General features: G+C 35.0%; 5 protein-coding genes and 1 pseudogene across 5 annotated transcripts; 1 reads left to right on the forward strand and 5 right to left on the reverse strand.

The window, feature by feature from the left end:
• Nucleotides 1-15,441: 15,441 nt before the first annotated feature.
• Nucleotides 15,442-20,670, reverse strand: LOC120342218 (notchless protein homolog 1-like). Its single transcript, XM_039410964.2, has 13 exons — nucleotides 20,515-20,670; nucleotides 20,016-20,145; nucleotides 19,554-19,688; nucleotides 19,222-19,304; nucleotides 18,825-18,981; nucleotides 18,053-18,187; nucleotides 17,580-17,735; nucleotides 17,324-17,506; nucleotides 16,871-16,975; nucleotides 16,653-16,750; nucleotides 16,460-16,562; nucleotides 16,251-16,378; nucleotides 15,442-15,700 (listed from the first exon to the last, which is right to left on the reverse strand). Exons 1-13 carry the CDS (start codon nucleotides 20,541-20,543, stop codon nucleotides 15,688-15,690), a joined length of 1,455 nt encoding a protein of 484 aa, XP_039266898.2. The 5' UTR covers nucleotides 20,544-20,670; the 3' UTR covers nucleotides 15,442-15,687.
• Nucleotides 20,671-24,870: 4,200 nt separating this feature from the next.
• Nucleotides 24,871-31,488, reverse strand: LOC120343187 (membrane-bound acylglycerophosphatidylinositol O-acyltransferase mboat7-like). Its single transcript, XM_039412319.2, has 10 exons — nucleotides 31,354-31,488; nucleotides 31,040-31,152; nucleotides 30,836-30,962; nucleotides 30,134-30,296; nucleotides 29,325-29,526; nucleotides 28,384-28,539; nucleotides 27,424-27,600; nucleotides 26,089-26,247; nucleotides 25,923-26,003; nucleotides 24,871-25,531 (listed from the first exon to the last, which is right to left on the reverse strand). Exons 1-10 carry the CDS (start codon nucleotides 31,486-31,488, stop codon nucleotides 25,417-25,419), a joined length of 1,428 nt encoding a protein of 475 aa, XP_039268253.2. The 3' UTR covers nucleotides 24,871-25,416.
• LOC120342355 (histone deacetylase 11 pseudogene) lies at nucleotides 31,478-33,678 on the reverse strand (annotated as a pseudogene).
• Nucleotides 33,679-33,685: 7 nt separating this feature from the next.
• Nucleotides 33,686-36,370, reverse strand: LOC120342353 (histone deacetylase 11-like). Its single transcript, XM_039411143.2, has one exon. It carries the CDS (start codon nucleotides 35,906-35,908, stop codon nucleotides 34,817-34,819), a length of 1,092 nt encoding a protein of 363 aa, XP_039267077.2. The 5' UTR covers nucleotides 35,909-36,370; the 3' UTR covers nucleotides 33,686-34,816.
• A 10,648-nt stretch (nucleotides 36,371-47,018) lies between these two features.
• LOC120343564 (uncharacterized) lies at nucleotides 47,019-57,617 on the forward strand. Its single transcript, XM_039412779.2, has 4 exons — nucleotides 47,019-47,576; nucleotides 49,468-49,629; nucleotides 53,484-53,575; nucleotides 53,949-57,617. Exons 1-4 carry the CDS (start codon nucleotides 47,162-47,164, stop codon nucleotides 54,102-54,104), a joined length of 825 nt encoding a protein of 274 aa, XP_039268713.2. The 5' UTR covers nucleotides 47,019-47,161; the 3' UTR covers nucleotides 54,105-57,617.
• Nucleotides 57,618-58,383: 766 nt separating this feature from the next.
• On the reverse strand, nucleotides 58,384-65,907 carry LOC120343563 (uncharacterized). Its single transcript, XM_039412777.2, has 14 exons — nucleotides 65,750-65,907; nucleotides 65,285-65,371; nucleotides 64,706-64,813; nucleotides 64,407-64,561; nucleotides 63,213-63,679; nucleotides 62,730-62,832; nucleotides 62,214-62,310; nucleotides 61,844-62,009; nucleotides 61,164-61,369; nucleotides 60,528-60,629; nucleotides 60,190-60,325; nucleotides 59,559-59,748; nucleotides 59,329-59,482; nucleotides 58,384-59,103 (listed from the first exon to the last, which is right to left on the reverse strand). The coding sequence occupies exons 1-14, from the start codon at nucleotides 65,861-65,863 to the stop codon at nucleotides 58,894-58,896; spliced, it is 2,295 nt and encodes a 764-aa protein (XP_039268711.2). The 5' UTR covers nucleotides 65,864-65,907; the 3' UTR covers nucleotides 58,384-58,893.
• Nucleotides 65,908-69,990: the final 4,083 nt, after the last annotated feature.

A 69,990-nucleotide genomic window follows, 5' to 3' on the forward strand; every position in this document is an offset into this window, starting at 1 on the left:
CTTAATTCCGGCCTTCTTGGCCGTCCAAAATTTGAACATCGTGCTCTTGCTTGATTTCATATGGTATTGCTTAGGTTGGTATGTGTTTTCGCTGAGATATGTCGAGGAATCGAGAATCGGAATCGAGAATAGGAATCGGATAAGAATCGAATACTTGTAAGTACTTATACTTGGCATCCTTACTCACAATAAGTTATATTACGTAAAGAATATATTCCTCATAACGGTTTTTTTGTTATTATAATTCACTGAAGCGTCGCGGGAAGGATTATATTGCTCCGTAGGTTGCCGACCCCTGTCGTATAGAATATTGGGTCATGTAGCTGCCTTTGGTTAATAGTTGAAGGTGTTTCAACTTGAAGTCATTCTAATCTTCGCAAATATTAAAATTAGAAACAAGCCCATAGTGATAAAACACGTTAATTAGACGTCCCGTAGAGTAAGCTACAATGATACTAAAGCGTCAAGCCCTCAGGATACCAAAACCAACTTGTAAAAGACCACTCGTTAGGAGAAAAAAGGGAACTAGAACAAAGGACTCTAGAGCAGTGCTCGTCAACCGGGTGTATAGTACACCCCAGGGTGTACCAAAAAGTTTAAAGGGTCTACCACATCAATAGGATGTACCGTGCCGAATGTTTTAGGGCAGGCCTGCACAACATACGGCCCGCTAGATACTTCTGTGCGGCCCGCGGGTGATTTGGAAACACGCCACTACTCGGGTCCAACAATCAAAGCCGGCATTGTTATACAAGCGCGCCGCTACTTCAATAATATTCCAAATCGTGAGATTTATGTTTTGCACTAGTTTCAATAATTATCAAACTTTGTGTGAAATTGGTGTGCCCTTTGCGACCCATAAAATTCGTCGCTCATCCCCTCGCCCCCCAGTTTGGGAAACCTTGATTTAGATATCTCAGTATTCAGACTGAATCATGCTTGAAACAATATCTCACACCCAGTAGTGCATCTTAGCAACCTATTATTAACCCATTATTTTTTACCATGGTGCAGAAATTCTCGCACAAATAATATTGCCATTTATTGTGAAATTTCAAATAAATTGGAGCAGATTTTGTAGAAAAATGTAATTTAACAGTCAAAAAAATACAACAGAGGAAGATATATTGCTACTAAACGAATTGTTTGTCTAGCCTACAATGGAAATATTCTATAATGGTAGATATGACTAAATAAATTGTCATACATATATTTGGGGCGATTTTACAACACTGAACCTGAGTAAAATACTTTCTTGCAGTCATTTTATACTGCAACACGCAATACCTAATACTAATGAAAAAGAAATATTGAAAATGAAGGGTGGGTTTTCAAGGTAGATGAACCACTAAATATATATTTGCCATCTCATATGCAAAAATACTGTACCTTGTTTTTACTCTAGAAAATAAGATTCTTCATATTTTTAAAGCTCCCCAGTAATGAAAGGGTTTCATTAAATTTAACTGTTCCACAATATTATTTTGATTTGTAGTTCATCATGTGAAATATGTATGTGGCAAAGTTTGCGGCCCTCGTGGTAATTTGAATTTTGCATGCCTGTTTAAGGGTATACATACTAACACGTGCTGATTAATTTCGTTATGATAATGGCAATGGTGTATATGCAGGGATGCCATCGATCTGGAACCCAAAATAAGGACGACTAGAAAAATTTCTGCATTGTGAGCAAAAAAGCTAGCTTTCCTATGGCCTCCATGGTTATGAAGTCCAAATAATACAAAATAAGGACACTCAAGGCAAAAATAGAGACGCAAGCCAAAAATAGGGACAAATCTTAGAAAATGGGACGGTATGGAATCCTGTGTATATGTAATACCCACCTAACTAATCTATACGTGTTAATTTATGCATGACGTGTGTCTGTCATTGACATTGAGGTGTATTCATTACCATTGAGGTGTTATATAAACCTCAATGGTCATTTCCGATATCTGCTTATCCTGATTTAACGTTACAATACCATTTGTAGCAGTTTGTTACTCTTTTGTGGTATTCATGTGAGACTGGGATGCGTCTGACATCGGATTAAGTAGTCTACTACGAGAGAATATCGCCAGAGCGTTTACTGCCGCCGACTTAATTTAGTTTATAAGAAGACTTTTAGTATTTTATTTCGTGATTTCAGCGTGATTGTTTTGGGCCATCTACATCCAAAGGTCGGTTCTTTTTCTCCCGCATGTATCAAGTCTTACGCTCTGGTGGACATCGATGTTTGTTTAAGTTTTTTTTTTTCATTTTTCGCCAAATTGCGCGTCCTATTCGACTAACTCGAGCTACTGTGCGATCATCGGCAGATCATTTATAGGAATTATTTGGCAACCCAAATTTCCAAATTAGCTTTAATTTTGATCATTATCTAGTGTCGGCTTTGATCGCCCTTATCGCCAACATATAATAAAAAGTGAACAATATCTTTGCTACTGGCTTCGGGGTTCGTCCGACTAACTTTATCGAACAGCCGTCAATGTCAGATTAATTATCGACCAAGGTTAAGAAAGATGAAAAAATTTCTTATTTAAAAAAAATATTTATCCAAACTTGGTAGGGTAAAAAGCACGGCATGCAAATAATTACTTCAGTTTTTTATTTATCTCACTCACTTCTTTGCTACTCCCACCTAAATTGAAGCGAGACGGACATGTTTTCGCCAGTTTTGCCTTTTACGTCCACAATGCATTGAAAAACGGCAACGAAGACAGCATCATACGAATGATGCTATTGCTATTTGTAATATGTGTTGACTCATAGACATAAGTTTTATGGCTCATTCATCAAGTTTTTAATAAATATATAAGCATGTCGAAGCGAAAGTATACCTTGTAATACATTCGCCCGGTGTTTGCGATGACGCAATGGCGACGATAATCAAATCCTTTCAGATCATGCGATTTTGCATGCAATTATTACGTTGTTACTGCACATAATTTATATGTTAAAACTTTGCACGACAGTCTGAAAATGGATATAGTACCATAAAAAACTTCCATATCGCGTTTCTTGTGGCATTGTTCTCCGTCCCCAAAGAGGGGGTTTTGTTGGTGGTACGCGGCCGGAGTAAAAAATACAAAAATGGTACGTTGTCAGTAAAAGGTTGAGAACTCTAATGAAAGAGGCACTAGAAACAAGGTTATTACCTCGCCCGATGGAATCCAAAAGCAACGTTCACAATAATTATATAATAAACTATTGCGTCGACATAAACACATATATATAACATCTAAATATGAATTTTTTTATGTATTAAAAATGCAGGATTGGCGGGGTGTACCATATTCCGAGAAAGGGTTAAAAGGGTGTACTATTAAAAAAAGATTGACGAGCACTGCTCTGGTGCTGACATGGGCAAAGTACGACCCGCGGGCTAAAACCGACCCATTGAGTGATTCAATCTGCCCTGTTTTGTTAACGTCCCCATAACGCTCTCATAACGTTCGCATCGTGTTCATAGCTTACGTATTCATGCCATGTAATTTAGTCTACTATGGTGGCCCATCGTTGTCACGCGTAGAATTAAAAAAAAATGTAAAATAAAAAAAAAATAAAATGAAAAAGCGAAAATAAAAAAATAGTTGTGAAAAAACATAAAAATAATTGAAAAAAAATAAATAAAAAAAAAATAAAATAAAAAAAAAAATAAATAAAAAAAAATTGGATAAAAATGAAATAAAAAGGTTGACAACGATGGTCCGCCTCGTGGCCCATCGTTGTCACGCGTTTTTATTTTTAGAAAATTTGATGCTGCTTGGGACCAACGTTGTCAGGCTTAATCCTACACGCACAAATGTGTTTCCTGGGTTTCTAACTCACTACTGATTTTCATGAGCAATATTCAATAAATTCAACATGAAAATTTTCTATAAATTCTCCATGCTACAAGTTCAACCACAAGCAATATATTTATAATAATGATAAGAGAATATAGAATTGAATACGAAAATTTGTTTTTACGTGTAGAAGGTAATTTAATTGGAAAATGCTGCCTAACTGCTCAGTTGTCTGGACACTCGTGCGATGCCGGTACGGTACCGTCTGACCGTACCGGTACCCATGCAATCACTCATGGAAGAATGGGAGATACGGATAGTCTCGTAGAATATAGACTACTGAAACACTCTCTGCGCCTGCCCCATACCGTACAGCCGTAACGTACCGATCCAGACAAATGATAAATCGCCCGTGCTCAACCATTTATTTCAATCCATACCTCGACTCACTATATTCTACTAGGATCAATTTGCTTATTTCTATGTTTTCTGGGTTTATAATAAGAATAGACAAGATTAATTTCTGTGACTATACACGTTGTCTTGTAGATGATTATTGAATTGTAACGCCATTTCTATGTTCTAATATTACATCGTAGGATGAACTATTCTACAGTCATGTCAAATATCCTACAGGTTTCTACCCAAGCTCTGTCTATTTTATCTATATATATCTATTTTCTCGGTTAATCTGTGGGATATAGACCCAATATATTTTTTTTTACTATTGAGCAATTAGCGATGTTTTTTCCTGATTAGCAAATTCACACCTTGTTTTAATATACTTCTTCTTTTTTATAGAACGCATGTGTTCTCCTTCGCTTATGACTTGAGCTATCAGGCCTAGCGCTCAGGCATCTGCGTAGATAAAAAAAAATAATAATAATAAAAAAGCGCTTTGGTACGCTGCTATTTAAAATGGGGGGCCCGCCGACGTGTCGAAAATTTATCAGTAACCCCAATAACACAACAATTATGCTCACAGCTGATCGATTATCAAGTTTGGTTCATGCTGTGGCATGCGATTGTAAGTGTGAATAACACAAGCACTGGCTCACCGAGTTCGGACAAAAGGCACATGAATCGTTTTGATTAGTTATTGTTGATATTATGACAAACAAAACCCTTTTTGTTAGTGAAAGCTTAAATTGCATTCTTTTCGGTTCTTTGGTGTCCGGTGTTTTTATTCCTCCCAAAAAATATGTGTATATATATATATATCAGGTGTGGCCAACACGTCGATCGCGTCTGATGTTTAGTGAATTTTATTTAAATACCCCTAAAATTGCCTTAAACCAGTTGTATGTTTTAAAACTGGAAGAAGACACTACTGTACACGTGAAAAATACCATATACACATGGAGTATTTGAGTCTGGGCAAGCACGATAAAGCATATTATTTCGAAACAAAAGCAAGTTTTGTCGCTGCCAAGGTTTGGAACTGAAGTGTCGAATATCGCGTGTCGTAACTCTTGAGTGACAAACGACCCTCCGATAACTTCTGCAGTATGCTAAAGGTATTGTCTCACTTAAGAGTTGTGTGGTAAATTCTATTCGCAATGGTAGCAGTGGCATCGAAATTTCCAATTTTTCTAATTCTAAGCAAGCGAAGACTTGAGTATGAGTGAATTGTAAATTAGATACTGAAGTTTGAGCAGTCATGTAACATTCATGGTTTGAGAATATTCATTTTTCGCTGTTTAGATAATACATAAATACTTGGAAAGATTTCTTAATGAATTTTCAACACTTACGACTAAAAATTAGGCACGCCTTGTATCTGAATTGTATGATTTAAATAAATCTTAAAAAAATGTATTATGATGAAACATTTACTCCGGGTAATATTAAATAATCAAATCATCAACTTAAATGGAACAAAATACAAATTTTGTGTTGATTTCAATAATGATTCGCCCACAAAGCCTTCTTATTGGCAGCGGTAGAATTTTTTGTATGCGAGTGTGCAGTTATCTGCATATTCATTACCCATTCGTTTTTGTGTAGGACATTGTCACTGATCAGTCGATCGCGATCTATTTTGAAGATTTTAGTCGATCGCTGTCGAAAGCACCAATGATATTTCTATATATAAATTTTCGTATATGCTCTTCATAAGGTCTTTGGAAAGGGGTTAGGCAATCTCTGAACAGAATTTGATGTGGTTACTGCTAGTGAGTTGTATTCTCGGCAAACCGTTATATTTCATTATGCAGGAGGATACACCACGCGGCTAAGCTGAGTAGCAAACCCTCGAACGATCTCGCTCGACTACTGGGCCACAGAGGTTGCAGAATATAATAAATTAAGAACGTCACTTATTAGATGAGCTATATTGTAAAATGTAAATTATATTTTAATGTGGTATTTTCTATATATAAACACAAAAAATAGTTGGGGTATATGTATCTATCCAACATCGAGGTATATGTATCCATCCAACATAGACAGCTATGAAAAATCAGGATATGAAAATATGTATACACAAATAGAATATATATACAAAAACTAAATCACTTACCGTTCGTTGATGTGGGTAGAGCATCAATTGGGGAGCGCTGTAATTTATCGGTAGTATATCTCAATCTATGCAAAAATTCTACGATATGCTCCCTACTCTAGTAAGCTAGTATTTTTAATATATACGCGTAATTTATCTGTTTGTCACAAAGAATTATTATGAGGTCTCGACTGTTTTATTCAAACTTATTTCATATACCTATTATCTGTTTCATTTTTCCTATCATTTTTAAAACATTCTTATTTTACTTGAGCATCTAACTTTCTAGCAACACCATCGTATTGATGAATTCCTGTTAGTAATGTTATTTCTGAACAAAAAACCATCCTTACAATATTTGTTCTTGGCGTGTAACTGTGACTAACATGGCTATTATACAAGTTCAAGAGGCGTGTAGCCATTCTCGTACATTATGTTATATATTACTTACTCAAATTGAATAAATGAAGCATGAAAGATCGGGTCTGAAGGAATTTTTCTATAAGACGCGAAAGCATACTGTATTAAATAGTTCATTATTCTGCTATTTCATTATAAACATATTTTATTATAAGTTACAGCGGATAAAATCGTTGATAGACATCTATTTTGCGAATGAATCCAAATATTTTAAAGTACTTTTCAAATATCTAAATAAAGTTGTAATTGATGCTGCCTGAAATGCGCTAAGAGGAATTCTTTCTTTTAACCCCCGTAACACTCCAGTCATTTTGATTTATTGTGAAGGTCGGGGTTTAAACCTAACTAACCCGGAAGATTTCGAACCAGAGGCAGCAGACCAAAATCATTTATGCGAGGTGGGTGTGGTTAACTGCGTAGTTAAAACATAAATATTATCTCACCCCAATAACAGAATCGTGACAATTCTTCTGTGAACAGATATATAAACAGCACTATTAAGCAATTTTATAAATATTGAAGTACAAATTATATATATATATGGCATTTGCCTATCGCAAAGTAAACTGGAATTACATATATTCATCTTTGAAGTAGCTATATAGCTAAATCGGTTTATGGCAGGGGTGGGCAATTACTTTCCTGAGTGGGCCGGATGCGAATAATAGACTTGATTACTGGGCCGGATGATCAAAACTCAATATGATCAAAAACGATTTATTTGCAAATAACTAAACACAATGGCTAACTGAACGTTATTACAGAGAATGGCAAATTACAACAGCTGCAAGTAGAACGTTAATAGTAAGAGGAAGCTGAACAGCTAGCCTAACGTTTCTATTAAAGACAGCACAATGTAACAATTGAGGTCACCATGACGTTATTCGATAAATTCAAAATTTGGTACCCAGAGAGTAAATGATGCGCCATTCCTGTCGTAAGCGAATGAAATTACTGTAACCTGGGATTTCGAAGTGGCGAGTGATAGGATTGTCAAGTCTTCGCGCCTCACAGAACGCATGTTATCAGTCAATCGCTTATCCGTTTCTCTGATCGCGTTTCAGTGATGTAAAGCGGGGGTGTGCAAACTGCGGCCTGTATAGAAAAAGTGTGCGCCCCGCCGTGAAGTGCCAATTTTGAACGGTGTGTCCGCGAAATGAGTTTTTAGTTAATTTAACCTGGTACGTGCGGCAGTTTCCATTTCTTAGCGTCTCGATGCATATACCTTGTTTCCCCGAAAATAATACCAACCTTGAAAAAAAGACCTAGCCTGCAATACAAAAGCTTTTAGTATACGCCTCCCTTCAAATGAGAACTAGTCAATACCGCGATTTATTTTATTTATTCTATAGAAAGTAATCTCTCTTACACGTTCTAAATGGTATATAATATATATAATCTATATTTTGCAGTTGTTTTGAATAAAACCGTGTTATTAATGAGTAAATGATTATCAGTTTTCATATTAATTTGAATATTTTGAAATCTTGTAATTCTCTACTTTGTTTTTGATAAATGAAAATATGAGACATCCCCCAGAAAATTGAAATGAGACACAGTCCTATTTTCGGGGGAATACGGTACCAGTACCTGAGTGTTACTGTCATATAGGTAAATATCAAGCTAGCAAAATCCTGTTGAAAAATACACAATGTTATTAGAACGAGTTTTTCCTTTTAAGTAGCAATTTTCTTCAGAAATTTTTGCGTTTTAACTCAACATTTCCGAAAGAACCCTAAGCTTGTACACCTCGGATGTAAAGCATTGGGTATTTGCAGCATTGGATATAGTAAACATTGAAAGATTAGCCCTGAATGAACATCGAAAATGACATTAGTAAAGACAGAATAATTTAAGTACCTCAATTCATGTACCAGACCAATGGTTCTCAAACTTTTTTGTGCCGTCGCCCTCATACTGTACTCTTTTTTACGCTATAATGGCCCCCAAACTACGACAAAACAAGTTACAAACAAATTTATTGCGAATCAATTAAAAAATATCATGATCATGGTGCATGATGTTTTCTCGTAATTTGTGTCCGATTGTTGTTGATTTTACCAGTTGGAAAAAATAAACTTGACTTGACTTAATAAGATGAATAAATTCCAACAAGTTTTTTTTATTCTCGTCGGGTGCAATCCCAAATCATCAGCATTCTTCGATTTATCTCAATTTCTACTAAATACGATGTTAGAAATGAAAGAATCAACGGTTCTAGTTCGTCAAAATGCCAAATTACTTGCGCAAACTATATTTTCAGTACATTTACGGGGGAAACATTCTTCGCGATTACGCCATTTGTTAAAATTGTCGACTTTTTCACCAATGATGGATTTTCTGTTGCGCAAAATATTCAGTCCATGGCCGATACAAGCATTAAATTTGTCTCGTCATATTAATTCAAGTATTTTCAACATAAATCGCCGTTGCGCCATGCAAGTTACAATAAATGAAAGTATTAATATTCTGAAATACTACGATCTGGGTACGTAAAAATACGCAGTATACTGCCTGATTATAATAAGAATTGATTCGAATTTTTGAGATCATTGTTTTAGATATATATATTTAATTAACACGTTTGCAAAATCCCAATGTCGGCCATAAATCCTACGAGTACAATTTAATATGATAAAGTAAAAGCATTACAACTCTAAACCACTGCGATAATCTGGCGACCACCAACAAAATCATTGGAAGCCGCTGGATTATGCTATAGTTTCTGATCGAAAATTCCGAGGTAATATAGTTTACCGACATAATTCCGATGTTCACGGCTTAAATACCACGTCATGCTGAAGAAAACAATCGGTGGTTTTATCTTAATTTTCCCACCGAGAATGCGCAATTGCCATCTTACCACCCCGTGTCTTATCTTATTCGACTCCAATTTGAGAATCGCTGTAGCCTACTAGACAAAAGAAAATAACGTGTGTCGGGGCATTCACGAACGCAGAAAAAAATTCGCAGGCCCAAGTGCTGATATATCTGGAGCTAGAGTTTTTGAATGGCATAAATAATTGGGATAAATGATTTTGCTTATTCTATTGAGGTTCTTATAATAAGCTAGGAATTACGGTATTTTCTTTAGCCGACGATCTGTTATTGAAATTGTCAATGGTTATTTCAATTTATATCATTGATATTTTCAACAGAATTAAGTTTCATTTAAAAAAAAACTAAAGTCATAATTTCAGCAGGCACAATTTGCCCACCCCTGGTTTATGGTTTAATATCCGATCTTAGCAGTCGTACTTCCCTTAATATTTCAGACGGTAACTAATGTTAAAATATGAAACAGCAACATTAGCTTGCTTGAATCAGCCATTCAAACGACAACTGTATGCAACTTCACATCGGCATAGCGCTAATCCTAACGGAAGGCAGCATGTGAATTTGAAGTTAGGCACAGTCGACCCAACCTTATCCTAGAGCTACTACGTGTGGAATGGCCCGACATCTGTTTTGGGCACATATTATGACTGACCTCAAAACTCTATCCAGGGCACCCATCGGGCGGAAACCAAAGTAAAGGCGGATGTTACAAGCGAGTTGATCCAAATACATTTATCATCAAAAAAAAAAAAACGATTTGCTGTAACAATTTCTCATCGTCAAAATCCATTTTAAATATTTCATTGCAACTCAAGTCCAGCTTTATCTGTATTTGCACAACAAAGTATTTTAGGCCAGTGTTCTTCAACCTTTTTTACCGTGGTATAGGCCTACCTTTTACAATTTTCAAGAACTTGGTATACCTTACAAATACCAATGCTTATTCAAGGCCTAAATAAACATCAAATTCTAAGCACAGATTGTAAAAAAAAATAAAACTGGCGATACTGCAATATCACCAATCTAATGTCCACTGTCCACAAGTTCGCGTTGTAAACGGTCTAAATTTGACTGATAGCCCTAGACTCAACGGGAATAATGTTCAACGTAAACCAAGCGACGTGCATGGCAGCCGAAATCATCAACCCAAACACGTGCCTGCATGATCTATATAACTTGTGATGTAACAACTCAGTTGTATACCCTACCAATGATCCGGTATACACTTGGGTATACCCGGTTGAATAACATTAATATAGGCTCCTCCACACCAATGACATTAATGTTTAATGTCATTGTCCACACAGAGCACATAGTGAGCCAAAACAGACATACAACATCGGTACCCAAACAAGACGCGTCAGGTTGCATAAACAATCTAGATTACAAAAAATAAGGTAAGCTTCAAAGATAATCGATTTGCCGGAAAAGACTGTAAATAAGAGATGCACGAACATTTACAAAACCATCGATTAAGGCCCTTGAAATATAGAATTTTCTATTCAAATTTGAGAGTCAATAATGACGACGAACGTGTTCAAAAAATGCACGAACAATCACAAGATCAATGATTGAAACTATTGAAATATCGAAACTATTGAAATACCTGAACTGTCGAATATCGAAGTTTCATATCTGCATAGATCATTTTAACGGAACGCAATCGGTAAATATATCTTGATTAAAAGCGTGGACCCTTTTGTTAGGATTTACATATTTATGCCGGGAAAAGGAAGCCGATAAGACGGCCCAATCACATGGGATTAGTTAGTCAGTTACTCGTTTCAGATGCATGTGCTTGTTTGCTCGACTGTTTCTGAGATGCAGTTCTCAATTAATTAAACACGAGGACAAATCCTAAAATAAGAATGGCTTATTTAAAGAGCATAGGCTACTACGAGTTCTGGATTTAGCTAAATTCGAACTATGTACTATGATGTTCTCTTGTCACATTGGAGAGCTTCCGTCCAGCCTGTTCCAAGCAAACCCAAATTCAAACAGCAGAAGTAAAGATAAATTTTTTCATTCCATCTGTCAGTAAAAGTATTTCACAAGAATCAATCGCAGTATGTGGACCAAAAGCTTGGAATTCCCTACCCGATGACATCAAAAATTCAAAATCGAACTCAGAATTTTGTCCAAACTTAAACAATATATATTATAATCATATTAGCAATTTTCTATGCTTTGAATATGTTACTGTTTGGAGATTATTTTTTTAAGGTGAATTCAACACTGAAAGGGAGAGCTGTTGATTATTTGGATTGAATGAACTATCAGGAAACTGTCCTCCTCTTCAGTCATCATAGACCAGCTGACAATTTCAATAACTCCACAGCATACTTTACCCGGATTCAATATAGAACAATGGACTGAATTAATAACTAGAACACCATTCTAATTTCATCATCATGCGTAATTAGACAACAACAAAAGCACAGCAATTTAGGTTATAAATAGTACAATACAATAGAACTTCAATGCACAGATAGTAGGGAGTAGGGACAATGGTTTTTGTTTGAGTAGCATGCTGTTCAATTTATTTCCATTGTTGCTACCTATCACCGAATCACACTTTTTCTTCTGCTCATCCCAGGACTTATTATTTTAATTTACATTGGAAAATTCATGACATGGTAAAATGGCATCTCTTAATAACTTATCATTCCCTATCCCACTGTACCTTTATACCTTCCTAATCTTTTGGCTGAAATGCAACCATAATAGGTTTTGTGGAAATGCTTTTTATTCATTTTTTTTGAAACTTATCGTTTTTGGCTGAATCCAGAATTTCGAAAAAAAAAACTTAGAATAGTGAGTAATTTGATAAATAACTTTATCATATTTCACCAAAACCTGTAGGGTCACATTTTGGCCAGAACAGCCATAGACCACTTATAACAGTGATTCCCAAAGTGGGCGATATCGCCCCCCAGTGGGCGAAAACGATACAGAGGGGGCGATTTCGCGAAACCTGTTTTATGTTCGGCGCACCTAATTCTGTAATCTGTGTGCATTCGCAGGCTTGAATCACGTGGGCGATTATCACACGCGAAAGGATTTCTGGACTCGTCTTCGCAGTAAGGTACGGTAGTTGCGTATCCCAGTGGTCGGCAAAATACGGCTGGAGTAAAATAATCTGGCCCGGGACGATTCACTGAATGGACCTTCCCCGACCTTTGATCACGGAAAATTCTTCCCATACTTTACCATTTTGAAATTTTCGGTGTTTATTTTAAGTGTGGTTTCGCGAGTTGTTGCCTGTAAAATGGGGTATTTGTTTCAAACTATCATTCTAATACACACCATTCAACAATCTGTTTTTTAAAAGTACCGATAAAGAATTTGAGCCTAGTCTATCACAGCTATTTCTACACTAATTTTTGATTCCTGTAATTTAACTGAAACTCATAAGAAGACAAAGTAATCATTGATTTATTTGATTTATATTTAAATTTCCGAAAAACAACTAAAAACTAACGAACATAATTCAAAATCGCGAAACTGAGGTAATGTTCACGACCACGCCTGAGGATCTGTCTGAGTGAGCGTGTCTGAGCGGATGTGAAAGGGGGCATTGTCACGTTTTTTGCATCTTGCCGATTGGCCAATGTTACGAAGTAAACAAGGAAGTCTATGTCCGGACTCCGGGTAAACATTCAAACGGAGGTTTTGACGATGAAATTTTTTTATTTATAATCTACGCTCGAGGAGTAAATTACATTTTTTTACGTAACAGAATTTATCGTGAGACACGTTTGGACTAAATTTCATTATATCCTAAAGCAAAGAACTGGGATTAGTGATTCCCATTTAGAAAATATTCCAATCTTGGCGTCGTAAAGCTATCCAGCGTGATGCAGCAACAAGACAGTGCCACATTATATGTCATTATAATATTTTTTCAATAAGACGACTGAGTTGAGTTCACGAATTGTCGCAGTTTTCGCGCACTGTTCCGTTTTTAATTTCGAAATATTTATGCGACCCGCAAAAAAATGGCAACCCTGAATTTTGTCCCGCGAGCGACATAAAATTTGCCGTCCCCTGGGCCGTAGCCGATAGTCGATCACAGCTTCTTCCACATCTGAGTCCATGAATCCAAAAACAAATGGCTGATTAATTATGGACTGGTGATCGGACTGGAGGCCGTGGTAGGATGAGGAATCGGGGATGAATTTTACCACAAAGTATTTTGGTGCATGTCATCATGCTGTACGAATAAATGAGATGTACAAAAATCATTATTATAAGTTTGGGAAAATTAACCTTTTTATTATTTTAATGTGAAATAGAGTGAATTTAGGAAGTGAAATACTATAAGGCAAGAGTACACGGCGGTGTTTGAGGAGGTAGAACCCTGATTCTTTCATTTCCGACCTATTATATGGTGACAAAGGGGTTTTCAGCCGTGCTACTATTGCTATCAAAACAACAAAATAGCCTTTCCACCAGTAAACGGGGTAATTTTAGACACAATAAAAAAGAAGCTAAAGAACACCAATCTCATCCATTTCATTAAAAAACACTATAAAATATGATTTGTCTTCTTATTTGTTCTGTAATATATTCGTTTCTGACTTTACATTTTTTTGTATTGCCGGGGGGGGGGGGGGGCGATGAAGTTGTATAAACTAATATAGGGGGGCGATTGTCAAAAAAGTTTGGGAACCACTGACTTATAACACTATCGCCCTTGAGTGGTGCATACCATATATGTACACACCCTTTAAACTTGACCATTCCCGCGTTTTATAGTATGTGGTATCATCACTCAATGGTGTTGTACATTCATCCAAATTCTTAATTTTTATTTATTACTATATCCATATGCAGTGTGTTTTATGTTGTGTCTCTATTTATAGATGTTGTTTTGTCTAACAAACTCCTCTGTACAAGCAGTTTTGTACACTCCACCCTTATCCCTGTTACCACACCCACCCACCCTCCTTGCACAACTGCCGGTATAAAGGACCATATTGTACATATTTGATTTACCCTATTATAATTTATATATATCAAAAGGGGTGTATACCGCACATCTGTGTTTTAGGCCAATATGGTCTTGTGCATACATCCCATCCTCAGTATTTATAATTACTTACTCTTTTATATTGCTTTTACGAGAGGAATAAACATACATACTTACATGAAGTCTGCCCGCTCGATTCACTGCAACTAAACACAGTGTAGAATGTAATTTCAATCCGAGCGCTTTAACACAATGGGCAAAACTGGAAAAGTATTTATTCTTGAAATCTCGTACATTTTTTATTACTTATCGATTATAAATGGTAAGTATGTTGATAGGTATTTGTCTGTTAGATGCACGCGATTGCAAATCTGCTCAAGATTTTGCATGCGCATTCATTATATGTCGAACCAGAAGCCTATTGATTTTGGATGATTCATGTCGTATAATTAGCGAGTTATTAATTAATTAGTGATGGGACACAAGGTGTCACTATGGAGCAAGAGCTCTGCTTTGGGGGATCCCCAACTTTCGATCGATAAGTCTTCGGTCTCTGACCGATATTCTCGTGTAAATACTTGGTGAATATCTATAACAGTGGATCCCAACCTTCCATGACTCGTGCCCCCTCCCAGGAGCTTACAACAATCATTGTAGTAGTATTTATGTCATTTTTTTGGTAGATTCCCATTAGGTTTAATTTATTCATACTCAACAAAGTGAAAACACCGCGCGAATTAAGCTGGGAGGTTTCTTGTAAGAGAGAAAAGTAAAATCAGTTTTGAGTCTTGAAATTGGGTTGCTTAAAGGGCACATACTGTTCTAATATTTTCGAATCCCCTTTTTCCCGAAATTTCAACATTCACCCTTTGACCTTGAAACCCTCCCATTACAACACCAAACATCCTACAAGAGACTGACTGTTATTGTTATATATCTCCAATATTTTTTTGGTAAATCCCATAAAATGGTGCAGTAATAGTTTACTGTACTAAAAATTATTTCAACTACATGTAGTATGTTGCCCAGTAGGTTTGAATGGAGCAAATCTTCAAACATAGTCTCAATGATATTCCCCCAGCACAAGCAGCGGCTCGACTAATCGGCCTTCGATATTCAGAATCCTTCATCTGCTTTTCTTAGCCTATTTGTCTGTTGTAAAAGACACTTCACTTCCTCCAGCTGAAATCATTTTGATAGAACAAGGTTATGTGATTGATGTATGGAAGTTTTGCGAAAAATATAGCGACAACTACAAAAAACAGCATGTCAACACAGGGTTTATGAAGATGCGCACTTCCAACGGTTAACGGTTTCTTAACAAGTTATATGAAAAAAACGGTCGAAAAGAAATTATTGATACTCATGAGCATTTATCCTCATGTACTTTAGCCATTGTGATAAAAAATAATCTTTCTTCAGTCCCTAACCCGATCTTAGAAATAAATAAACAATATTAGTTCTGAAAGGTTACAACCACCAATTGCTCTGAAACCAAGTTTAATTTTAACACAAGTGGTTGACATAACCATCTGTTAGACTTGAAGTCTAAACAATCGGTCGGCAGTGTGGTACGTCGTGCTCAGCCTTTGGATTACGATGGCCATTGCACCTCTGATTACCATGTGTGGGTTCGAATAGAATCCCTTGCGAGGATAATTATTTGCAAGAGGATTTTTTTATAGTACTGAACCTGAGTTAGCGCAGCAGTAAAACATATAGTTGCACCTACATTTTTAGTATTCTATCTTTTCCTCCACTGACGACTCTTTGCCCATCAGGACTCCAATCCACAGTGTAAACCTCATCTGCATGGCCAGGAAGATCAAGCAACAGTGAGCGTTTATGAACATCCCACACCTGTGAATAGAAACATATTTTGAGACAAAAAAGTGATGATTGTCAAAAAGCATAATATTGGAGGTCTTGCTGTATATTTACCTTCAACGTACTGTCACCACTACCACTGACCAGAAGTCTGCTATCCGCTGACCAAGAAATTTGATAAACGGGTCCAACATGACCCCTCAGAGAAGCCAAATACCTGAAATCAGAAAAAAAATGCTTTTGTTACTTATTTGTTGTTACTCAACCTTCAATTACACTTTATAGGCCTATATAAAAGTAAACATACTTTCCAACTTTACCATCCCAAATTTTAATTGATTTGTCAAAAGATGCAGAAGCAATGATGCGCCCATCAGGAGAGAATCTAACATCGTTAACCACAGCCTAAATAGGTGAAAAGATGAAGAATAAAAAAACTTAATAGACAAATTATAACACGTTCGGGAGGTTATTATCACACTATCACAATTTTTCGAAGCTTGAATCACCCTTGATTAAACTGACCTGATGTCCAGTCATTCTTGTCAGACACTTTTTTTCTTCAGCTGGCTTCCACATACATAGTGTAAAATCATCTGAACCAGAAACCATTCGCTCTTGAAGGCTATTCTGTTGAAATAAAGAAATCTCTCGCAACCTATATCAATAGCCCAAATCGTCAGCACAGCACTGCAAATAAGTGTAATTCCCATCCAGTTGTGTATGATAATATGCAGTAATGATAATTAGCGTTAATTGTATATTGTGGTATATATATCGAAAGTTGTGTATATAGGCTATTCATAAATGTGTCACCACTGATACATCTATTGAATTATATAAACCAATTCATTTCTTATTATTACCACATTTAAGAGGCGCTCCAGAAGGATGTGCACTCATTTAAGCATAGCCTTATCATGTGTATAAGCTTGTGACATCCCATAGAAATTATGCATACAATTGAAAATACCATACCGTTACATTTTGATATCTCTCATTTGCTCTTTTCTGCAAAGTGGCAGGCGGGTAATTCAACATATTCTGTTTCAATCCAAAATCTGCAGGCTCAAACGCGCCGGTTCTCATTACATAATCTGTATTTAACGTCATAGTATTCACCCAATGTCCATGGCCCTCTAAAGTTCTACATAAGACACCCTGAGAAAATATTAAACAAATAAGTATTTCCAATGACTTTGTAAAAAAAAAAAATTTTGATTTTCAATCTTACATCTTTGCTTCTCCAAACTTTAATTGTTCGATCTTGTGATGAGGTGTATAATAAGTCTTCCCCCGACCATTTCACACAAGTAACAGATTGTAAATGACTTGTCAAAGAACGGATGCATTGACCTGTCTTTACATCCCAGATTCGAACTGAGCCATCCTTTTGTTAAATGATACAATAAATTGGTACAAACAAAGTAAACATAATTTGGTTTTGATATTATTCAAAAGATGATTATTGGAGAAGAAGCTTTCTGAAATTCAGTCATTCAAAATTACTGTTCTTCCATAGTAATTTTACCATATCGCAGTGTAATGATGATTTACCACAAACTTGAAGTCAAAATTAGATTTATATCATTGTATATTAATCCTTATATCTTTGATAAGTCAATTTCTCTAATTCCCAAAGTACATAAACAGTCAAATCAAATACAGATAGAACAACCATCATAATTCAACAACAGCTTATGTCACCTTTGAAGCACTTGCCAGATGTCTGCATTCACCATTTAAATGAAGAGGTTGCCATGCAAGCCATGTAATCCATTGCTTGTGGCCGACTAATTTTTTGCCAACTTGCTTTCCAGTGAAAGGATCCCATACACAAATCTGTAAGAGTCGATTTTAAATATCAACTTTTCAAAATGATGAATTAAAATAACAAAAAGATACTCGCAATGTATCCTGTCTCCGCATTTTTGAGACAACTTAACATTCTTACATACATGTCAATTTAATGTGTCAGAATTCAAAAAGAAAAGTGGAAAAGTAGAAAAATTAAAATAAAAAAGTTAAAACCTAAACCAATAAACCAGTTGAAAAATCTTCAGATGTTTTTCTTATTTTTAATTAAAAAGACAAAAAATGATGATATAAATATTTACAATAAGGCTGTTCAACAAGATGGCAGCAAGGAAAGAAAACCAGAAATTTCCACCAGCAATGTTGATTTCAATTATTTGTCAGAATTCTTTCCACCCTTAATTGAGCGAATGCGATTTTAATTATTCTTAAAAATGTGAAAAATGTTCAGTATGTTAGAATTTGGAAGTTGTATAAAACTTTTGATACTGATTTTGGAAGACGTTTATTTTGCCATAGTTTGGTGTTGGATTAATAATATATCTCCTCGAGATATTGGGCGTCTTTGGTTTCATTAAATTTTACACAGAAATTTAGTACCTATGTCTTTTAATTTGTTTTTTTAAAAAAAATTTTCCCAATGATATGAATCCCTTGAACATACCTGTCCATTTTTACAAGCTGATGCAAGTTTCTTTCCATCTGGTGACCACGCGATAAATAGAACCCAGTGTTTGTGTCCTTCGCATGTAAATTGAGGTGTTTCTGTATTTAAATCCCAGAATCTAACACGGGTATCACCAGAACCACTGGCTAGATGCCTTCATACAAAAATTAAGATGTCCAACTAATATTAAATTAAATACAAAATGAAATAGGGCTATACTATTACAACTATAAGTATATATGATTTTAAGAAGAAATAAAGGTTTTTCCAGATTAAAACTAAATAGGGTAGCAGATAGCATCCAAAACTGGTGGTTGCATCAATATAAAAGAGGCAAACGTATATCACAAAACAAGTATGTTAAAAAAAAAATTACCTAACATTATCAACATACCTTCCACTTGGACTAAAGAATGCTGAAAGAACAGCTTCAGTATGTCCTTCTATAGATGAAGTACATCTTGTCACAGCAATTACCTATACAAAAATAACAAGCAACAACAATACTTGATAAATAATTATGTATAATAAAATCAAGTTACAAATAGTTGAAAATCAAAAAACTTACTGAATAATTCATTTTAAAAGTGCTTAGTGTTTCCAAGATTTTCGCCACATATTGATTGTGAACAAAACCAAATATCCAGAAATATTGAGAAGAAGGTCACTTTTTGCTTCTGACTTTTTTTCACTACAATTTATCTTATGCAAATCATGTGTAGTTACCTTGAATACAGCTTGAGGTTGATAAACAATTGAAATAGTTTTTTCAGTCGAGATATTTCCTTCTTTTATCACAGATCCAAGATCTTTTACTATTTCATTGTCATTTACAAAAAAAGCATACGGTTTTGGCTCTGTCTGTAAAAAAGCAAAAATTGCAAGATCATTTTAAAGTTTGTATCAAACTTTTGAATTTACGAATACAGGAATATCAGCATGATTCAGTCTAAATTAAGTATCGAAAATCAAAAATCTGAAAACCTTACTCACCAAATGGTCTTTATAAGTGAAATAGGCTACTTAAGCAAATATCAATAATTTCACTAGGATTTTACTATATTACTTTTCAATATTGCAATATGAATATTTTCTTAACAGCCTTATGGAAATAAGAACTTAACAAAGACTAAAGGACAAACATCGGACTGCAAAGGTTATTGTAAAAGATTCAACTTCGGAACTTACATTTTGCAAAAGTGAATTGCATAAAAGCTGCAGCTGATCTGATGTTACTGAAAGTGGGATATCAAAGGGTGTTCCCAATTTTTCTCCATTTTCATCACATATACATGCGAGAACAGTCCCATCATCCTTTCTGAAAACATGAAAATTGTATGTCATAGATAGATAGTTCATTTTGAAACACCATAATACTGTAATACAACAACAAAATTAAAATTGGAGAATTCTTAGATTCCGGAGAGCGAGCAAGAGCTGATTCTGGGGAGCGAGCAAACGCTTTAATAAGGTTTAGAACATGATAAATACCACCATTCACCAACACACAAAAATGACAAAAAAAAGCTAGTTGAACGAGGCTTGTGCCAGAAATAAACAAACAAAAAATACTCGAATGTATTAAACTTTCTGACTTGCGGGCTGTTGCATTTTGTTGTCATGAATTCATAATGAAAGAAGGACGTATTTTATTTCTTTTAACGATATGATTGCAGATCATACTCACTTAGGGTCTGTATTGTCCTCAATATCCATGTCTTCTCACACTCCTACCATTTCGTTACGAAAACATACCGCTCCACTCGCTCAACGTGCACATGTTATGGATTTTCGCCGACCCTTGACCCCAGAGCGTAACCTCAAATAATATTTGCTTCATAGCACCGCCACGCGAGAACATGGAAATATGTATATTAACATAGTATATGTATGGATGTTTTTCCGAGCATCGCTTCCCTAGTTTATTTCCGTAATAACGACCAATCAGCAATGAATCAACAATGGCGTAACAATTGAAATGCAAACAAAAAAAATGCAGCCTTTCAGACACATTTTTCGCTCAACATTGCTTCGTTTTCGCGGTTTTCACGTTATTTCTCATTTTTCAGTCGTGTTTCCACAGTTAAGTTGCGCATCGAATAACTTAGTTGTCATTATATCTTCTGAGGGGCTTTAGTTTAGTTGCAATGATCAAAAATTAGTACCGAAAAAGCCTAGGCTAAAATTAACTGTCAGTACATGTAAGGGCAGAGTAGTAAATTTTTTTTAATGAATATGATGATTTTGAACACGTAAACCAGTTTATGAGGCAGAAGGGGAATTATAAAAAATCTGATTTACAGTCACCCCATCTTAAATTCGTAGACAAACTACGACACATATGCACAATCAGCGACAAAAATATTTTAGGTATTTTTCTGTTGGCCAATTTACGAATTAGAGATCAATCAAATGCTTTTGCAAAATACAAAAACTATAAGAATTGCAGCTTACACGCTTTGTGATTGATAAGCTTTTATGTTCTTAAAATCAACAGCAGCTTGACTAACAATTGATCCCGTTGGCATAAACAGGTTGACTGCTTATGGACTGAATTATTTATTCAGGTTTGACCAATTACTTGTTTAGTACAAGAGTCCGCAAATACGGGGTCGTGAAACCCTCCTCGCTGTGTGCCGGTATCAAGTCTATCTTCTGCGTAAGTGGTTTATTACTTTTGAGTCATTTCTACACCCATGTTGCCCTTGAGACGACTACTGTAATTATTTCAAACATATCACGATAACAAAATTTTATTCAATGCAACATATATTAGGCACATCTCTCGGTTTCGGAATCACTTAAAATTTTCAAAATCCATCAAACAACTGACGTCTACCTCCCTTCTCATCTTATTTGACGACCAGCATATGCCGCAATATTTCCCGGCTCCTTGCCATCGCAAACCGTTTTTACAATGCACGGTCGGTTTTGGTCTGCTCTGATATGAAACAAACAGAAGCCTCCTATTCATGACGCTGCCGAACATCTTGCAATCTGTTTGATGGTCCTGGCGCACTATTGAGAACGCGCAAAAATGCTGATTAGGGAGAATTTGGCTCCTCTTTCTCAGGTCTTTCAACTAGCAGTCTAATGATATTTAATTAATATTAATCAATATTCACACAATTCAACAACTTTCACTCAAAAGTGTAGGGTAGTTTTCTATTGATTCCTTATTTGCAATCATTGTATACTGAATTTGAATATTGTACTCGCAGATATATTTTTCGTTTTTCAGGACGTCATGATGATCAATTTAAATGCTAGCTTTGTCAACATGAAAGGTGTATACATCAACAAAACTTGCAGACTGATGAATCATCCGTGATGAATTTGAACTGACCCCAGTGATCAGCAACCCCAATTAAATTTACTTGCCTATAATCCATGACCTTAGAAACCTTACTTGAACCTTTAACGCCATATATATTCCCTTAACCAATTTACCAGTGGCGGCGCGTGGTCATTTTGACAACCGGGGCAAGCTACTGCGGGACCAAGTCACCCCCATCTACGGGGACAGGATGAGTATAAAAACCATTCCATCGGTAACAACCAATCGGCAAAAGCGACAATTTTTAACGATAAGAAAGTGTCTTTAAAACCGGTCCAAGTCAAGGGATTAATAAATATAGACATAGTTTATTTTGAAACCTCTTTCAAAAGGAAAGGCAATATTTACCCAGATAAATACAATGACATATTAACAGAAACTTCGGGAAAGCAGACAAAACCTAAAATAAGGTTTAAAACGTTACTATGAAGAAAGGAAAGGTAATGCAAAGATAAGGACATGCGTCGCTCACTCATAGATATATATGCTGCTAGACTTCTACTGCTTGAACATATATGCAACACGCCGCGGTTTCTTGGAAGCAAAATGCTCAATAACGCGCTGATTAAAGTCATGCATCCCAGAAATAACGTCTCTGTGAATGGATAAAACAGCCAAGGAATTTAATCTATCTTGCTTCATTGTGTTTCTGAGATACGTTTTAATACGCTTCAGCGTGCTGAATGTTCGCTCTGCGTCGGCGTAAGAAATAGGCGTCGTCAAAATGATGTCCAGAAATTTTGCAGACGCCGCAAAGGTTGTTACTAGAGTGTTATCTATGAGGAACCCATAGAGCGCGCAAGTTGATGTGATGTTCAAAAAAGTTTGATTGGTGTATATACATCGCAATTCATTTTCCAATTTACCCACGTTTATCATGGGGTAAAATTTGGAGACAGTAGCCAACAAATGGATGGGAAATTGACGTGCAAATTTTGAAAAATTTTTGGGGTTCATCAAAGAGAACGCAGCAAGGTGTTCAGTGCGCAGACGATCGCCTATTTGATTCACCAGAATGTCACAGCATTCCTTTGCAGACAAAATCAAACGCTGCGTTGTTTGCCCGCGGCGTAAAGAAGCACTCCATGTGTCGTCGTATTTTATTGTTTCCCAGATACGAGATACAGCATCGCAGAAGTCTGAAATACACGACTGCACAGACGCTCCATCCATTAGCCTTGACTGCAATGCGCCGTATGTATAATACATCCACGTGATAGAATATTGTGGAGTAAAATGAAAACTCACCATCTTCTAGCAGACGCTTTAGACCTGCCGCCTCCCTCACAGAGCGTTCGTCCCAAACCGGAGAGCTTGAAACACTCAATGAGCTCAGACCTAATTTCGGACACGCCCTGCACCACGCGTGATTGGAAGTTCCAACGTGTTGGTGCACAAGCAGGGAGACGGCGGTTACATATCTGGCGAAGGAGGTCAGAGCGCTTCGGCGAAACGGAAAAAAATGAAGAAAACCCCGAAAGAAGTGAGGAGCTCAAAAGGAATGTGGAAAATCGAAAGCAAATGGACTAAAGGTCTCTAACTGATTCAAATAGCGAAACAAGCGACAAAAACGAAGGCGAGGAAACAATCAACTCTTCAAGCAACCAACGAACGAGAAGGAATGCGTGAATATGTCAACACGTTGTTGTAAGAAACGTCGGCATTGTGTCGTCATAATTTCGGGGCTAGCCCCGATGATTTAGTAAAAGAAACAGAAAACAAACGAGACAAACGCGGCGAGTGAAAGATAAAAGAGAGAATACGATATACAATGAGCAACCGGGGCAAAATCGGCGTCGCCCCGTCGACGTTCGGCGAAGGCTTTGCGGGCGAAAAATGAACCATGTCGGGAGAATATGGCTAGTGTAGACAGTCTGTGCAACCGATATTGAGGTATTTTTCGAACATTTTTTATTATACCGAAAAAACAACCGGGGCATTGCCCCGGTTGGCCCTATTGACGCGCCGCCACTGCAATTTACCTACCTCTGTATCATACCGCCCTAATTTTAATTATGATTACCGGTACTGTTATTGATTAATAGTATTTAAAATAATATGGACGTTATTTGGCTTGTTGTGGCTTCTATTTGATGAGTGCAGCAGGTCTAGCCCACATCTTCATACATCCAACTTGGCAATTCTGATTGGGCAATTCGGCATTAGGTGACTCCAATTATAATCAGCTTGACGATATCTTTTGAGGAATACTTTTTCTATCCACAGTACATTACTCTTGTTGACTAATTCGGTATCCAATTTGGCAATTCTCATAAAATCATTAATTTGGTGTGGCAAAATAATTTATTCATTTTTTTTCATTTGTTTGTATATTTTCCTTTTTAATGAGTAATTTAATTGATCTTAAGTCTCGCTTTTTTCACTTCCGACAGTATCATGTCTCGATGATTGTGTGTGTGTGCGTGCCTTAATTAGTTTTTTTTTTTACTTTTGGGTGAGCGAACACGTACTACTTCTTTTATCAATACCTTTCCATATAAAATCTGTACGTTTCAAACCTTACTCGAGGTTTTGTTCGCTCTCCCGATTCTGTAATCAGTTACTTTTATCTATTATTATTATCGTCTATTGCTGATTATGGAGTCGAAATAAACTTATACTTACATACCCCGGGAAATGTTGACGGCCCTACTCGCTAAATGATTATTATTTGTGATTATTCCAGCAGACAGTACCACAAGCCGATTTTGTCTTTCCTGCATATTAAATTTATTTTTGATCCACCGAGAGTAATAAAGGTGAAAAAGAAAACAGCAATTACAAAACAGAAACCACCGCCGTTCATCACTGGACAGGACTGAAGATTAAGGAACCATTCTTTAATGAAAGATTCCAGAACTTACTGTTAGGTAGCGGATTCTAGCGACAGCACCTCGTGTTATAAGTATTAAATATATTCACATCAGCGGTCAATAGGTGAAAAACAAACATTTACACGAAACAATCAATGAGTGTAAATACAAAATATGCCACCAATACCCGGTATGTGTTAGAATGATGAATAATATTTATGTTCGTTTTCTGAACGAGACAGACCATTGGCAAGCTGCCAATTGTATTTAGTTAAGGATACTGTGATTGATATAGTGATGTGCTGCATCAACGACCTGAATTGGGCTCATGCTTAAAGTTCAATCAGATAACTGCCATGTGAAGATTCTGTAGTCATCTCCACAAACGAAGTAAAGATTTTCTACTAGACCCACACTTTAGGAAATTGACTAAACTTTCCTACTCTTCTTTTTTAACCCTTTTAGGCTTTGACAGTAACAATTGTACTACAGTGCATGATAAAATAACTAATAGGCAAACAACGTGACCAATGAAATAAACAGACTTCCACCATCTGTAAAAAAAATATTTTCACATACATGACATAATCACAATTAATTAGAAGCACAAGTGCCATATTACTGGAGTCTAGCTCTAGCTATTGATCCATGATTCAATACTTCGAAAAACGTGGGAATCAGAATTTGACTATGTAATTAATTCCACTATGAGAACACATTGCATTACCCTTCATTATATATCCATATATATTTGAAATAAACTGTGCTTAAACGGTTAAAATTGATGTCAACCATAGCTTGCAATCTTTCAAGATTCTGCAAAATTATCTTTGCATAGCATAGACCTCATTTTATAAACGTTATAAAGTGGTTATTGCTGTTTTAATATTACATTTTCCTGCAGCAAAATTGTATCAAGAGCTCACTAAAATAAGATAGATTTACCTGTAAGTGTCTTCCCATGTTAACAAAGCAAACGCCATGTACATATACTCAAAACTTCTCATTTTAAAAAACCAATTCAACCTGAAAAAAAAATAGAAAAAAATATTCCTGATTTTTTTTCAAGTTCTTCGACAATTGAAATTGTGCAAAATAAATATCAACTTACCAATCATATTGTAATTGATTTCCTTCATTTAATTTCTGCCGGACCAATTTACTTAACAAGTCTTCAGCAAACATGACAAAAGGCATTGTAAGGAAAGCACCGAAATATCCAGGGGCAATACCATGCCAATACGCACTGCAACCTAGCACAGCAGCTGTCCTAAGCAGAAAATTATTAAACAATGTTTAATTTTTCACATCCGTAATACACTACACTTTAGCATTGAACACATTGGCTTGATCAGAGCTGTTGCAAGTTAGTTATTATAGGAACATGGTACAGGCAACTTAAAGCTGAAACAGGTGTTTTGGGATCCTTATGATGGCAATACCGTCTTTAAATGGAATTTGTAATTTCTTATGATGGCATTACTCTATTATCCATCTATATACCAAGACAAATAATTGCACTCTTGCATTTTGATGGCTGTTGTACACTAACAATATTATAGTCATCAAATAATATTGTCATCAAACTAGCTTGGAATTTTTAAATGCAATTTTGAACTTGAGCAACAGTTTTATCTATATTGATGGTTGTTATTATTTTGCTGAAATTTACACAAAAATACATAAAGACTAGTGAATAGGATTAAAATAGCATCTACAGGCTTTATATGTCCTATTAAAACTGAATCCATCAAAATTGAGATTGCAATTTTTGAATAGTGCAATTTTTACTCTTAACACTCAACAGTCTTCGAGACCCAAATTTTGGAGTTCTCCAATTTTTTTGACCAGTTCATACAAGCGTGTGATCTCCTTTGATGTAACTGCACATACGTTACCACAACATCGAAGGGCAGGCGTTTATTGTATAATAGAGACAGATTCACTATTGCGCAATAATAATCGATTATTCGTTTCGATTCGGCGAAAATATTCGATTCGAATCAAAAAATTATTCGATTTTGGACAGCCCTACAGTGACGGGCCATGTAAGCGTCAAGTATAAAGTTGCATTTTATGAACAATATTTACAGTGTGTACAGAAAAGTGGAAAGCGATAAGCCTCATAACGAAACTAAATTTCATCGAAATTCCAACAAATTCCTTTTTTAGTTAAAACATCAAAATTTGGTTTTAGTTTGATTGTCGTGACAGCATCAGGCGGGCCAGATTGAAGTACCCAACGTGACGGATTTGGCCCAATTGTAGTTTGCCCATGTCAGATCTAAATAGTAATCTTTACAGGGCTCATTACACTGATGCAACAAAAATTGTGAGGACAGATTAGATTAACCATTTCCAGGATTATTTATTTCATTGCTAAGAGGTACATCTTGTTGAAATATACGATTATACCATAGAAAAAAAGAAACCTTGTATAAGATACCTAAAATGTTTGAGATGTGCTGGCCACCTTTTCCCCACATAATTGGCAAGCCACCATTGAACTGTCATATTCCAGTTTCTCATACCATCCCGAACAGTTTTGCTCCACTCACTTCCCTCTGGATTTATGTTCCGTATTGTCTCAAAGCTATATTCAATACTCTCAGACTCTTCAGTGCTGAAAACATATTGTAATAATTGACATATCGAAATTATATAGGAACATGCAGAATAGGAATAATAGTAATGTTGGGTTTTTATCACTGTAGAAAATTTGGTACTCCTGTAATGTGTGTACCAGGTTAGGGTTAGGCCATAATTTTATTCTGATTTTCCTTATTTTAGTTATATTACGAGTTCGGGGACTGTCTGTGTTAGCCAAGTGAATATACTCTCTGCCCATAGCTCTTACCACAACTTGATGTGAAGTAGGCAAACAAAATCAGTTACCTCCATATTAGTACACACACTTTTGGTGTGCCGAAAATTTGATAACTAACAAAATATGGGGGAAAAAACAGAATCCACAAATTCCTAAACTATTTTTACGATAATGAAAAAAAATCATCTTATTCTGTTTGTGGGCATCTCATTTATGACTTGAACCCCTTGGACAGCAATAACAAGAGAAATTCCCATAGAAGAGTGTTTGTGACTGATTGACAATTTTGCGAATCAAAAGCAAGTCTGTCTTTGATGAGGAGGATATGGCATTTGGAACATATAACATACTTTTTATGTAAAACATCCTAGATTTCTGAAACTTTTGGGTACAATCAGAAGTTGTAAACAAAATTAAATAATATACTCTATTTTCCCCACAACCTGTTCAAAATATTCCATCATAGCAGGTGGAGTATGAGACTATGTTTGCAAATTTACATTATATCATTTCAAGTGCAGAAAGCAACACTTAGAAATGATAAGATTTCTTCATCTGCCAAACATATTCAACTCTCACCTATCATACTCCACAGTTGGACCATGTCCTGGTTTAGGATTACTTGACTTTGGATACGCACCAAACGCAGCTGTTATAAAGGAACATTCTGCAAGAAGCCATGCTGAATAAAACCTCATTCTTCCCAGGAAGAAGATTGGAACCATGTAAACCAGTCTAAACATTAATTGTTACATTGTTAACAAACTGTATAAAAATAAGACTCTGAAGACCATATATGCCTACAATGATGAAAAAAAGTTGAAAAATAAGAAGAATTTAGGGTGATTTTCTTTCAATTTATAAGATATTGCAGTCAAATAAGATAAGAAGAGTGGGGCAGATAAGATAACTTATCATACGGCGAGCCACAGTCTCTCCTCTGGTCACTAGTCCATCTCAGGTATGGGAATAGTTATTTGTTTTAGAGGCATGAACTTGATGATGGAATAAGTCATAACCATCTTACGACAATGAGGAGTCAAGGAATCCTACCTCACAAACCATTCCCATTAGGATTTAAACCTACACACAGGCTAATGAAAGGTGCGATGGCAAGTGTGCTTCTAGTGCTCAGTCTACACATGAATATACCTATGTGGGAAATTTTGCAGTAATGAACAACTCTGAGGGCCGGTGTCTGCAACCCATTTTTTCAAAATTACAGTAATCATAAATCATCATGAATCATTTAATAATCTTTACAGCACATCCTGTTAAAACAATTTGGCTTGAAGTAATGGCTGCAGATTGCAGACTATAATTTATGATTGCAAAATTAATCAGTAGGCAATACTTGACTGAAATTTCCCAAATAAACTTTGTCTGACTATGCAACTAATACAGTATATTTGTGAATGCAAAACTCTCAAGAGAAGATATAACAAACAAGCATGCTCGTTTTATTTAGGACTTCCGAATCTCACATTCGTATAATATGGATGACTACTCAAACAATTTACCTGTACAGGAAAGAGGATTCATAAAATGCATCAGATCTGACATGGTCCACGCTAAAAAGAACTGTAGCAATAAAATACATCACAGCATAAAAGCTGATCTGCTTGAACCGAATCAAAATTTCTTCTTTCCATGGAATAACTTGAGACTGGTGTACCGTTTGGTCCAAGAAATCTTGATAAGTGCGAAATTTATAAAATGGTCCTAAAAGTAGAAAAATAAAACCATTCTAATATATCCTATCAAAGTTGGCTGCTCTCCCTTTGAATTACCCAGTAATCTGCCTGCATCAGAGCTAAAGTTTAAACTTTGCAGTAGAACAAACGCAGATGATACTGCTTGTGACAATATCACTTAGCAGCTTAGAAATGGGGAAATAATGTTCAACCAATTAGAGTAGCTTGGTGAGATACCTTTTTATCATAGAACTATAATTTTGGATATAACTGTGCAAAGCCAACAAAATGTTTCCAACTTTTATACTTCATATAGACAGAAGCATCAGAGGCAAATTAAGTTAAGAAATAACATTTAATTTTGTTTCCTCCACAAGACTAGACACAGTTGAGGTATTAAATCAGCCAGACATTTGAGTAATCAAGATAATTATGCACTGGTCACATTTTTTCTGGGTAAACTTTCCCACTTTAACAGTGCAGTTTGGTTTATGTTAAATATTACACACTAACAGTAAAAAGCACATTCCTATATCGTAATTAATTTTTGGTATAAGGTACATTTAAAAAACCTTATATCTGCTTCACAACCTAGGTTGATAACCACAATACAGAAATTCATTAGTAGAACTCACCAGTAAAGAGTCCTACGTAACAATAAGAATAACAAATAATATCATAAGTATTTGGTTCCTCCTGTAATGAAAGTTGAAATCGAGATGACGGAGTGTCATCTTTGCTTTTTTCTCGAGATTTCCTCTGTCTGTAATCATGAATTTCTATCGCAACACTAATGAGCTGAAATGTAGAACGAATAGGAATTTATCACAAATTGATACTCAGCTTTAATAGAGCATGATTAGATAATGCTGAGAAACGGACATTTGCGTGATGGTTTTGTTTTGAACTACATCAAGTCCTAAGTAAGTCATTTTGGCACATAATACACCATCCTAATTCTATATAGTTTCAGTAACTCTCGTCATAAACCAGTATCAATGGTCAAACGTTACTTCGCTCAGATATTAGTCCAGTGGTTTTCAAACGGTGAGACCCACAAGAGAATTTTTTGAGGAGGCATGAAGCTAATTAAAAATAAAAATAATTTGGATTTTCACATTCCCTTATTTTGGATATTTACGTTCCATCCATGTATTTTATGGGGGTCGCAAGACTTGACAATGGTTGACAAATTCTAAAAAAGGGGCGTGGCTTAAAAAGTATCGAGAACCACTGCATTAGTCTCGTTTACTTCTGAATGGAAAAATAATACAACCTTACTTTGAGCTAATCATCTGAGAAAAATAGAGTTATTGATGAATCATCATCAAGCTTACTTTTAATGTCAGTAACAGTTGTACAGCATTCCCAACAGCAGAGCTTTTCGGCAATCCAAAAAGCGTTGAACATCGAAAGAATAGTAAATATGAAAATACGAAGATAAATGCAAGCAATGGTGTCTGCCTGTAAAAAACACAAGGAATTCAGTCATTAACAAATTCCATATAAAAAGCAAGATAAAATTCACACAATTCACCCACTTGTTATGAGATTTGATAATGCATAGCGTTCCAATAATGGATAAGATTGAATGAAGAGTTTCCCATCCACATAAAAATAAGACAATGAGCAGACCAAAACTCGATGAAAGAAGCTGAAAATTTATCATGTGAAATATTAAACCTATAAGTAGGTAATTTAAAACCAGTAAAATAAGTTTTGTAATTATTTTATTACTGTAAAAATCTATAAGAAGGGCCAAAATATCTTTATTATATGTCAATAACAGTCTAAATTACAAAAAAAAAATGCAAATATTAATTTCGATTTTAGCAAAAAAATATATTCATGGTACCTGTTTAATCCGTGAGTTCTCAACACTTCTTAGAAGCAAACCAGATGCCACGGAAGAGGATAGGATAAGAACATATACAATCTCATCATAAAATGTCATAATTAATATTATTACAAACTCTAAATTGTCTAACATAGAGACAATTATAAAAGCCAGGGATGGCGAACCACTGACCAGCGGGTCACAAAGTGACCCACCGCGTTTTATTTGTGACCCGCCAAGCGGAGGCACGAATGAAATAAAAAAAATGCTAACATATCAGTCAAAAAATGATAAAACCGGCTTTAAATTAATCTAACAATTACTAAACTATTATAATGTACCGTCAGTTGTACAGTCAGGGAGGGCTGCGATCGCTCATGTTCAAAATGTTGATTTTCGGGCCGGTATGGTGATTCCTAATCTTGTACGCATGTATGCACCGCTGTGTACCGTTATTCAGCAATTGGGCCTGACATCATTTATGACATAACAATGCAATTGATCCGTTCATTTTTCACAGCGCCTGTCTTTTTTAAAAGTGCATCTGCAGACTGTTTTAGGGGTTATACGAGAACTAGATGCTACTTTGCATTTTATTAGTTTCTCGCCTACAATGCCGTTATAAAAACAAAAACTTTCAGACTTGGAAATAAAAATCTACCGAATGCCATAAAAAGTCCCTGATAGAAGTGCTGATAGAATTTGTTTCAGAAGTTTCTTATAAATACAAACGTGAATTAAATATCTGTGACTCACTTTCTTCTGTTCCGCGATAAAATTATAGTTTTTAACCCATTCATTGAAAAAGGTTCGCCATCCCTGATATAAGCAATTGTTAAAATATTTTTAAATATGAAAAATTTAAGAAATATTAGTGAAAATCAATTAAGAAAAAGCATAATGTAAGATATATATTTGGCATTAGGTGCTTAGTTAAAATATAAGTTTTGATTCTTTAGAAAGACTAATGAACAAAGGGAGGTAGATATTGGCAATGGTTTATAAATATAATCCTCAAACATTTTCCATTCCAGTGGCTTGGTAAAAATTGAGGAACATCCTTTGATATACAGCTAGAAAACAAGAAACAATTACAACAAAGAGAGCTGTGCTGGCCTTATTAGTATCATGGAATAAGAATGGAATTTTGCATAATTAACAGTGTTACTATACATGCGACATCTGATTGAAGAAGTAATATATTACTCAATAATAAAGAGCTTATTGAAAGGCTGAAAAATACTATGTTGGAACAACACTGTTTTACTTAACTTGCATATTGATATAGAAATATTAGAGGTAAATGAAGTTAGGAAAGAACATTTGATTTTGGGCCTTCCACAAGACCACACTCGTGCAACTGAGTTATTGAGTCTGCCACAATGCCTGCAGTATTTCGTGTGAAACCTCCTGACAGAACCATGGCAATAGGTATATCACGTCCTCGAACTTCAGTGAAAACAATTTTATCCCTTTCCTTGACACCATTAGGTGATATATTTAATTTTCCAAGCGGATCTCCTTTCAGAATATCTGTACCTGCGTTGTATAACACATACTGTGGATCAGCTTCATCTAACACTTCTTTGATGTTAGACTTTAAAAGATTGATATATTCATCATCTTTCATGGCATTTTTCAACTCAACTTTACGCTTTATAGCCTTTTTTGCTGTTTCATCACCAGGAAATATCATGCAATTATACATGTCAAAAATATATACGGTTTCATCATTCATAAAATCATGAGCATATCCATTCCCTTGATGCACATCCAAGTCAATAATCAGTACTCTATTCACGCTTGGAAAATTCTTGCACAAATATTTAATGTTTAAAGTCACATCAGCATAAGGTGAAAAACCAGAAGGTTCTGATTTTCCTGCACTGCAATGATGTTGCCCACCACCAAGATTTATTGCCCATCCATGTTCCATAGCAAGCTTTCCAGCTAAAATTGAACCACTAGCTTGAACTCGAAGTGGTCGCATTATTGACTTTTCAATAACAGAGTATGGAAAAATTGCTAATCCAGATATTCCTGTTATTTTTGCAATGGTCTTGGATCTTTTCAAGCTCTCCATATATTCCTGGGTATGAACTTCTTTCAACTCTGCTTCCGTAATTTCAACAGGAGTGGAGAATGAATTAACTGTCAAAATTTTTTGTGCAATAAGTATCTGACGAATATTATTTCCTTTCAATAAATCAAATTTGCCCATTTTTTCTAATCCCATGAAGCGTAGATTATATTCCGGACAATGAACCATAGGCCACAAATCATTTTTGTGCAGGTCAGAACTGCCATCCTCCCTGAGTTCAGTACTTGCACCTTGGCCCATACTGATATACTATGATTATTAATAATATAAAATGAAGTGACAGTGATAAAAATTTAGTGCATAAATGTGTAAAACTTTGTAATAATCATTTTATACAGTATATAATAAATGAAAAATAAAATTGTAAGAGGGAAAATGGGTATCAACGTTGAACACTTCAATTCCATTCCACAAGCACTTAAAATAACAAGTGCTTGAAAAATAATGGAGAGTAAGGTTTTGGCGAAACAATTGAAATTTTGAAAACTAAAAGAAATATAAAACTAGCATTTACATCAACATAAACTCAAATACAACTTATCACTTATTATTTTTTTTTATTGCAGATTTATGCATACTATTGACAAATGATAAATGCTTTCACATTGACAGTGAAATTGATACAAATATCCAAATCTGACTGCACATTTCTAATCATAAACTATGTTTTTAGGCATATAACATATGGCTGTCCTCGATAAGCATATGAAAATGACCATATCATTGTCATGTGTATATTCATGTGATGAAAATTAATATTGAAAACTATTTTTCAAAGATGCGATAAGCACAAATCAAATTCATCAATCAAATCAATCAATCAAATCCATAAACTCAAAAATATGTAAAATCAACAAAACCAAAATTTTTGGAAAGAGCATTTACTAGAGAAATGAATAAATACTGTAGTCTGTAGGTATTGCATTTAATCTAAATTTCATGAAACAAACAGAGAAAAATGCAAAATCGCCAATAAGGTTTCGATTTTGATACCGAGTTCGTTTGTTAAAGATTTACCACAAGAAGAATTATGATTGTAAAATATGAGTCAAATTAGTCTGACCACTTAGTTCAAATCAGATTAATTTTGTCATTTTCAATTGAACACTACATCCAATGAGGCAATTTGGGCTCCATAAGACATTTGTTAGTTGAGTTATGGATTAAAGTTGAGATGATGTAAGTGACAAACAAAAGAATAATATAATTTATGAATAATATATGTCAATAAACACAGTAGGCTTTTTCATATGAGGTCATTCGAGATATTTCAGGTATCAACTATAAATGTATATTATGATCATGGATGGAGTTAATGATTGCAAAAGGAAGTATGAGAATCACTGTATAGAAAGCTTCCTGCAACTGATATCACATTCATTATTCAGAATGCAAAATATTTTTAGGTCCAGTTATAAATCCATGACTATTGAGATTGAAAATTGAATCTGCTATTATTGCTGCAGTTGATCTTTGGTATCCACCAGACGTGAACATAACAATTGGAATTTTGTTTCTGTGGGCCACTTCAAAAACTATTTGATCTCTTTCAACAATGCCATTAGGTGATATATCAAGACAACCAAGTGGATCGCCGCTGAGAATGTCTGTTCCAGCATTGTACACAATATATTCAGGATTGAACAGTTCAATGACTTCAGAAAGGTTTTTTCTCACAAGTTCCAGATACTTTGAATCACTCGTTCCATGCACCAATTCCACCGGACGAGAAATGGCTAATTTAGCACGCTGATCATTCGGATATATTAAACGATTATACACATCGAAAATGAAAACTCTTTCTTCACCCATGAAATCATGAGCATATCCATTTCCCTGGTGAGCATCAAGGTCGACAATCAGGACTTTGTTTATGTCTGGAAAGTTTTCCCACAAATAACGAATGTTTAAGGTTATGTCAGCATAAGCACAAAATCCTCCTCCACGCTCAGCAGAGCAGTGATGAAATCCACCACCAATGTTAATGGCCCATCCTCTCTCCATTGCCAACTTCCCTGCCAAGATTGAGCCACCCGTTTGCAATCTAAATGGTCGCAGAACTGAGCGTTGAACAAAGTAATTAGGCAGCATTGCAACTGGTGGAACTTCCGTGATCATTGCTACATTCGCACTCCATTTTAAACTATTCAAGTATTTCTGGCTGTGTACTTTTTGCAATTCCTCTTCTGACGCTTCTAAAGGCTCAACAAATTCCCCAGGCAATAACATTTTCTTATCTATCAGCATCTGATGAACTCTTCCCCATTTGCCAGCATCAAATGGATGCAACTTTTCCATGCCTCCAAAACTTACATTGTAGCCAGAACTGTAGACTAATGGCCAGGCTTGATCCGAAATATTTAGATACAATCTTGGAATTCTTTCATTCGACTTATCAAAGCTTCTACTGTTGGGTTTATGTTGATTCCTGCTGGGTTTTAAAGGTCCTTGCCCCATATTTCGTACAGTCATATAATCCTATGCAGCTATAAGCATTAAAACAACTACTGCACTGTGACTAGGGGTGGGAAATGTTGAATAATTTATTACGGTATTTTAGAATACTCAAATCAAATCCAGAATACTGAATCACGAAATGGACGTATATATAGATAGTTTTGATATTATGTTCCTGTGGAATAAAATGTAAAAAAAAATTGTAAATGTATCAGTCTTCGCGTGTAATTGAAAATGTTCCGATCATTGGCTCAGGCCAATGAAATTCGATAATTTCTGCAATATTTTTTTTTTATGTAAAAACAAAATTTTATAATTAGTCACAAGTTATCACATTTTTTTTTTGACCTAAATTGCTTAAAAATTTTCCTGGCAGCATTACCGCTCGGTTATTGAGAAGACAAAGTTTTGCTGCATTATTAGGCACTGTATTGGGAGTTTTGATATATATGTGTGGTGATGTTTTGTCCACCACGGCACCTTCACCACAGTATATGCACGGCCAGTCCGAGACAACTGCAACTTATGCGCCGTAGCGGGTACCGCGCGGCGGTGTGGCTCAACGGGCTAAGCGTTAGGAATACGCTCGCCAGCGCACCTCTAATTACTCTGCGTGGGTTCGCATGTTAGAATCCCATGCAGGGATGGTTATGTGCGAGAGGATTGCTGGACTCCTCGCCGTCGTTGGGTGGTTCACGTAACCGCTGGTCGGTTACGGCTTCCTCCACCACCAAGTCCATGCTTCCGAAAACAAACAATACAGTAAAAACTAATCCCATACCCGACTTGGAATGGTAACCGGACGAGAGGCCGTGGTTCGCCATATGGATAAGCCGTCTTATCGGCTTTCCTCTACCCCGGGATAAATATGTAAATCCTATCCTTCCTTCCTAGTCTTCGCGTCAATTACGGGTGCAAACTATTGAATTTAATCGTAGTAGTATATATTTACGATTTAACCACTATCAATTATAATCAAGCATGGGTCAGCGTGTTTATTCTGTGAGATTAAGACCCGTAAAATAAAGTTACCGTAATCGTGATTTCGTACTTAACATGTAATAACATCCGATAACGAATCGCAGATTCCCGAGAAGGATGTAATTATTTGGGAGTGCAAAATAAATGTGACCAATATTTTGTTTGTGATGAAACTTTGTATTTTCGGAAGAGGCTTGTCGTAAATGTATTAAATCATTGTAAATAATATTTGATATAAATTAATCGCAAATAATGTTATAACATTTAACGTCTGGCTTTTGGTTTAGAATCTAATCTAATCTCTGATCTAAACTTCAGATCAGGGGTGCGGCCCGCAAGGGAATATTGTGCGGCCCGTAGAGAATTTTCAATGGTGTGCGGCTAAATTAGTTTTTACTTTATTTTGATCTGGTTGGGCTTCAAAGATAATATCCGAGTCCAATTTGCTATCTGTGCCTATGACGTTACAACGTCTCAACAGCAACGCGATTCACAAAGCTGCCACTTGCTGAACTGCGAAAAACTTGAAAGGAAATGCGGAGCAGACGCTAATGAACTTGTATGAACGAGCAATCGAAGATCAGGAAACTGGAAAGCAGTTTAAATTTTTAATATCAAGAGATGCAAAAACTAAATTGAGTTTGGTTCCAGTCTATCAGTTGATTTTGTCCAAATCTAATCAAGAATAAAATTTGACAGCAAATTATTCGGAAATGAATCTTGGCGTACTTTACCGAAAACATTTCAACCAAGATAACTTCCCACATTTGAAAAAGGTCATGGCTTCAAATAGGGCACTTTTCGATTACATCTTTTTGTTCAAAAACGGGCTCCATATCAAATTCGTATCACTTTCATTTAAGCAAATTTGGATAAAGAATCTAGCAGCAAATTTCTTACCGAATTCGTATAAAATGGATGTAACGATATATTTGAACTACAGTTTAACTCATCATTCCTGCAAGGACCCCCAATAATGACGATTTAGAATCAATAACATATAGACACTATTATGTGCCTACAGCTAATAGAAAGCCTATTGTAATGAAAGTGCGGCCCGCGGTTTTACCCCGTTATTGATATTTGGCCCGTCTACGAAGAAGGTTGCACAATCCTGCTTTAGATCATTGTTCTCGGTAGAACTCGTAGGCCGCGAAAAATCATTTAATCTAAAACGGAGCATGGTACGTCTGTGAGAAATTAAATTTTGTGGGTCATATGACATGAATAAAAATTGGTATACAAAATTGGGCTAGATTGTTGAAATCAATCACTAACTAGGTCGTAAAGCTGGAGAAAGAGAAAATGGTGCAACAACAAGTCTTCGCCGTGAGGCGTTTGTTCATTCATGGGAGTCTTCTTGATCTGAAGCGCTAAGATTTCCGTGTTTGACGTCTACCGCTTTTAATCAAACGAGAGAAATTTTGACGCAAGACGAAAAGCTCATCTCTGATTAATAAATTATAAAACCGGAAATACAAAAATTGACGAATGCTTTTAAAGAAGCGGAAACCAAATTCAGTTATCTGATCCCCTAATTGGATCCGAATCCTCCAGATTCGATATTCTGAATTGCCCATCCCTAACTATGGCACTTAAGTGCCACGGACAGAGGCTATTAATTATAGTAGCAGGGAATGGCAATTGGGGCGATTAGGTACGCAGGGCTGGATTAACCTTTTGGAAATATAAGCACGTGCTTAGGGCTCCAAGGGAGAGGGGGCACCGCAGAAAAGTACTATCGAAAAATCTATATTGGTGCCTTAGTAATGGCTATCAAGTTATTTGATTTAAAACTAGTTTTTGAGAATGCACTTGAAAACTGACTCACGCACAACAATGAAAACGAAGCAAGGTTCACAACGATGCTTAGATTAGAGATATACATTTCACAGGTTCTTGTATATACTTAAAACTAACTTAGACTACTTGATAATTTCATCTGATAAAATGGAGGGGAAATTTGATCATAAATGTGTCATTTTTCACAATAAATTCCCAACCCTGATTAGATGAATCCAAAATTTATCCTCGTTTTGTAAATAGTTCTCTATAAACTGAGAGTTAAAAAAAAAGAACCTGTATCAATTTATGTATTTATTCATGTGTTGTATTGGGTGGTAACTGACTCAGATGACCGTAACTGGTCGTATCGTTACCTCCCAGTCATACCGAAGACTTTTGTTTCACTTATTATGTTATTATTATATTTAATATTATGTGTTTTCTGGTTGACGAAATAATAAATTCTCTCTCTCTCTCTCGGTACCGACTAAATGTAGACCGATATATTTAGATTTGAATCTGGTCCAGAATGTTTTAAAAAATTATTTAAAATACGGATGTTGAAATTATTTGTTGCGTGGAGGGATTTTCCAATTTGTAAAATACCAACATATATATTATTGGTGATGTTGACGTTATCTCCCATTCATGTCACTTTTTAAAATGATCACCCGCTTCAACAGCCTGTTGTACAGGCTAATGTCCAGCTTCTTGGACGAAAATAAGTGCACGGAGTCGGAATCCGCAGATTTCAAGATTGTTCAGAGTAGAGCGCGATAGTTTATTGCCCTCAATCTACGTTACCACTGTGAAGCTAGCAGCACTTTCAGCCAGAATATTTTTACACATTGAATATAGGTTCCACGCGCATATAGTGTTCACTTATAGGTAAATATGAAAATTGAAAATGCTGATCAAAATATAATATTGTCACGAAAATAGATGAAAATTTTTTAAACTGAATGAATACATTAAATTTAACAAGAAAATAGTGTTCAAAAAAAGACTAACTAAGCGAAAAATGAATTTTCAGGTATTCCGCAAATACAAAGTTTCGGAAAATTATCCTTTTCGGAACCTCGATTCCTCGAAAACCGCCAATAAAGGCAGCACCACGACACATTTGGAGAAAAGCAGATACCATATTAATTCAATTTTTCTATAACAGAACAGTAGCAGTACGTTTTGGCTTGACCATATATATTACCAAACATATCGTGTAATCTAAATTTTAAAAACGGCATGGACGTAACAAATTTAAAATTGATTTTGTATTTCAACTATATTTGCTAGATAATGGATAAAATATCATTTTCTTTTTGTCACACATTAATACTGTACATCTTTTAAACTTGGAATACGTTGCGGGAAGTATAAAACAGCAAAAAATCATTTGCGACTCCAGGTGGATTCTGTCCTGGATTACAAAAAATTATCGTTTTTAAAATGGCGATTTTTCGAAAACCGCCAATAAAGGCAGCACTACGACATATTCGGATAAAAGCACATACATTATAGATTCGATTTTATTATGCCAGAACAGTAGCAGCACGTTTTGACTTGGCCATATATAATACCAAAAATAGCGTATATTCCTCGATTTTTAAAACAAAGGTACGTAACATATTAAAAAAGGGTTTGTATTTCAACTAAAGTTGCAGGATAATTGATCAAATATCTTTTTCTCTTTGTCGCACATCAATACTGTACGTCTATTAAAGTTAGAATAAGTTTCAGAAAGTATAAAGTAATAATAAAAAAAATTTTGCGCACCCCCTTGAATTAGGTTGAGAATTTCGAAAATTATCGTTTTTGGATTAGTGATTTCTCAAAAACCGCCAATAAAGGCAGCATCACGACACATTCAGAGAAAAGCACATACCTTATAGATTCAATTTTATTATGTCAGAACGGTAGCAGAACGTTTTGACTTTGCCATATATAATACCAAACATAGCGTATACTCTTCAATGTTATGAACAATGTGGACGAAACAAATTTAAAAAGGAATTGTATATCAACTAAATTTGCTGAACAATTGATAAAATATATATTTTTCTCTTTGTCACACATTAATACTGTACGTCTATTAAACTTAGAATGATTTGCAGAAGAAAAGTATAAAATACCAAAAAAATATTTTACGCCCTCTTCGTGGATTCTTTTCAAAATTTCGAAAAATTATCGATTTTGGAAGGGGAATTTCTCGAAAACCGCCAATAAAGGCAGCACTACGACACATTCGGAAAAAAGTATATACCCTATATATTTGATTTCACTATAACAAAACAGTGGCAGCATGTTTTGACTCGGCTACATATAATACCAAAATAGCGTGTATTCTCAGTTTTATAAACATTGTCGACGTAACAAATTTAATAGGGATTTGTATTTCAACTGGAGCTGCGGGAAAATTGATCAAATATATTTTTCTCTTTGTCACAAATGAATACTGTACGTTTATTAAACTAAGAATTAATTGGGAAAGTTTAAAATATAAAAAAAAACATTTTACGCTCTCTATAATGGGTTCTTTTCTGAATTCCGAAAAATAATCGTTTTTGAAAGGGCGATTTCTCGAAAACCGCCAATAAAGGCAGCACTACGACACATTCGGAAAAAAGCAAATTCCTTTTAGATTCGACTTCACTATACCATAACAGTAGCAGCACGTTTTGACTTGGCCATATATAATTCCAAACATAGCGTATATTTTCAATTTTATTAAAAAATGTAGATGTGACATATTTAAAATCGGTTTGGTATTTCAACTAAATTTACTGGAAAATTCATCAAATACTTTCTTCTCTTGGGTATGCAACAAAACTGTACGTTCATTAAACTTGAAATTAGTGTGCAAATCTTAAAATGCCAAAAAATGATTTGACGCGCTCTTGTGGATCCTTTTCGGAATTTCGAAAAATTATCGTTTTTGAAAGCGCGATTTCTCAAAAACCGCCAATAAAGGCAGCACTACGACACATTCGGAGTAAAGCAGATACCTTATAGATTTGATTTCATTGTGTCACAACAGTAGCAGCACGTTTTGACTTGGCCATATATAATACCAAACATGGCGTGTATTCAAACTTTTATAAACAATGCAGACGTAACATATTTAAAAACAGTTAGGTATTTCAACAAAATCTATGGAGTATCTGCTATTTTTCGAATGTGTCGTAGTGCTGCCTTTATTGGCGGTTTTGTGGAAATCGCCACTCCAAAAACGGTATGTTCGAGATATTAAACAAAATTACTATGGGGCGTGAGTCATTTTTTTGTTGTTTTATACAATTTGCAACTTATTCCAAGTTTAATGAACGTTCATTATTGGTGTACGTCCAAAAAAAAAGATGTTTGATGAATTATCCAGTAAATTTAGTTAAAATACGAAATCTTTTTACAATATGTTACGTGTACATTGTTTATAAAATTGTAAATACACGTTATATTTGGTATTATATATGGCCAAGTAAAAACGTGCTGCTGTTGTTCTGACATAATGAAATGGAATCTATATGGTATTTTCTTTTCTCCGAATGTGTCGTAGTGCTGCCTTTATTGGCGGTTTTTGAGAAATCGCCCTTTTAAAAACGATATTTTTACAAAACTTCAAAAAAAAACCACAAGAGAGCGTCAAATCATTTTTTGTTATTTTAGGATTCGCCGTCTTATTCCAAGTTTAATGAACATACAGTTTTGATGTATGACCAAGAGAGAAAAGTGTTTGGTGAATTATCCAGTAAATTAAGTTGAAATACCTAACCGTTTTTAAATATGTTACATCTACATAGTTGATAAAATTATATATGACCAAGTCAAAACGTGCTGCTACCGTTCTGACATAATGAAATCAAATCTATAAGGTATCTGCTTTACTCCGAATGTGTCGTAGTGATGCCTTTATTGGCGGTTTTTGAGAAATCGCCTTTTCAAAAACGATAATTTTTCGAAATTCCGAAAATAATCCACAAGAGGGCGTCAAATCATTTTTGGCATTTTAGGATTTGCACAATAATTCCAAGTTCAATGAACATACAGTTTTGATGTATGACCAAGAGAAAAAAGTGTTTGATGAATTATTCAGTAAATTAAGTTGAAATACCTAACCGTTTTTAAATATGTTACATATACATGGTTGATAAAATTAAAAATTATACGCTATGTTTGGTATTATATATGGCCAACTCAAAACGTGCTGCTACTGTTCTGACTTATTAAAATCGAATCTATAAGGTATCTGGTTCTCTCCAAATGTGTCGTAGTGCTGCCTTTATTGGCGGTTTCCGAGAAATCGCTATTTCAATTACGATAATTTTTTGAAATTTTGAAAAAAATCCACAAGAGGACGTAAAATGCTTTTTGGTATTTTATACTTTCCGCAACTTATTCCAAGTTTAATGAAAGTATAGTATATATGTATGTCCAAGAGAAAAAGATGTTTGATAAATTATCTAGAAAATTTATTTAAAATACCAAACCGTTTTTAAATATGTTACGTCTGCATTGTTTATAAAAGTTTGAATACACGCTATGTTTGGTATTATATATGGCCAAGTCAAAACGTGCTGCTACTGTTCTGACATAATAAAATCAAATCTATTAGGTATCTGCTTTACTCCGAATGTGTCGTAGTGCTGCCTTTATTGGCGGTTTTTGAGAAATCGCCCTTTTCAAAAACGATAACTTTTCGAAATTCCGAAAAGGATCCACAAGAGGGCGTCAAATCATTTTTTGGCATTTTAACATTTGCACACCAATTCCAAGTTTAATGAACGTACAGTTTTGTTGTATACCCAAGAGAAGAAAGTATTTGATGAATTTTCCAGTAAATTTAGTTGAAATACCAAACCGTTTTTAAATATGTCACATCTACATTTTTTTAATGAAATTAAAAATATACGCTATGTTTGGAATTATATTTGGCCAAGTCAAAACGTGCTGCTACTGTTCTGACATATTAAAATCGAATCTATATGGTATCTGCTTTTCTTCGAATGTGTCGTAGTGCTGCCTTTATTGGCGGTTTTTGAGAAATCGCCCTTTCGAAAACGATAATTTTGTGAAATTTATCAAAGAATCCACAAGAGGGCGTAAATTTTTTTTCAGTATTTCAGACTTTACTCAACTTATTCTAAGTTTAATGAAGTGCATTATTGTTGTGTGACAAAGAGAAAAATATCTTCTTTGATGAACTATCCAGTAATTTTAATTGAAATACAAAATCAGTTTCAAATTTGTTGTATATACATTGTTTTAAAAATTGAAGAATATACGCTATGTTTAGTATTATATATGGTCAAGTCAAAACGTGCTGAGACTGTTCTGACATATTGAAATCGAATCTTTGAGGTTTCTACTTTTCACCAATGGTGTTGCAATGCTGCCTTTATTGGAGGTTTTCATGAAACGACCATGTTACACGACGAAAATTCAGTCATTTTTAAACATCTCTCAAAGAATTATAAAAAAATTTTGTGCACTGTAACAGTCGCTTTAGCTTGTTTACCATATATTAACAATACGAGGAGTGTAGTTGATGATTGTTTTGCTTTAATTGCTATTGTGAAACTAATCAAAATATACACTTTCTTATAAAAATCATTGGGAACATTTAATTTTACGCGTGGGTATTTTCTTCGATTCTGTCAGTCACAATTTCGTGTTTTGCTGCTAGCTTCACAGAGGTATCTACGTTTGCTGTTTTGTTTCAAATGATTTGACCGTTTTATATTTTTCTCTTCATTGAGGACATTAGATAGATATAATAGTTTGTTTGTAACCTTAATTAGACTCGATCAATTTTTGTATTAGTGTTGTATGACTCTCCAAATAACCGCCGTCGCATGGCGAGTGGTCCATGGCGAGTTAGCCCCAGGGTTACGGTACCATATTGCTGTATTGGCTTTTTTAACGCCAAATTTGTCATTTTTGGCTTTTTTCAAACGTGTTTGGCGTCAGAATTTCCGTTTGGCATTTTGGCGTTTTTTTTTGGCTTTTTTCAAGTCTATTCTAGTGTCTATTATTGAAATCATATGAAATACAATATTTAGTGTGTAACAACTGAACAATACCGGTAGCCTATTACCTGTACTTAGCTACCGTACTTAACATTAGGATTTCCTGGAGCATCGATTTCTTTGTTTGTTACATTAACTCTTAACCATACCCAATAATTGCAGTTTCTGCAGCTGCTCAGACATATGTTCAAGCCGGGTTGTAAACATTGCCTCGTTTTTATAGTTTTCGGTGTTGTTGGCAGTTTTACGTTCTGTTTCCAAAAAATAGTTGTATAACATTATATTTCATAATGCCTGATATGGTTTATATGATATCAGTGGTCCACCTGTGAGCGGCAGGGGGTTAGGTAATTTTTTAATAAAATTGATGGTTTATAAATTTTGAAAGTGAAAAAATTTTCAATAGTCAGATAGTAAAGTACGATATACAGATATAAGGAGAATTTTTTAGAGGCGCAGTTCTTACCACTTCATGGCAGCTCCTGCCACGAACGAACCGCGGCAACTCTTGCCATGGTTTTATAGCGCTGTTCTGTATTCAGTAATCAGGGGTCTTACTGAATACAGCGCGAAACACCGCAAAGAGCGCGAAACAGCGCAAAACAGAGGAAACCAGCGCGAAACAGAAGGAAACCAGCGCAAAACAGAGGGAAACGGCGCAAAACAGGAGACGCAGTCATTACCACCTCCTGCCACGAAAGAACCACGGCGCCTCTGGCCATGGCTTTATGGCGCTATTTCCGGCATATTTACAAGGTTATGTACCGGATTATAGGTCATCATGCAAAATTTTATCTACCTTTTTGGTGCTCCAGAAATATGTGCAGCAATATGTCGCACAACCTGAATCCGCTACACACACACACACACATACTATTTTCAGGTTGTGTGCCATCTTGGTGCACATACTTCTAGAGGTCCCTTTTTACCTAACCCTAACCCTAAAGCCAATCATATCCATGTGGAAAATGTTCTAAATTATGGTACCCAAAATGTGTCACCAACAGGGGCAGACTTGCCATTACAGCATTACTGGCTACACACGTTGGTTTGTGTTTTTAATTTGCTGCCGTGGCACTCCAACTCAAAACGAGGTGCCCCAAACTCTTTGCAAAATTTTTTTCTGCTTCACACTGTTTCCCTCTGTTTTGCGCTCTTTCGCGCTGTTTCCACACTGTTTTGCGCTGTTTCGCGGTGTTTCGCGCTGTAATCAGTAAGTAGTAAGAACGTTCCGGAGGTCCCTTTTTACCTAACCCTAACCCTAAAGCAACCATATCCACATGGAAAATGTTCTAAATTATGGTACCCAAAATGTGTCACCAGCAGGGGCAGACCTACCATTACAGCATTACTGGCTACATACGTTGGTTTGTGTTTTTAATTTGCTGCCGTGGTAATCCAACTCAAAACAAGGTGCCCTGAACTCATTGCAAAATTTTTTTCTGCTTCACACTGTTTCCCTCTGTTTTGCGCTCTTTCGCACTGTTTTCCCACTATTTTGCGCTGTTTCGCGCTCTTTGCGGTGTTTCGCGCTGTATTCAGTAAGTAGTAAGACCGGTACCGTACGTTGCCAAGGGCTTAAAATCTGACAAATCATGGGGCTTTTGTACTTAGTAAAATTGTTGGCTTTTTTTATGTCTTGGTTTGGCTTTTTTTGATCGCTGGGGTCTGGCAACCCTGGTTAGCCCTCATGGCGAGTTAGCCTCCACCCCTTCAGATTGTATTTCTACTTTTTGCTGGCCCTGTTGTTGGGATCGATTTGATACCTAATGAAACCATGTCTGCATGTGACCCCATTTTATTCAAAGGCATACCGGTACTCAATTTTGTTCCAAGAGCTCAATGTATACTATTCAATAGTTAGAGAGTCAGGGGATTCAATGCTTTGCTCTGAGTACAGTTGGCTCGGCGGTGTGGCGCATCGTGCTAAGCGTTAGGAATACGCTCGCCACCACAGGTTCGAATCCCATGCAGGGATGATCATGTGTGAGAGGATTGCTGGACTCCTCGCCGCAGTAGGATGGTTCACGTAACCGCTGGTCGGTTACGGTTTCCTTCACCATCAAGTCCATGCTTCCGAAAACAAATAACTGGCTAACTAATCCCATACCCGACCTGAACTGGTAACCGGACGAGAGGCCGTGGTTCGCCATATGATTAAGCCGTCTTATCAACTTTCCTCTCTCCCGGGATAAACATGTAAATCCTTCCTTCCAGTTAGATATTTTTCCTACAGTCTGGCAGTCAGATAATAGAACTAAGTTTCGTAAAATATAAGCACAGAAGTGAAATTTACACTAGGCAGCTAGGGTTTGGCATTCTTTAAATCTTCAAAACTAATTTTATACTGCTTTTTAATCCAGTTCAACAGTAAGTGTGATAGCTGATGCTTTTCTTCAGCATTATGCAACGATAAAAATATTAGGTACCTGTGCACATATTTTTAATAAAATTTTGGTATCTCATACCATTACATGAGAAAATGTCATCAACTGGTGACAATGGAGTTGATGCTGAGTGCAATGATGAGATAAAAGATCAACATGAGCAGTCACTGAAAAAAGAGTCTGCAGAATCAAAGTCTCAAAATACTGAACATGAAAATTCCGAAACTGTGTCATCTGGTATCAAACTTGTTAAGTCAGGAAATCAAGTATACACAAAGATAACTAATACTTCTCACATTCCCCTTCACCAACAAACTACAACTGCTCAACCAAAAGAATATAATCAAGGGAAGATATTGAATGCTCAACAAGTACAAGATAACAGAAATAAACGACTGAAAGAAGATCCTAATTTGAAGCATCTTCAGTTACAAAATAGGTCAACAAAAGCTCCACTTTTTCGATCCACTTCAATGCCAGTGTGTGTGGACGAAAGTAGTGAATTCACAGGTAACAATTTTCAAGATAAGTAGTAACTGTTAGTATAAATGAGTTGTATAACTTCTTCCTGAAGCAAAGATGAAGTGAATCATGGCTCTAGGCAGCGAATCAGCCATCTTATCGGCTTGATGGGGATCCTTGTGTATTCTCACACAGATTTGTCATGGTTCCATTACATTCGAACCCACGTACATTTGAACCCATGACAATTGCACCTGCATACTATTGCACCTATGGAATTTTTTTTAGTTTTACGGATATTTGAACCCATACTAACCTATGGGTTTTAGCACCTGCATATAGATTAAACCTGCGGATATGGGTTCAAATGTACGTTGGTTCAAATGTACGGCCACCATTTGTCATTCCTAATTTTTGCATGCGTGAAGTATAATATCGGTGTTTTTTGCTTCATAATGTTGACATTACGGGATTGATATCTCAGTTTCTATCTCATGATATTGTATCAACGATGAGAAAAAATACGAAAATTGAAATTATGGAAACAACCATATTTGCATATGAATTTTGCCATATTCACAGAGTTTTGACACCTATTTCGAAATTTGTTTCTAAGAAATCGTGTTATTTGAATGTTGAACCATCCCACCATGCCTGTCCGAAAACATGGGAACAAGTTACATTGTCAAAGGTTACCCTAATACCTAACACCACGTATGGATGTATCTCAATAAAAAAAAATATGAAATTTTGAATATCTTTCAGTGATAATACTCTTTTATCAATATTCCTTTTATATCATGCAAGTAATCAATTATTCAGTGGATAAAACTATTAGAATATTTAAAACTATTTGCATAAAATCATGTGAAACAGTTGGACATGTATCAGATTATAAAGATGTGGTATACGAGGTGTGGCTAAAAAGAAACGAGACTGACGTCACAGATTGCGCAACACGATTAACCATTGGTAATCAACACTTTTACAGTGTGGTGTAATATGTGTTCTTTGTTCAACAGCTTTTTTGACACAATATCGCAATTATTTTTGCTCTTTAGGAGTCGTAGGTGAATGTGATTAATTGCTTGTTGAAAAAAAAATTGCCGTGCGAGATCTGATTGAGTTTTTTGGCGATAGGGGGTTCAATTGCAGAATGACGATTGGGCAAAGAGTTAACATTAAATTTTGTGTCAAACTTGGAAAAATGCATGTCAACTGGGCAACATTTAATCGTTGAGCTTTCTGCTCCTCAGTCAACAGCCTTGGCACCATTTTGGCACTCACCTTTCACAAGCCAAAAGTGTCAACCAAACTGGTGCGAACCGTTTTTTTTTGTCTTTTCCAACTTCGCAATGACGCGAATTGTTGAGCGACGGTCGCTGCGAATCAACTGCCTTTCACAACTGAACTCACAACTGATACCTTTTCGATGTTGGTATCAGTTGTGGAAGTGCAAGGCCTTCCTGACTTCGAATCATCCTCCACATCCTCCCTGCATCCCACAAATCGCTTGTGCCATTCAAAAACTCTTGTTCTGGACATGGAAGAATCTCCATAAACATCACACAATTTCTTCAAAGTCGCAGTCGCCGTTTTTCCAAGTTTGACACAAAATTTAATGTTAATTCATTGCTCAATCGTCATTCTGCAATTGAACCCCCTATCGCCAAAAAACTCAATCAGATCTCGCACGGCAATTTTTTTTTCAACAAGCAATTAATCACATTCACCTATGGCTCCTAAAGAGCAAAAATAATTGCGATATTGTGTCAAAAAAGCTGTTGAACAAAGAACACATATTACACCACACTGTAAAAGTGTTGATTACCAATGGTTAATCGTGTTGCGCAATCTGTGACGTCAGTCTCGTTTCTTTTTAGCCACACCTCGTATATTAGAGTTTAATAAAAAACTATAATCGATTTTTTCATATTAGAGAATGAAAAATCTCATCCTGAAGAAGGAAAGATAAATTCAATTACTCAACACAGAAAAATATTCCGCACTGGATCTGTGTCAGATTACACGAAGCAACGATTGAAGACATCTATATTGATGAAGACATCTGCTTCTTTGGTTCGGAAACCAAGTATTACTGGTAAATATGAACAAATTTGACAAATTGTTTGCTTGCTTTAGTCAATTAGGTTTGTGATATCATTTAGCAATGTGATGGAGGAACATAATTTGCTTTGTATATCTTAATCCTATAACCATTTTTTAATATGTACTTCTGCATTTAGATATCATTACTCCTTATATTGAATGTTTTTCAATACATTGAAAATTAAATAAGTCAAATATTTGGAAAGTTGATGTTTATTACAGCATTATTAAAAATTTTCATCCAAGATTGTTTATTGTTACTAGTTAGTGAACTAGTATGATACTTCAATAACTGTGAATAAAACAATATATTCTAGGCAATTTGATATTAAATAAGAATATGTGATATGTTGCCAACAGCTTAAGTTTACTATTTTGATATTTGAATTTGCATAAATGCTGCAGGCTGCAGCTTCCGTTTTGCCATGATACTCTGTTTTTCCATTCTTGCTATATACCAAAAAGTCTATCTCATTTGCTTAAATATGGCAATTTATATTCAAAACGCTGTTGTGGTGTAGCTTATATTGCATAGAAAATGTTTGTATTAGTAAGATTGAATTATTTGAAAAATGGCTACAGAAAATCATTTTCATACTAAACTTCCCAAAACATTATCGAATGTAATTTCTATTACAGTATGAAAGTGTACAATACAGTACCCTTAGCTTAGCCTCCTTATGGAACAATTAAATTTCAAGGAGCCCACTCAGACAATTAATTGGGGACTTATTAATATGTGCTTTGTTGGAGAGCTTTCCATTTGAGTCTCAAGTTTGTTTTTGGCTTCATATAACGTGGTGTTTTATGGCTGCCTTTTAGAGCATGGACCATGGATGATTTTATAAATTTATAGTGTAGTTATCTGTGAATGATACAAATTATAGATATTACCATACTTAATGAAATTGGATCTTAAAAACATAACAAGTATTCTGAAATTTCCCATTAAATGCTTTTACTTTTTATGTGCCTAAATGTAATTTTTTTCGTATCTAAGCAATAAAATCTTATTCAAGCAGATGCCGTCTGTATGTACAATAAACTTTTTCACAATAAAGCAATGTATTAGTCGCTGACTCCTTATTCATCAAATGGTTCCGAAACTATGTTTAGACTATAATTTTTCAAAAGCCCCTTTAAATGCAATTATCAATTTAATAATTCCTTTGGGATTGTTGGTAAAATTTTAGTCACTTATCAGGCCATTATCTTTATTAAGCAGAAAATAAAATTGAAGATAGAAACTTAATCAATATTTATATTTACTTATTGACACCGGACAAATCTTATTATTAATCATCTTATAGCCAGGCCTTGGGAACAAACAAAAGTTTGATTGTTGTGATAGATTGATTTCCCTTAATTCTCTTTTATCTTAACTACTGGTGATGGAAAGTAGTGACTTTTCGAAACGTTCTGAAATATTATAGTCTAAGCTATTTTTGTTCTCATAATTAACTTTAACGAAAAATACTTAAAAGCAGTCATTGATCAATGTGTTGTAATACATGATAAATATATATAGGGATATTTACTTTTAGTTCTTGTGCTGGTAATTTGGTAATCAAATTCCCATTTGTAATAACAATCATATTATATCCTTGTAGCTATTGCTATATAATACAGGGCGTCCAAAAATAAATGAAACCCCGTAATTCAATTACCAATTTTGTGGGTTTCATTTATTTTAGGACACCCTATATATAAAAGAATTTCTAGTGAATGTGAATAAAGACGTCAGTGATTTCTGTGTTACACTCAAAATAGTTAACTGTAAAATATGACATCACAAAAACATTCCTAAGTAATAAATAGTTTCACTCATTTCATAAGTTTGTTGAAAATATACTCATTTGTTCTGGATTATGGAAAGAAGCGAGAAATTCTATATTTGTATTCATTGGGTGCTAAAATCAAAAGAATAGCGTTTTTTAGCCATAAAACGTTAATCAATCGAGACCAACCTCGATGGTCTTTAACTGGAATAATTTTACATCATGTAAACTTTTATTTAAGAGAACACTCAATATAAAAACATAGTTGAATTAAGTTTTTGTTTCTTTGACAACCAATCATGATATTTTCACTTACTGAATTGAAGTAGCTACCAACATTACTTACAAATAGAGGACTTATTTTGAATAGATAAGTATACCGAACTTACCTATACACTTGTTTATTTATAATGTTTGTCATAGAAAATTCTTAACTGATCAAGAATTAAACTGTAACATGCAACCTATGCAATATAAATATGTAATGATGAATTTATTGTAATTCTTAAAAATATTTAAAACAAAAATTGTGCTGCTTTTCTATCAATACCTCAAAGTCTTTCACATTATAAGTTAGTTCCTTTTTTATTGCTTATTCATTTTATACATTCATCATACAATATATTAACAAATAGCTTGAAATCTGATTGGCCAAGTATTTGTTTCAATTTTGAAATGACTATTCATGTTATTTGTACTGTCATCAAATTTTTCTTTCTTCTGCTTATTATTGATGAATTTTCACTTTCTTTTTTTAGATATTTACCTCATATGTTGTTTTTAAATTTTTGTTCTGGATAATCTCAAAATATCTTACTGAATAATTTTAGAACAACTTGGCTATTTGGCTATTTTAGTTCATGACAAGCTAAAAGGAGATACAAAACAGAAATTACTCAAATAATTATCTCTATTTTTATCAATAACAATGTCCCTCTGGGCAGTCAATTTCATAAATGGTCATTTCAAAATATAAATTATTTAACAATCATTTGACATTTGCGCCTTAGAGTATACTGATTGTATCTTTATTGATTTGTAGTAATTTGAATGGCCCAATTATTTTATTATTAAACATTAGCTTTGTTACCAAGCGTTGTTGTCCACTTCCATATGTTTTGCAATTATGGTATGCGGAAATTACATACCAAAGCATTGTTTGTTAATAATAATACACAGACAATTACTGGTTCGCACGGTCTCAAAATGAAAATCTTTTACTCCAATTTTATTGAATATATATAGAATCACAATATGATCGTATGTTTTGGAGATTTGATCGAAGCATTGTTACATAAAAAAATTGAGTTGCTATCAGGAATATCTGAAACGAATCACATATTCAAATCATTCGAAATTGGTCAGAATATGTAAAATAAGTTTTTTAAGTTCATTGATAATTTATTAAAATACTTTTATTTGATAATTTGTCATAAGCATTTGACATCTGATTATCAGGCATAAAACAGACTTCATATAACTCCTCATATCAGGACAATGTCCATTCAGACTATTTTACAATTTATCAAGTTTACAGTGATTTCTCCGCTGAACAAGACACAATTTAGAAAACATATTCAATATACCATTTTCAAATCTCATTTAGCCTATGGGCAGGGGGTATATTCACTTGGCTAACACAGACAGTCCTCAAACTCGCAATAAAACTAAAATTAGGAAAATCCAATAGTACCCAATTTTGACCATTTCTAGTTGCTATCAACAATTTAGTGGAAGCTCAATATACACATTTACCATATTGGCACAAGTGTTTGGAACATGCTTGCCATTGCACCTCTGATTACCCTACATGGATTCGAATCATGTTGAGGATAATTATGTTTGAGGGGATCGCTGTAGGATGATTCACGTAATCATTGTTTTGTTATGGCCTCCACCACCAAGCCCATGCATCTGCGACTAATAACTGGTTAACCATTTTCATACTTGGCATGGACTGGTTCGAAGAACCTAATGTGAGATTGTGGGTTGCCATATGATTGAGTAGTACTACCAACCTTCCTCCAGGATAAATATAAAATTCCTATCCTATATTAAATTTCTATAGATTTTGAAATGCGTCAGATTCAAGGAGAAGATGCAGATTCATCTCAGTCAGATGATGATGATGAGGACGATGATGGTGGAAGATTTAAACCAGTGAGTGGATTTTTGAATCTTAATAAAATGTCACACTGAAGCATATTTCGAACTTTGTTGTTTTCAAGTCACTAATTAGATCCATATTTGAATTTATTTGGATCCCTTTGTAAAATGATCGTTTTTTGGGAAAGAAAAGGAGTTTGAAAGGTAATATAATCCTTATGCCAACAGTCAATTCATTCAGATTGATTATTCCCCCTGGAACCCAAATTTAGAAGGTATGGTACCAAATTTATGTAGGATAAATTAATGCTGTACATTAGAAGTACAAAGTTTTATATTTTTATATCACTCATTTTAATATATTAAGTCTTTACTATACATAATATAATAAATATATATATAATTCATCTGATCTATGCTATTTTAGGTGACGACCAATACAGACGATACAAGTACAACAGCATTATCTGTATCGGACAGCTCATGTAGAAAGGATATTTTGACTGTCACAACATCCCCATTAGTTGTGTCTTCACTGCCAGAATCTAGCGTATCTCTTGCTATTGCTATCACTTCCGCCTGATTGATGTCGACTTTTTGAAAAGTTTCTTTATAAATATTATATTATCTTTGGTGTCTATATGTTTCAGTTGTATTGTTTCTGAAGATAAATTTTTTTTTTATCTAGTATATATTGTGCTAAGATGCTTGCTTTGTAAGAAATTAATTAGTAATTAGTACTGATTAATCAATTAATTTGAACTCTTGGATTTAGAACTAAGGGCAATAACCCACACACCGTTTATCTTTCATTTATTGGAAATTATCCCATTGAAATACAATACAGTATTGATAAATAGAAAATGTCTATCTCAAGTTACGGCTTGACAGGTCCCATGTTTTCTGATTAAATTGTAGGTACGTAAAAGTTTGATGAAATTGGTATTTGATTTTCCTACCTCTATCCAAATTCACCATCGTGTAGCAACAAACACGGAACTGCCACAAGGTGCATTGTTTTTAATTTTCATGACATCATCTCACAAACAATAAAAACAAATTCCATAGAGACCACAAAAATTTTTTGAAATAAATAATTGTGATAGCCTTCTAGTGACAACAACAATCTTTAACCACTGAAAATGTCAAAGCAATTGGTGGAGTAATTAAAAAGAAAAGAATTTTTTCGTAACAAGAAGAAAAATACTTAAATAGAAAATAGCAATCACAACATAATAACAAAATGATCCATGGGGCCACTTTGTGTCCAAAAATATATGTCCTCGGTCATTTCAAGATTTGAGATTTTTTTAGTGATTCAGAAATCAAGAGTGCTGCAATTCCTTAATTTTTTACCAATATTCACATTCAAAATTTTTTTTTTATATTGCGAATTTACACATCTATCGTTTTGTCAATTTATAAAATGTAACTGATGTTGCTTTATGTGTATAAAACCATGAATGTACTGACTGCCATCCCATTAATTATATAAAATGTATTTTATATTATATTCTTAGGCAGTAGATTTTAACATATTGACCAAACTCGCCCTGCAGACTAAATGCTTTTTACTTGCTTTACAGTAAAATCCAATGAAATAATGTCATATACCAATTAACTACAAAATAATTTTAATGTTTCATCCGAGTATTGTCCATGAGCTACTTGAAATATGAAAGGAGTTGATTTTTAAACGAGCCTTCAATGTTTGAACCAAAACAAAGTCACAACAAGAATGGCTAGTGCGATTGGACAAAGATATGTGTTTATCAATTGTTCATTATTCAGATTCTGTCCTGCAATATTTGTCGTTCTTCAATATTCTAAATGAATATATTTATTATTAAGAAAAGTAGAGTCATCCAGATTTTATGAAATATCGATATTGTTGTAAAAAAAATGTTAATTTTTCAACAAAAGCAGTAATTTCTGTTATCATTGTAGTTACTTTTTCTGGTTAGACTGAGTATATCACCAATAGAAACACATGGCTGTGTTTATTTTCTACTCTATTTACACCTTGAAATATAGAATTGTTCAATATATTGCACAGGACTCAAAACAACTGGTGATTAACACTTCCAACTCTTAGATATTTTTATGTGGTCCGTAAAGAGACTATCCTATCCTTTTTTTATAATATTTTTTACATTCCTACAGACTTTCCAAACACACATTAAAATTTTGAATCTTTCTCATTTTTTTACATGGTGTTTTTATCGGTTTGCAAGTTTGCTCTGAGATATGCACTTCGGGGAAATATGTTAGAATTCCAATTCTTTCAGATATTTCTCTAAAGATCCCAAACTCTTTTCGTGGATATTTAATTTGTAAATATTTTCATGGCACATGCTTGGTAATATTATGAGGGTACTGAATTAATATTTAGAGTGTCGTATATACATTCCCATTTTTAAATGTTCATTGATTTTTATTTCAATTTTCAATATATTATTCAAATCTCACTTTAGCCTATAACATTGAAAATATTGTGCGAATTGGATCTCATCTTATTGAATTATATAACCTGGGTGGAATGCAGGGCTCTGAAGACAAATTCCATCAAATGCCGATCCATTCGAAAATTTGACTCTTGTGCTGGCCAAAACCATGATAAACTTTTGAATCACAGCAAATGTTTTCCTGTTCGAAAACTTAAAGTCTTGACTTTCAACATATTATGATGTATGAAACTCCATAGAGATTAAATTCTCAAAAAACATATAGAATACGAATCTTCCAGACTCCCAATGCCAGAAAAATTGTCCGTTTTTCAATTTTATTTTTTGTGTACATGTATTGCATACCCAATTTTACTTATGTCGATCTTATTATCAATCTCTGAGATTGAGATAATGTTACAACTCGCTGTTCGAATTCCTGTTTCCTTTGTCATTTGCAGTAGTGTGGTTGCTTGTAGAATATTTTATATTCTGTTTTTGTACTCTTGCATTGAATCCAATTTAGGTTGCCTTTACTCTTTTAAGACTGTATGATATGCTGGAAGTGGGGTTCTTAGTTAAAATCGAACAATTTTCCAATGTTAAATGGAACATTTTAATTCGAATTGAATTCTCAATGATTATCTGCATGTTTCAGTAGCAAACAGTGAATTATCTATCACACATTACGGTATAGATTGGCCAATTAACATTTTTAACTGTGGTTGAATGTAACTATGGGTCAAACCTAATGCCCAACTGCTCACCCAACATTCATGTAATCAATCAGTCAGTGCCGAACCGGAAAGTTTTCGGTGCTCCCAATATAGCAGCTTTCTTGAACAGATATTGTATAAAATATTGTTCCAAAACGTTTGGAAAAAAATAATTGTGGTAAATAACACTGGATTATTGAAATTGTGGAACAACAATTGGTGTTTCTCTTAGAAATTTAAATAGGTGTTTCGAATTATAGTAACCTTCTTCTGACTATGTTCTTCTACTTAGGACTGCACTTTTTTAACAATATTTCTGTTTGTTGCTAATATTTACTCAGAATTTTAAATAGTTGTGGAACTTCTGAAACTGTTATTCGACATCGGCACTTAAATTCAAGTTGTGCTGCTATAGTAATATTATTTACCACCAGTTGTATCTTTCTAATTCAGTCATTGCGTCCCACAACTTATTCATACACATTGCTTTCTTACAAATTTACACACTTTGCATATTGGGGTAAATTGCTACCTATGATAAGATGCCTTTATTATCAAGTCTTTATTCTTGACTACTTACTATCGTATAGTATTTTTTAAATGAAGCAATTAACCGCTAAATTTATGCAGCTTTGAAGAACACATTCACAAAGCAACATTCCAATTCCCCTTGATATGAAATTGCTCCAGTGCAGGTGATAGCATGTTGCAAAAGTTTTATTTTTAACCAAGCGTTCCGTTTTTTTTGTCATAGTATATTAGCAAATGCCACAGACCGTCGTCGTCGGGAAATTGGGTCCAATATCATTCATTTATGACAGGTTAGTCGTTGTGTTATATATCTGTGTGCTTATTCCGTCACGTTGTTTTGTTTTATTCTTTGCTTTTTGGTACGTCGCGTTGTATGGGATTAAATGACTTTGTACGGCTCCCTAACTTCATGTAAATATTGTATTTTGGTTGGGTGGTGTCAGGGCTACCGTATGGTAGATACCAGCAAGATTGCCTGAATACAATAGCTAAGCGAGCGGAACATACCCAGTGGGAATCGTGCAAAACTTGTCTTACAACGGCCTCGGCTTGGTCTCTCTGATAAGGAGTACAGTGCCGACCAGTCCGGTGACACCTGAATACCTTCAGTGGCGGGCGGCAAAGAAGAGCATTTTTATGCAGAAGTGGATTTTCATACTGGTATTTTTCCCGGGGAATAATTTCTTTCGATATATATATGGGTATAGTTATACCGTTTTGTTGTAAACCGTACGCCGGCTAGATGTTGTTTGCATCGCTTTGCGACAATATAAATGCCCAGCAATTCTTCTGTGCTGAATTATTCCTCATGTAGGATTATGGCTCGTGGCTAAGTCGGTGAAACGCATTACCTTTTATTGGACACAAGTGGATGGATCGTTGTTCTCGTTGGTATTTTTCTTCTTGTTGTTACCGCATGAAAAAAGTTGCTTTCCACATTAACTACAGGACCAATTTTTCAGTGGCTAAAGATTGTATATTGCATGAGTCTGTTATAACTTTTATTTCAAAACTTTCTGTGCTGGGCGCCATGTGATTCGACCTCTTGACAATTAATGCAAATTATTTGTAGTGGTTTTTCGACCTTTTTTGTACTACTCTTTTGCCAAAGTCGGAAGTTTTTTTACGGTACTGGTACTGTAAAAGGTAATATAGAGTTATAGACTATTGCCTGGTTTTGGTATTCGTATATTTGAGCATCGCTCTCTTGTACCATACATAGAGCAGAAATATATATTTAGCATCTATAGAAACATAAAAGCAATAATGTGGCTGACATATATATGAATGAATTAAACAAATAGAACTAGAAACTATGTATTCATAATTTATCAAAACTTAAAAATGTAACGATAAGATAATTATATAAACGCACGGAAGTAAAACTAGAAACAACACGCGAATCAGAAGCTATGTACATAAGGAATGGTGGTTGGTATACACTGCGGTTCGACTTTCAATAAGTATATTTGCAACTAAATTCTCGTGCGTTTTTCAGCAGTAACCATGTAGGCTATACCATTGTTAAACCCAATAGAGTTTCTCATAACAGTATCATAGAATATTGGTCTGTTTTGTGGACTATGGGTTGGTCATTTCGAGAAAGTTCCCTCGTTCGTTGTTAGGGTATTACGTCTCTTTTTTGTAGTATGACGTCGAGTTCGTCGTGGTAATGTCCTTTTTATCGAAGTCCCAAATTCACTAGCATACACAAGAAAGTCAAAAAATAGAAGCATGGTCGCATAACCATGGGGCTTGAGCCAAGCGTTGTTGTTGACGTTCGGATGGTTGTAGTTGTCGTCTGCATATTGTAGTACCATGGTTCATGCGACCTGTTGTTCGGGCGTTCGATTCCGATAATAGAACGCTGAAGTAGGCCAGCCAATGCTCCCTAAAAATATTGTTCACGATTATCATTAGCCTATCGCCTACAAATCTTGGCTTATCAAAATTGAAAAATTTGAAATACAGTATAAAAATAATGTTGTTTGCGTGCTGTTGCTAAAATGGCTTATTAAAAAATCCGGTTTCGAAAAATCCAAAGTACGTGTTGAAAGTCTTAACTTGTACATTTGCTTCTACTAAATTGCGAATATGTCGTACGGTATTTACTCACTTGGAAACAAGAATTATGGTCCAGTGTCACTTCTGTGCTTTTAAAATTTTTTCTTTCATCAACAAAAACATCCTTTCGGTTTGGTCCACCTACCAAAGCCCCATGTAAAATCATCGGATTTGGAGACATTGAATTAAAATCACCCCAGTTACACCTGAAATTTGTAAAAATGAGGATAAGATAAAAAGCTAAAACAAACTTCAAATTGCAAACTTGATGTTCTAACATACGATCGATCATTGAGTTTACACGAACTCCCACGATGATGTGGAAATTTAGGATATTTTCTCCCGAAGCCCACGACATAACTTCGTCCAGTGTCCCCAAGCATATAGTGGATTTGTTTCTGAGCAAAACCAAAATTCAACGTCGAATCCCCACCTTGATCAGCTGTCATAAGGCATATGAATGCTATGTTTGCTAAAAAATAAATATATATATACTTATTTAATTCTGTTATATCTTGATAAGTAATAACTATCTGGTTGTATATTTCTTAAGAATTTGTCGCAATAAACCATAATTATCGACGAATTGAGTATGCACTTGAGAATTTGGCACCTTTGAACATGGGATCATTAATTTTTATTTAAACTAGCTATCAAACGCTAATTGAGAACGGTAATCGGACACACCTCGAAAAATAGGAACACGATATACATGTATATGAACATTTTATTTTGGTATTTCGACAGAAGCATATATACGATTAAAACGTAAAATAGTTTGAAAACTCATGTATATATATTATCAGGTGAACTTACGACATAAAGAAAGCCCATTGTTCAATGAATTATCGATATTGACACTGCAATTTGTTTCGAAAAAAGTATAATATGTAAATATGTTTCACAATCTCACCCGCATATCGCAAAGGACTCCATTCATCCATAAATAATAATCCTTTCCGCGTATATCGCTTTCTGTTATCACGAATTTCTTTGCAATAAGATGTAGCTCGTGCTAAATAGTTCGCGCTTTTCATTTCATTCGTAATCTGAAAACCAACTGCGGCAGTTAGAAACTTTCATAACAATATCCCCGCTAAGTACAAGATGGTGCAGTTTCAAGGGCAGTATATGAAGATAGAAATATGAGACCGTGAATATAGGCTACAATGCCGGTCTTTTCAACTTGCAGCACGACCTTTATTTTAGTATTGTAGCATCGGAAAGAGACTCATTTTTCAACCTTTTTACCTGCGATAGAAGGAGTTGTGCTCCTACTGTTTTATCATCCCACGAAAATATAAATTGCTCTGGAAGTTTGAACATTCCCCAGTTTTGATATTTTCCTTCAGCCTGAATGAAATATATTTTATGCATATTTTCTGCCAAAGCAAATTCAAAACAGTCACTTGGAAACGGAATAAAAATCGCAAATTACAGACCAAGAAGCGTATGCACTCGGTTATTATTTCTGTTTAGCTTGAATAGCGGCTTGTAAAAAAGAGGACTGTTTAGAACGAAGATGATAAAGTCGTATAGTAAACCTTCATTCAAACAGAATCAACGTGCATATTTTCTGCCAAAGCAAATTCAAAACAGTCACTTGGAAACGGAATAAAAATCGCAAATTACAGACCAAGAAGCGTATGCACTCGGTTATTATTTCTGTTTAGCTTGAATAGCGGCTTGTAAAAAAGAGGACTGTTTAGAACGAAGATGATAAAGTCGTATAGTAAACCTTCATTCAAACAGAATCAACGTGAGAGAGTTTAAAAGGAAAGTAGATTTAATGCCAACACTTGAACCCTAAAGTTTCGTACAAAATTTACTGAAATTCCGAATGTGAATCTCTGTGGTATTATCGTTATAAAATATCTTAGCAAATACCTCCAGTAGATACTTGGTTTTTCCAGTCGCACGATACAACCATGCTGCAGACCAAACTATCTCGTCAAGATAATTTGTAGAAGGATAATATGTCTCGGCATCTTTGATAGATTTTTGATATTTGCCTTGAAATTTAGTCGCAAACAGGTAAAGTCCTTCTGCCGAATTCCGCAACTTCTTAAGATATCCAGGAAGTGCGAATGGTCCTTAAATATATTAAAATGTAACTGTAATATAAATGGTGCTACAGTTGTAGCTATGTGCCAAACGTGTAAAGTTGAGATTATTGTCAGAGTACTTTTTTGAAATGATCAAACATGGGTCTGATCCACAAAACACAATATATATATTTATAGCAATGCACGAAACCCAGACAGTGAAATACTCAACGTGAAAAAGATTAGATTACCATAGAATGAGTTTTACTCTATCAAATTATTAACAAAATCCCGCTATTCACGCCAGGCAGGCGCAAAGAGCTTTCCAAATCATTGTTGGAGGTGACATTTTGTATCTCCGCCTTAAGCTGATAAGAAACTGTAGCTCAAGGTTCGGAAGTTATCAGTCGGTTAATCATCGAAAATAAAAATTGGTGCTTTGGGCTATAGAAAATCTAATTTTATAGAAAATTATAGAAAATCTAATTTTATATCGACACGTTTTGGAATTTCATTACTCACGATTAGCGTATCGTTGAAATGCAATGGACGAAGATGACAAAGCAGCGCTTGACTCGGCAGCTAAATCAGATCCTGGTTTCGCTGCCGTGATTTTAAAAGCTGGTCGTTCCATATGCATATCTTCTGGCCTTCCCCAATATTTATGATCTTTTTCACCATGTCCTACCTAATTTTAAAATGTTCAGTAAGTACTCGTTGGATAAATCGCAAAAATGCATAGACGTAACTGACATATCATCATGGTAAATATACACCTATCCCAAAAATAGGTTTTTCTTTCAAACTAAACTACTAAACAACGTTTTGTTTCAAGAAAGTTCCAAATTAAATGAATTCCTTTATTATTTGCCATTTTTTAAGTATATATTACCTGCCCATAAAATTCGTAGCGTCCCACATATGCCTTCAAAATGTAATCAGTTCCCCACTTTAATGCTTTCAATGCATTTTCAAGTTCTCCTGCTTGCCTGCAAAATGGGAACAAATTTTAGTTTATTTAAAATAACACTATCGTCTTGATAATTCAACATAATATACCTCTCAACACAATAAAAAAATTTTACTCGAATAGTGTTGTATTTGGCATAATTTCGTAGAATAATTAAACGATTGCAATGCGATTCAATTCTTGTATCTTAGTTCAGGGGTGTGCAACCTTTACTACAGAAGGGCCAGACACAAATATCTGGGTGTAACCGCGGGCCGCACCTTTATTTAACATAGCCTTTCTAGTGATTGCAGGCACAAAAATGTTATGCATTGATTGCTTCACACAAGGTAGCTGTTAAGATTAAACTAAATTAAAAACTCGTTTCGCGGGCCGCACACCATTTAAAATTGGCACTCTTCGCGGGCCGAAATAATATGGAAGGTTAATTAAACTCACTGATATGCTTCCCAATATTCTATAACTCCCCAGGCTAATGTTGTGATCGAGAACGCCATTGGGTATCCAAACTTCACATGATCTCCAGCATCATAATATCCTCCTGCAACAAGAGAGCTGAAGTTAGAACAACGATAGTAGAAGATTGTACAACCACTTTAACACTTGTATTTAGTCCATTGCAAAGGGATAATACCTTTGCGTCTTACAAAATAGAACAATAAAGAATTGATTGTTAATAATATATATATGTCATCAGAAATTGTACGTGCACAAATACAAAAGTATAAAAAGAATGTATTGCCTTTTTCATTCGTTAGAAATGTTGAGCAAATAAAAATAAACAACCAGCATTGTACAGAGACAGGCAGATAAGTTATCAAGCATAGCTTGACTTAGTTAAATTGGTTTTCAAGTAATGCCGTATGCCATTTACAATTCTCATAACGCGATGCGCAAACATTTAGTAAATAACATTTGTACCTGTCAAATCCTCGCCATCTTGTCCTCTATCTCTCAGAGCAGAATCTCCTCTCCATTCTATTCTGTTATCTTCCGGTAAGAGGCCTGATCTTTGCGCTTCGTAAAAGAGCAACGATTTTTGAATTGCTCTAATATATGGGTACTTGGTTCGCCGAGCAGGTCGACGGCCTGGGGGAATAGTAGCGCCTAAAAATTCTTCTCCACTGCCCATATCGTCGTCGTAATCTCCAAAATTTGTGTTTTCGCTTGACGTATTCGATTCGCCCTCATTTGTTTTGTCTCTTGACTGTTCGTTCGCGTCGTTGTTCATATTTTGTACACGCTGATTATTTCGGTTATTAATTTCGTTAATATTCGTGTTTCTTGAATCTTCCACATCAACCTCATTTATAACAGGTGGTGACTGTTCATTATTAGTTTGTCGATTGTTGTTCCGAGGTACAGTTGATGCGGTTGCCTTAGTTAAACTGGAATACATGGGAAGGAACTGTGAAAATCGTTTCATCGTAGGTTACACATCTCAGGTTTAAATCCTACCTCCGCCATTTCAACTAGGGTGTAATAAACTTGAAAGACAATGCCTAACTGGGAATATTGCGTTACTTAAAAATATAGTCTTACGTATCGTAGCTTACGTATTGAACTTCTGTTTGTGTTTATCCAAAAATTTCAGAAAGTTGAGCCGCTTTGTACAAAAGTTGTTTTTTCCCCCTAAAATATGTTCTAAATGACCTCCTCAGCATTGGGGAGGGACTTGCATCCTGTTTTGTATCTTGTGCCCAGGAAGTCATTTGCAAATTATTCTGGAGGGAACGTTGGGGTACAACCAGTGGTGGGATCCTGCCGGCTCGCACCGGTTTACATAGAACCGTATCACAGAATTTTATGAGATCAGCGTACCGATTAGCATTACTAAAAAAACATGTAACAGAACCGGCCGAAAAATTGAAATTTGTGATGGAACCGGCTGACAAAAAATTTAAATTCTACCACTGGGTACAACCATACACAAACAGAAATTCAAGTGTGAAAAAACTGAATAATTTACTCTATTATAGAAAACCATGTATTGAATAGATTCCAATTTTGTCATTGACATAACATCGAACCAACTATAATATCTTTTAAAATCAAGACCATACATGTCTATCTCAATAGGATTAGAAGTTATAAGTAATAAACTGCGTTCTTCACCTGTTTAGCACAAATACAATATCGGTAGTAGAAACAGTTACTGGATCATTAGCCATATCATAATAATCTGAATAGATAACTTTGTTCTGGAACTTTATAGTTACGGGAGGAACTTTTGGTCCCGATTTTCCAATGAACCTTCCATTGAACTCTACCTAAATTAGAAGGATTGGATTTTAAGGTCACCGTAGATTATAATTTTGGTGCTGAAAGTAAAAATTCAGACATCGAAGCAATTATATATGATTGCAGAAAACATTTTCAGTATATATATTGATTGTTTAATGTGTCTTACTTACTTTCAATTCCGCCCCGGACTCCAAAATTTTGTTGTAATTGAAATTGGTGTAAACGTATTTGCTCCCGAATTCTCCTTGCTCTGAAGATTTTAGTTTCCCAACCCAACACTGAGGAAATTAATTGAAAAAGGGATTAAGAATAAAACACAGTAGAATATATTTGAATGTGTTTTAGCACGTTTTGACAAAACAGTTTAAATATTCTTTGAAAACATTTTCCGCAAGTTGTGCGTTGTTTATTATACAGCCTACGTCTCCTTTTGACAACTTAATTATATATATATATATATTGGTTTTCATTTTACACACATAGATTTTCGTTAAAATGTTTTGTTGTGATGTCTCATGCTGTTATGCCTTTTTACACATAGGTCATCGTATGTTTCTTATTTTACAGCCTTTTCAGTTTATCTTTATGGGTATTCAAGCTATGGATTTTACGTCACATTTGCCTTTATGGCGAACACTAACAATATCTGTCGCATGGTTTTAACATTCACAATTAGCTGTGTTTCAAAATTTAATTCAGTTTGGGTCATGTGCTTGCACAGCAACTTTTGAAGATACTCGCCTACTTACCTCAAACGATTCTATTGGCTTATGAAATTTAATTTCAAGCTTCCAGCCAAATTCTGTATCTTTTTTAATAGGTATATTGATTTCTCCCTGAAAAAAGTAAACCATTAATCAAAAGTTTAACCAAACAACGGATGACTGATGGCCATAGTTGGTTGATTATTGATTACATTATATTTGCTGTCAATATATAAAGTTGAACAACAGTCTGCAACCTTTCTTGCACAGCATTTCGGGGTTTGGGACATTTGCGCGAAATCCTATTACGAGAACCAACAAGTTTGTGGTAGGACACATAATCGGCTCCATCCTTTTCTGACTGGAATAAGATAAAACGGGGTAGGATTGAATCGGGAGCGTAGCCAGCCCCAAATTTAACGGGGGGGGGGAGGGGGCACTGATATCTGACAATATCTAAGAGCGCATTTTCATCTAAAAACGGACACATGGAATAAAAAATTAACTTACTTGAAAACCGGTGTCCCACGAATTCTGTACTTCATATAATTTACAAGTTACGCACCCAATCCAAACTAGAATAAATACAAGTTTGCTTCCTTTGTTTCGTGGTGTGACTGTCATATCGGATTATAGTCCTAAATAAAATTATTTACCTGAACATAATCATAATAATTGGTGCAAGATATGAATACCATTTTATTAAATCCAGTACATAATTACGGATAAATTTGATTCTTCATTTAGTAGCTGTCAGACTGGTGATTTAAAACACATGGTTATACTGAATTACATTTAATATTCTAATTTACGTATTTTTTTTCAGGCCAGCTTCAACTGTATTCTAACTGGTAACGATATAATATTCCCTCGGTCAAAGTGATTGCTGTTAGCGTATGCCTATGTTTTCCTTAAACAGCTGACATATCTTCTTATCTAATGTTGCCTAATCGAGCTGTTTAGCTAAAATTCCAGGACTGATTCACTCACATCAAATATTTTATTGTAAGGCCCGAGGGATATCAAACGCAAGGATGATATAGCGGAATCACAAGTTTTAGTTGATTCTATCTCTAGCGCCGCGGGGCATTTGCTTGAGGCATTTATTATTTGAGTGAAGGTACAAAGTATTGTGATATTTAGATGTGACTAAATGTTTTAACAGAACACTTTTTTATTTCTAGAAGTATGAAATATTTTCCATATTTTATATTTAATAATTTTAATTATTGGTTAATATCTGTTCAAGGCAAATGAATTTTAGGAGGCTCTTCAAGATGGGATAATTGTTATCGCGTCCTAATATTCAAGAAAATGTCTCGCACAACTTTGAAATAAGCGGCATGTAATAACCATACTTAACTCATTCATTGTAATTGAAAAAAAAAAACATACAGAATAACACATCTTCAAAAAAAGAGAAATTTAAAAATTGATCAATAAACTTGCCCGACAAAAATGGATGCTTGACTTTTTTGTAATTAGGCGTTGTGGAATATGTGTGCTTATTAATTTAGTAAATAAATATATTTACAAATGTTATATATCAATGAATGGCTGATATATTGAAGGCTGGATGCTAACACGCGGTTGTGTGGATTACGGATTGCATAAACTAGAGTTGAATGGCGTGAGACGGAGCATAAATACATAGCGACATCAAAACTAAACCCCGTCTGCCCAAATTCGATAAACAGAAAATACAAAATCGTCAAGCCATAAAACACACAATGTATACATATACGTTTATAAATAATAAACGAACAGATGTTTTTAACCTTTATTATACAGTTTTATTATGAAGCAGTTAAATTTACAGTAAATAAGACAGTGTTCATTTACTATAAAGACCTATTAACATATATAAGATATTAAGTAGACAAATATGAGTATTTCCGTAAAAAAAAACTTTTTCAGTTTCTTATTGAAAATGTACTTAATGAAATATCACTCAAAGACTAGGGGAACAAGGCCATTATCATACCGATGTATAAACTTTGGAATTTCTAGTGTATACATATCCCACGGCTGTGGGAATACATACTGGTGGTAAATCTGTGAATATGTTACGCGACTTTTCTCTGCAAATGACAAACTCAGCATAAAGCAGCGGTTTGCAGCGGCACCAAATCATCAAGGAAAAAACTAATGGCGCACCTTCACTAAAAAAATATGCTGCCGCAAAATAAAACACAAGTTTGTCATCGTTAATATGTACTTTATGCCTTTTGAGGTTTATAAACATGTAGGCCTAACTCTGCCTAGCTTTTCTTTAAAATGCTCAAAACTCACTCATGTTCGATAAACTCGGTTCAGCAAATGAATAAACTGCGGCCAACGAAATTGCAGCATTAGGGTTTACCTGTTACTTAACAACGTAACAGAAAGTAAATAATATAGAACGGTAAAATGAATTTGATTCATATACACATCATTTGCTTTAATGAGAAACAATAAAACATTTGGAATAAATATAATATGTTTCGTGGCGCACTGAGTAAATCGCTTTCCGGAACCCCTAGCTTAGCGTTTAGAGCCGGCATTGTTATTTAGGAACGCAAATTGGGTCTAACGATCAGAATACGCATTGTTATGCAAGCGCGATGATTCTACCGTGTTTCCCCCAAAACAAGTCCAAGCCTGAATTTTAAAAATGATTTTAATTTAACCGCTCGCCTTGAAAAAAGACTTCGTCGATAGCGCAATTTGTTCACCTAATCCCGTGGAAGTTTCAATTCTGCTAGGGCGTCGCAAACTTCGTGATGGTGTTATAATAAATAAGTTTAATTCTGAAAATTTGGTTTTCTGTAGATAACGATTATTTTTCCTTGGTTTAAAAAGCGTTGCGCACCCCATCTCCATGGGGATTTCATATTTATATAAAGCAGGCTTTTCTACCAGCGCCCAATAAATGTGATTTAACTGACTTTTGTTAGATTTTGTTTGTTCGTTTATATAAAACTCTTTGCAAAAAAGGTAATATATTGAAATGTATCAATACGTACGGTATGTTTCACGGGAAGTCGCAACTTGAGCATATTTTTGGAGGGCGTCACAATACAATGAAGTTTGGAAACCACTGAGTCCTAGTCGATAAAAAGAAATCTTTTTTAATTTTTAAATGGTTAATTATCTTTATGTAGCAGCTATTTTAAATGAAAACGTGCTATTAAATTGATATCATATTTAATCATATTATTTATATATTTCGGTATTCATATTTTGTATATTAAAAAAATCTCGTTATTCTCTACATCCCCCAAAAATGAGCCCCAGTGTTCGAAAGAAAATTGAAGATAATGTCTTATTTTCGAAAAACACGGTATAATGATGTATATTCACTCGGAATCGTGAAATTATCGTTTTACACTATTTTTAATATTTGTATTCCAAATCAAGAGTGAAAAAGTGCAAAAGATATAGTACTTTGTGTAAAATTGGTGTTCTCTTCGCGGCCCCTAGAATTCGTTTTGCGGCCCCTTCCAGGGCCGCGGCCCCCAGTTTGGGAAGCCCTGGTCTAGCCCACCTCTTCATGCACCCAATTCTGGCAACTTTGGTTGGGCATTTTTGGCAATTGACTCCAACTATAATCAGTTTGGCAATATATTTTTCATAATAGTTTATCACTACTGTTCACTCCCATTTATAAAATCTATCAATTTGGCAGTGGCAAACGTTATAAATTTATTAATATGGTGTGGCAAGTAATTTTTATTTATTCATTTATTTTTAACTACCCGTATGTAATTTATAACTTCTGTATGGTTGTGTGTGTGGGTGCGTGTGAGCGTGTGTGAAATATTCACATTATTTTAGGTGAGTGAACACGTACCCCTTCTTCTTGGCGAAACCTTCCATCTTGTATACATTCCGTACGTTTTAAACTTATCTAAAGTTTTGTTTGCTCTCCTGATTTCATAATCAGTTTTTATTTATATTTTTTACCAATCATTTTATTGTTATGCTGATTATGGAGTCGAAATAAACTTATACCTATTTTGTTTTGGCTTACTTCAGGGAAAATTTATGAAAGAAGAGAGCTATTTGGTTGGTATATCATTTTGAAGATTTGGCTTAATATAGAGAATATTGGTCATTTCATAACACAGTATACACTGATTAGGAAGTTTGATAACATATTTTCCGCGTGCATATTTATAAAACAGAGCAAAACCCTATTCCCAATGCAAATTGATTCACACGAGATGGCGCTGCGATAAAAGCCTTATTTCGATTTTCGGATGTGACTGTTCATTTTTAAGATGGGAAGATAGATATAGAGAATTAATGAGAGGGGGGGGAGAGAGATTTTGTTTCACAATCAATGTCAACACTAACGTAAATATACGGTAACCTAAACCAATATTAAAAGATTGTATGAAAGAAAAGTGAATAATGCAAGTCTCTAAAAATTCAGCCACCAGTCGATTCAGATCCCAGAAAATATTAAATTTCAGCTTCCAAGTCTATGGTACGGTACCGGTACCGACTACCGGTAACAGTAGATTTCGTGTCATAAGCAACATTGAAATGGATGAATATAAGTCACGTTGACTTCGGTCTTGCGTTAAACCAGTATTCCGATAAGGTAATGACAATTATGAAGGTTATCGGTATTGCTGACATTCTGCTGTCCGACTGTGCTAGTTAATTTTCAATACTTTAATGCAACATATTAATTCATATTGTAAATTCCGCATTTATAAAGCCATATTGGGTCTCATGTACTTTCCTACCTAACGTACTTCTAG

This window comes from Styela clava, chromosome 3 (genome assembly GCF_964204865.1).
Source record: "Styela clava chromosome 3, kaStyClav1.hap1.2, whole genome shotgun sequence".
In the NCBI taxonomy this organism is placed as follows: domain Eukaryota; kingdom Metazoa; phylum Chordata; class Ascidiacea; order Stolidobranchia; family Styelidae; genus Styela; species Styela clava.

What these genes read in the sequence shown, in the direction of transcription:
- LOC120342218 (XM_039410964.2), bottom strand. Translation starts at nt 20,543, where the DNA reads ATGGATATTGAGGACAATACAGACCCTAA. An exon ending in AACCTCAAGCTGTATTCAAG is followed by an intron (nt 19,305 to 19,553) that starts GTAACTACACAT and finishes ATTTTTGTATAG; the next exon opens with GTAATTGCTGTGACAAGATG. An exon ending in GTGGTGACAGTACGTTGAAG is followed by an intron (nt 16,379 to 16,459) that starts GTAAATATACAG and finishes TTCTATTCACAG; the next exon opens with GTGTGGGATGTTCATAAACG.
- LOC120343187 (XM_039412319.2), bottom strand. Translation starts at nt 31,488, where the DNA reads ATGTTAGACAATTTAGAGTTTGTAATAATATTAATTATGACATTTTAT. An exon ending in AACTGTTACTGACATTAAAA is followed by an intron (nt 30,297 to 30,835) that starts GTAAGCTTGATG and finishes TCTACATTTCAG; the next exon opens with CTCATTAGTGTTGCGATAGA. An exon ending in CCAACTGTGGAGTATGATAG is followed by an intron (nt 27,601 to 28,383) that starts GTGAGAGTTGAA and finishes ATATGTTTTCAG; the next exon opens with CACTGAAGAGTCTGAGAGTA.
- LOC120342353 (XM_039411143.2), bottom strand. Translation starts at nt 35,908, where the DNA reads ATGACTGTACGAAATATGGGGCAAGGACCTTTAAAACCCAGCAGGAAT.
- LOC120343564 (XM_039412779.2), top strand. Translation starts at nt 47,162, where the DNA reads ATGTCATCAACTGGTGACAATGGAGTTGATGCTGAGTGCAATGATGAG. An exon ending in CGAAAGTAGTGAATTCACAG is followed by an intron (nt 47,577 to 49,467) that starts GTAACAATTTTC and finishes TTTTCATATTAG; the next exon opens with AGAATGAAAAATCTCATCCT. An exon ending in TCGGAAACCAAGTATTACTG is followed by an intron (nt 49,630 to 53,483) that starts GTAAATATGAAC and finishes AAATTTCTATAG; the next exon opens with ATTTTGAAATGCGTCAGATT.
- LOC120343563 (XM_039412777.2), bottom strand. Translation starts at nt 65,863, where the DNA reads ATGACAGTCACACCACGAAACAAAGGAAGCAAACTTGTATTTATTCTA. An exon ending in AGATGGCGAGGATTTGACAG is followed by an intron (nt 62,833 to 63,212) that starts GTACAAATGTTA and finishes CTCTTGTTGCAG; the next exon opens with GAGGATATTATGATGCTGGA. An exon ending in TGTAAACTCAATGATCGATC is followed by an intron (nt 59,483 to 59,558) that starts GTATGTTAGAAC and finishes TACAAATTTCAG; the next exon opens with GTGTAACTGGGGTGATTTTA.